The sequence below is a fragment of the Anguilla anguilla genome, chromosome 4 (genome assembly GCF_013347855.1).
Source record: "Anguilla anguilla isolate fAngAng1 chromosome 4, fAngAng1.pri, whole genome shotgun sequence".
Taxonomy (NCBI): Eukaryota; Metazoa; Chordata; class Actinopteri; order Anguilliformes; family Anguillidae; genus Anguilla; species Anguilla anguilla.
Genome location: NC_049204.1, coordinates 31,345,467 through 31,417,555, shown reverse-complemented (window position 1 = coordinate 31,417,555; position 72,089 = coordinate 31,345,467). Strand labels below are relative to the sequence as shown.

At 38.5% G+C, this 72,089-nt stretch overlaps 2 protein-coding genes across 13 annotated transcripts; both read right to left on the bottom strand.

Moving 5' to 3' along the window:
• Nucleotides 1-32,737: 32,737 nt before the first annotated feature.
• LOC118226093 (pancreatic alpha-amylase-like) lies at nucleotides 32,738-48,957 on the bottom strand. 9 transcript variants are annotated; one of them, XR_004764961.1, is made up of 15 exons: nucleotides 48,809-48,957; nucleotides 47,164-47,218; nucleotides 46,943-46,969; nucleotides 46,519-46,686; nucleotides 46,026-46,172; nucleotides 45,630-45,827; nucleotides 44,441-44,671; nucleotides 44,042-44,175; nucleotides 42,542-42,664; nucleotides 42,348-42,447; nucleotides 42,067-42,188; nucleotides 41,782-41,907; nucleotides 41,110-41,324; nucleotides 33,288-33,515; nucleotides 32,738-33,167 (listed from the first exon to the last, which is right to left on the bottom strand). XR_004764961.1 is itself a non-coding variant. In XM_035415388.1 (14 exons), the coding sequence occupies exons 3-13, from the start codon at nucleotides 46,952-46,954 to the stop codon at nucleotides 41,135-41,137; spliced, it is 1,551 nt and encodes a 516-aa protein (XP_035271279.1). In that variant the 5' UTR covers nucleotides 46,955-46,969; nucleotides 47,164-47,218; nucleotides 48,809-48,957; the 3' UTR covers nucleotides 32,738-33,515; nucleotides 41,110-41,134. The 9 variants fall into 9 exon arrangements, 8 of the variants coding, with proteins under 8 accessions (XP_035271279.1, XP_035271281.1, XP_035271280.1 ...); XM_035415388.1 differs by having other exon boundaries at nucleotides 32,738-33,515; XM_035415390.1 differs by having other exon boundaries at nucleotides 32,738-33,510.
• Nucleotides 48,958-52,876: 3,919 nt separating this feature from the next.
• Nucleotides 52,877-65,845, bottom strand: rnpc3 (RNA-binding region (RNP1, RRM) containing 3). Of its 4 annotated transcripts, none has more exons than XM_035416299.1 (16): nucleotides 65,774-65,845; nucleotides 65,034-65,205; nucleotides 64,810-64,857; nucleotides 64,601-64,710; nucleotides 64,357-64,446; nucleotides 63,480-63,591; nucleotides 62,806-62,874; nucleotides 62,576-62,712; nucleotides 59,277-59,402; nucleotides 57,730-57,881; nucleotides 55,947-56,111; nucleotides 55,660-55,754; nucleotides 55,395-55,453; nucleotides 53,532-53,664; nucleotides 53,212-53,284; nucleotides 52,877-52,984 (listed from the first exon to the last, which is right to left on the bottom strand). In XM_035416299.1, exons 1-15 carry the CDS (start codon nucleotides 65,812-65,814, stop codon nucleotides 53,216-53,218), a joined length of 1,578 nt encoding a protein of 525 aa, XP_035272190.1. In that variant the 5' UTR covers nucleotides 65,815-65,845; the 3' UTR covers nucleotides 52,877-52,984; nucleotides 53,212-53,215. The 4 variants fall into 4 exon arrangements, with proteins under 4 accessions (XP_035272190.1, XP_035272192.1, XP_035272191.1 ...); XM_035416301.1 differs by having other exon boundaries at nucleotides 65,732-65,809; XM_035416300.1 differs by lacking the exon at nucleotides 65,774-65,845 and adding an exon at nucleotides 65,420-65,705.
• Nucleotides 65,846-72,089: the final 6,244 nt, after the last annotated feature.

Sequence of the window (72,089 nt, the reverse complement as noted above, 5' to 3'; positions counted from 1 at the left end):
AGAACACAGGATTAGGTCTGATTGATAATTGTTTATGCCCTTGGCAGTAATGGATGTGCGCATTTCAAGGAAAATGCATTTGTAACCTGGTTACACTAAGTTTGTGTAGAAAGATTGATAAGACAGAGGGAAGTCCCATTGCAAGGCTTTCATAATTATGAGTCTAAACCTTTTATGAGTTTTATTTTTATAAATGTCCAATTTCAACATATCAAACTGTCCAGACAAAAGCAGTGAGGGGTGGGATGGAGACAGAGGCACATAGTTCATTCTTGGCGTACTCCAAATAAAATCTCCAAATAAAAACTGAAAAGCTCAGTATAATGGCAAGTAAAAGGACACAATCAACCATGGTCATGTCAGAAAGACCCAGTCTCCAGGTCACAAATGCATATAAGGACATTATTATCTTTCCATAGACATTATAATTGTTTTTTTTTTGTGTGTGTGTGTTGAATATAAGAGTTGGCTTCTAAAAAGAATACTTCAAAAAAGATGGAGGGCTAATACTGATAATACTTCTTTTCATCAGCAGCGCAAAAACACTTGCCAAAATATTGGCCTAATATTTTCTAGTAGTCTAACTCTTGTGTCCTTTGTAGCACAGTGGAACGTACAAAGTCAAAATTTAGAAGACTTGTGGGAAATCATTTGCCAAGCAAAGATCTGACTTCTTTTGGGGGTAAAGGGCCCTTTGGGATGCATGTATTCGATGTAATCTGGAAAGTAGATTGGATCAAAATCACGCAAATTAATGTTTATTCATATATTTTAATGTGTTTTTATGGTTTAAAAAAATAGTTTTAAAACTCAGTCAGAGTCTGGTCTTTAATGTTGTATTTTTTGGAAGAGACTGATGTGGCTTCTTGATTATTAGAATTATTAAGAATTACTATTGCACAAGGTATTTGTGTTCTCAGATCTGAGAACTAATCAAGTAGAAACAGTGGAACAGTTAGCTTATGTGATTATAAAATACTAAGACCTAAATTTCCTGAATTCCATTTAAATATGATAGGTTCTTTCTTAAAGGTAGCACAGTTAATTAATTAATTGCATGATTCAAATTGTTGTGGGTCTATAAATGAAGAAAAAAGAACATTTATATTTTTGCATAACACCAGGAAAAACAAAAATAAAATATATCATGTGAGAAGCTCTTTCTGTGAATTTATTAAAACACAGACTGAAGATGTGAAATCGTACTAAGCCCTCTCGTTGTTTATTTTCTGAATAGTTTGATGGTGATTTCATAGGAACAGCTGGCAGTTGTACAGTAGCACAGTGAGATCAGGCTGGCTGTTTTATATGTATGATCACTGTTCTGCTTTTCAGCCTGCCGGTAAAAGCTGCGCACAGCCCTGAAACGTCTGGAAGATTTACCCCTGTGGTGCAGCTTTTAAGCAAACCATTGATTTTGGGGTTACATCAGCAGCATGTTAAAAAAATACACAAACATAAATTCCCTTTGTCTCGTTAAATTCGGTGAATAAGCTATGACATTTGGTAGGATTGTTTTATGAAGGCGCTGGCAATAAATTCTGGCACAGGAGAGAGAGAGAGCCATTTTGGACACCACGGGGAGGCCTGACAGATTTAATTCATTGATCTAGTTGTCATTAGTTCCAGAGGAAGGCAGTGGGGTGAGAAGAAGGGTCAGGGTTAAAACTCTTTTTTCTGCTCTTATCTCAGGACACCCCCCACCTCTGCTCTTCTATGATTTGGCATAAAACAAGTATGTTGGCTTTGGTGACCTCTGCTGGTATTTTGCTACAGCTAAAGCAGAATTGTTTAACTGAAAACACACCCAAACACTCAGCAGCAACAACAGCAGTTTAAAATGACTGGCAAAGAACCATGATTATCAAGAAACATTCAAATTTGTTTTAATATTATCCCTCATTTGAAATTTGCCAAATTATACATCTTTGACCCTCCCCACCATATTTTCTGGTGTTCTTTGAGTGAAAATGTCATAGAGTATAGTCACCCTCAGCCTATTCCTTTTTTGAAGAATCACTCAATATTTTGTTTAAACCTCCTGCTAAGACAGTGAAATTAAAAGTACAATCTCTGTTTGGGGGCTAAATCACAACCGAGGTAGGGAAAAATCATATTGACATTGACAGAATACTGATAAGAACGTATTGTACTAGGTAAAACGGACAGATTTATCAAATTTAACTTTGCACTGAATAGTGAACCCATTTTTCAGACATAGACGCACAGCAGTACCCCCACTTAAATTACATGTGGTATTTTCAATTTTTAATTGTTGTATTATTGTTTATTCTTGTTCTGTGGTACAATGTATCATGCCACTGCATAGTGGAGTAGTAGAAAACTATTAAAAATGGCAAGCCTGGCATTGTTTCAGGCCCACCAATGACTCATCTCAAATATATGTGGGCCAATTTTGTCTATAATCAATGGCATCTATTAACATACAGTAGCCAGTGTGTGGTCTGACAACAGCGGTGCGCATGTAATTCCACCTCATTACTATCTCCCAGTGGTGAGGTAATGATATTTTGTGTTATCAACAGCAGGATACAACCAACCTCAAAGGTCACCAACTGATTCCACCAGGCAAAGCCCAAGAGATCTCAGTCACAGCTCCCCAGAGCTACTGCTGTATATTATGTCACCGTCAAGATCAATGCCCCGTTATTGCTTTCCTTTCCTTAGTCTGCACCACCCCTGATCGTAGCTTCCCTGCTGTATGTACAATAATGAAACATTTAAACTGGAGAATACAGACATTGAACTTGTTGTGAATAAGCCTTTTGAGGAATCTTTTTCAAATGGTAGTGCATAACAATAACAACAACAACAACAATAATAATAATAATAATAATACAATAGTGATTAGCATTTGAAATAATAAAATTACTAGGACTAGGAAATTGATCGAGCATTAACATTAAGCAACATTTCAGAACCAGGAAATTAATTGAGCTTTGACATTTTACTTAACAATCTTTCAATATGCTTGAATTATATAACCAACTTCTAATACATTTTTTGTTGGCAATTTTAAAAGTGGATTGATACTTGGGAGTGAAGAATTAAGAAACATTCACTTGTGATAATGACTTGGCCCTAAAACCTTAAATATTTGTAGGTGGATTTTGGTTTATGTATGGTTTATTTTTTGAACAGGGTTCGGGGGCGGGGGGGGGGGGGGGGGGATTTTAATGGTTCCAAGTAGTTGGGGAGCTTGAAGTGGTGGAGCCCAATGTGAGATCTTTTCATGGGGCCCAAAATCCCTGGCTGCACCTTTGGGTGTAGCATTATCAAAAACCAGGGTTTGTGATCATGCTACATGTAATGATCCAAGATGTGGACCAGATAACTCACTGAACTTAATGTCATTGGACAGAACACTGTTTTATAACCGAAATGCTTGTGACACCAGGGTAACACTTGTATAATGTCAATTTACTTATGTATCTGTCATGTTATTTGTCAGTTGTCTAGAACAAATCATTGCCATTTATAAATGGGACACCATTTTTGCTGAACCAGCCAGTGATTAACATGTTTTTGAGCAGCTGGATATTTTGGCAATCCACAATCATGTAATATATCAAGGGAAGGCTGAGGAAGATTCCACAGATTTTCTCATTTTATTTCTAATTCTTTATATATCACTTCAAACGGTCTAATGGCAATTGTCACAGTATAGCAAAATATACACAAAATTACCAGACAAGAAAAATCTTTAAATGGACAATTGATATTTTCAAACGGGAACTTATTTCATATTCATATTCAATCTGAAATGTAATTAAAAATAGTTTTTTAAGGTAAGATTTATGCTTGATATGCGACTTTAATAATGGAACAGAAGATATATGATACCTATCATGTGGCTGCCTTTTCATAAAGAATTAAACATTGAACCGTCAGGTTTAACTCCCACAAAAATTAGCTCAGTCATATTTCACTGTAAAATGGCTACGGCAACATTACACTTAAACAGTGGTTACTGCAAAACCATACATGGAGGTATACAGCACTCCATTGTGAATAAAGGACCAAGAATAAAAAGACAAAAGAAAATCTCTCAGTATTCTAAACAAGTAGACTGAATAATGGGAACGGTGTTCAGTGTTCACCTTTACGTATTTCTAGGACATTTGAACAAGCAGTGTCTTTAGCATAACTATTTCCTTGAGGTGTAGAATTAGTCGCATTGCAAAAACTGATTAGTCACCCTGACAACACGGAGATGTGGAAATTACTTTCTTGTGCATATCATTAAAAAATCAATATGATGAATGTGCAAGGGCCATGCCTATTTATTGTGACTGATCAAGGCCAAGCAGGGCAACTGTGCTCTGCATCCTTTTCACATCAAGAGCATTCAATTAGTTTTAAAGACAAAAACATCCACCCAGGATCAGACTGGTTGAAGCAGCAATGTTACCCTTGAGCTGGGTTTTTCTCTTTCCTGTATGGCTGTAATTCTACTCTCCACAGTCTGCTTCCCTGTCATACAATTATCTCTCAATAAATAGGATCATGAAAAATCAGAGTTGTACTGAAGACTAGAAGAAAAAAAAATAGAGTTGTGCAGAAGACTAGAAATGCACTCCCTCAATGTCTAAATAATGTTATTTTAGAGAATATATGAATTGGCTGGAGACTGGAGAAAGGCAAAAACATTTCCCTCTGTTCGAGGAACTACAAAAATGTGGGATGTAGTTTTAATAGAAGAGAAGATACTCAGCTCCTGGTGATGTCTATGGGTCACATACTTAAAGTAGTCATTGTGAGCAAAGGATATGCAACAAGTAATACAATAGTCAATAGAATTGTGCACATCTTGTATAAATACATTTGTATCTTGGGCTTAGAGTCCAGGGATGGGACCACACTTGAACAATGTTGTTGACCCAAAGCCTCCACCTCCCATTTGAACATGAATGATGAACAAATTAAAACAATTAAAACATGGATTAAAGGTGGAGAATGGGAGGGGGATGGTTGCTGGAAACAGCTGAAACAAGAAGAAAGAGGTACATTGCTATTTATACCCAAAGGAGAAACCAGGGTAGCAGGTTAAGATAATTGTATTAGGGGTTGTCTGAAAATATTTCTCCTGAATCTTTATTTAATAATTCCAATTGGTAGCTTTATTATTTCATCTTGTTTAGAGGTTGTTTTAGATTACGTCATAGGAGAAGCTTTTTATTTATTTATTTTTTTTGTTTGTTAAAACAAAAAAATAAAAGTAAGGTATTAAAGGACTGTGCAAAATGATACATGATCTGCATTGAAATCCTGCAATTGTGGGTTAGGAGTAAAATTCTCTGGCCATTTATTGAAGATTATGCTTTATCTTTTGAAAGCAATTTTTGAAGTATACTTGCCAATAGAAAGCAACCTGGGCCACAGGATGCTCAGAACAATGTCTCAGAAGCAACTGTCAGTCATTGTGCCTCCTCAGAGTACCTATATGCTAAGTGATGGTGTGGGGACAGGAGGAGGACCAGTTGAAATGGATATTAACTGTTTACCATCTGTTTTATGATGTACTGAATGCTAGTTTGGGATTGAATTTCAGGCTGGGTGGTTGTGATTTCAGACCCTGTGAGGAAGTTGAAACAAGGTCTCTGTTGTCTAAACAGATTTCTAAGCTGGACACACGGTGATTGTCTACTCATATGCAGAAAGACTTTAAATAGAAATATTACGGAAAATATTTAGAAAATATACCATTGGAAAATGTTTTTGTATTCTCCTTTTCACTTATATAATTCATTTAATACATAATTGGTTTCTTTAGAACACATCTCATAATCACACCATGTGTATTGTATGCAACTGTTTAAGATTTATTTCAAAGTTCATTGTTTAAAATGAGAGAAAACAAACATAAATTTGATTAAACATATTAGTTTTAAAAATGGTGATGCAATAGATATTGTGGGGCCATGAAACGTTCCTTGATACCAAAGCTAAAAACGTCCTACCTCATTTATTCAAGGGGGAAAAATCCTATTTTTTTTCATTTACATCCAAATTTCCCCAGATTTGCCATCTGTGCTTGTTTGCAATTTGGAAGGGTGGATGGATTCATTTATAGAGCATCTCCAAAAGATCATCACAAAAGCAAACTTTTTGAAGTTGGCTTTGTGGAAACGGGTATGCAATCATGCCAAACTGATATCATGCACTAAGAGACAATAAGCAATGCCATACTGCCAATGGGAAGGGGATATGTATTACACGTATTATTGTCATTTGCCCTTAAATAATTCGTCTGATGATGTCCATTATTGACCTTTGCTATTTACATTGGGATCATTGATTTCCCTCTCCCTGTTTAATTATGTAACTGTAATAGATTCCCTGGTCAACTACATTATTTGACTGTAAGGGATAAAGCCAAACCAATAGTTAAATAAAGAAGACATCATTTTTTATTTGTTTGTGTTTTACAGAAAAATGCTTTCATATAAAGATGGAAAGGTTCTTGTGATTTTGCCATAGTTTATTGTCATATGCAAGTGCAATAGAACACCATTATTTTAAACAAACAGGCTCATCTATTGAATAGAAGTGATGTCAATTGTAAGGGCAGTAGTTCCCACCCAAACTGAAATTACTCCTTAAAATCATGACATTGGATTGTACCATATATTAATTTGCATAGCCACTTAAAAAACATAATTTTAATGTGAGGGTTTAACCCATTTTTAGGTTTAGTTTCAAGGTGAGGCTGTCATGAAGCCATCAGGAGTCTTATAAATTACCTCTTTTTTGGGGCTGCCTTATTGCATACTCCTGAAGGATAAGCCTGCTTCTGGAATCTTAATTAGGGTGTCTTTAACTAAAGACAGAGTGCCACCTGCCTACTTTAGAAGAATTAACTTTAATTCACATATAGGCATATTATTAAAATAATTCCAAATGATTTGTGTTGGACTAGGGGCATGTACGTTTTGAAAATTTGTTGTAAGTAGTTGGAAATATAAATAAGTCTGTAAAGTGTATTAATTACCCTCTGATTTTTGTAAAAACAGTGTTTGGTTAAAATCTTGAATGCATACATTCAACACTAAAAAATAGGGATAGTAACAATAAATTGCAGACAGCAGGGCTATGAAAAAGGAACATTTTATGTATTGTAACCCAACAGTTGATCTCCTGAAAATGCTGCAACTGTGCAGTTTTGCATGGGTCCTCTGAAAAGTATTTGCACATGGGAAAATAACAAGCATTGTTAAAGGCCGTACTTAATGCTCCACTCCCAAACAAACGCAAATTAAATGTCCTTTGAACATTCAACATGCAACCCCTTTCCATTAAAACTGTATCACAATATGTGTCAACTGTCTCAAAATGCATCTTTATATTTTAAAAAAAGAGATTTCTAGTTGATATCAACTCACCACTGTGAGTACATGGCTGTGTGGATGGTGCTGCAGCTGGTTCACCAATATAGTATTCTGTATTGCTACTATATTTGAGATTATCACCTGTGAAATTATTTCAGACTTACTATATGTTGTCCACATTATGTGTTTACAATGAATGCTCATAATACTAGGCAATGTAGCCTAGGCTACATTTATAGATTTTGACTTTTTTATCCAGTATTAAATGATCAAAATATCCTTAATTAACTTTAAATAATAATTATATTTTTTAATGAATCACATTTAAATATCATTGAACTTTACAAGGTGAGAGAATAAGATAATTTGACTCAAAAACAATTTAATATTCTGTAGTTTTAGACACTGACTGCAGTGCAATATTGCACTTTTTTGTCCAACAAGTGGTGTAGGTTAATCCTTAATTAAGTGATGGAAATAGAGAGGCATGTCACTTACGTAGGTTTTGAGGGACAATCTTTTTGAGGGACAAACGTTATATTGGTTCATAATGATTGTCTATACATACAGTTTAAAAATCTAGTTGTTTGAGATCAATATGCTTTCAAATATTCTCACAGATCCCATTATCTAACAAATTCAGGCTTGCAAAACATTTCCTGATCTGCTTGTTGCCAACCAACAACTGTGCAAATGTTAAAAGACAAAAATACTGCAGCTGGCCTGTATATTAATTGCTAAATGATGATTCTTTCAGGTTAAAAAGTAAATTATGTTTGACTGAAGAATGATTGAATAATAATTCAGTATGACAATTCAATATTCCCATTAATTAAATAGTTTTAACAAATATCACACTAAATAAAGGGGGGAATTGCTATTTAATTCAATAAATAACACAATAAACATGTGAAAATTAAAATACAGTTATCAGTTACAGTTATGTATTTAAGGTACAGAACAAACCAGAGAATATTATCTGTTCAGGTAATAATCTTGGGTAAAGGGTAAAATGTGGGTATTAGAAAGATACATATGTGATCCAATGAAGTGTAAACAGAATAAGTCTTGTAGTGAAAGGCACATGCATAGTGCAAGGGATTCTTAAAATAAAGGCTTTTGTTGTTGGGGTGAAAAGGGTCATAAGAAGTCAAATGTTTAGATTGCAGTGAATATTATGCAATACAACAATATTATCTCAAAAAATTACAAAAGATTTCTTTTTACAGATACGATTTGTATTTAAGGTCTTCTTATAAAATAAAAATAAACCATTATTTCACAGTGCATTAAATATTAGCACACAGTTCAATTATATTTATCATTAGTTCATGTATTTATAGACATTAATAAATACATGTATAAGACCTGTTGTACAGGAAGTATATGCAATTGCAGATCCTCATAACTGTTTATAAATATGTTTGTTGTGCTGTCTGTTAAAGCCTGATCACAATTGTGCTATATCAGTATAATTGTGATCAGGCTTTAACAGACAGCACAAAAAATATTTATAAACAGTTACCTTCACAAGGCTCCCATTAAAAATATAACCACATTAACCCATAATAAATTGCCAAATTGTCACTTGAATTTTTTTTAATTCACTGCAGTGAATAAATGATAAGTGTGATCAGGTAGGGTATGGTGACGTGTGCAACTATCATCCAGAAAAAGTAGGCTAATAAAATCAGCCTACTTTCGCAGCTTGGAATATGATGGACTCAATAGGATTTGAATCTCACTTTGTCATTTGTATTTCATTATTTAGAGAACTGAAACTTTTTTCCAGTTTAGTGAGACTGATCCAATGCAATCTTGTTCACTCAATTGTGAACTCATGGAAATGACAGCTTATTAAAGCTTGTGAACTTAAACTTTCATCAATGCAGTTCAAGTCACGTTAAAGGTCTGAGCTGAAGGGAAGGTCTCACTTGAGAAAGACCCAGGCCTCATGTTTAGCTTTAATTGACTGTTAATGTGTATACAGAACCTGCGGAATAAGGAAAGAAGGTGATCCTGCCAGTCACCTCAGTTTCATATAAATCTTAACAACATTGGGACTATATATCCAGTGCAGTCCGTAAGTCCATCCATATCCAGTGAACCATGTAGGAATTACTGGCCTTTTCATACAGAGCCCCTATGGGGACTGGGGATGAGTGGTGTGCTTAGGGTGTCATCTGCAGGCAGGGAGGGAGAGTATAGCTGGCCTGTAACTGTATCTTTAGGAAATTAGATAATTAACACTTTATCTGTTTTGCCTGCAGTGAGACCAGGGCTTGGAATGAGAGACACGCTGGAGTTGCTCTAAACTACTGAATGGAAAATAGAACATCTGAACCTGCTACAGTGGTGGCCCACACGGGGGGAGAGGAGGCTACAATAGAGGCGAAAACATCTCTGGAAGGGCAAGGTGCAAGGTCAAGGGTGATGGAATCGCTGCTAGGGCAAACACTGGCCACATTGCAGGAGAGACAGACCACCGCCCTCGTGAACATGGCATAGGGGCATACAGATGAGTCGGCTCTCAGAACCCAGCAGGACAGCTGCCACCGACATCCCCAACTGGCAGCAGATGCCACAAAGGTCATAAACAGAAGACGTACCTGGCGTACCTGGCCACATTTGAGGGTACAGCCACCACCATCTGCAGGTGGCCAACAGAGTAATGGGCTGTGAGTTTGCTTCCCCTGTTCACTAGGGAACTGCAACAAGCACAGCATGCTGGCGTCCTTGAGGTCCAACTAACAGAACCTGAAGCAGCCATTTTTAGTCCAAGTGGGACAAACACAGGAAGACCACCATTGCCGCTTCAAAGCTCTCCGATATGAGGATGTTGGCCGTCCCTTCTCCCTGGCACAGCAGCACCGAGGCGTCACTAACCGATGGCTCCAGCCAGCAGTGCGCTCAGTGGTGGAGGTTGTTGAGCATATGACCGATGTGCAGCTGCATGCACTTGGATGATGTAGCAGTAACTGCTATGATGCAGTACACTGTTCAAGTGTCTTCCATTTGGAGATAATGGCTCTCACTGTGGTTCGGTGGAGTCCCAGATCATTAGGAGTGGCTTTGTCACCCTTTCCAGACAACTTTTTATAAAATCTGTTCTGGAATTTTCTTTTATCATGGCACAGTGTGCTTGTAGAAACTCTGTGGTTACTATCTCACTCTGATGATGACGGCTCAATGTGAGTGAGGTTTAGATTCAACAGGGCTGGCTGCAATCAAGCCTGGCGGTGTTCAATCAGCTGAGTTTAATTATAAATTAAATTTGGGCAATTGGTTGATTGAGTAACTAAAAGGGCAAATACTTTTTCAGCACTGTAAGTTCTCGGTTCTGGCTTTTTACCTCTGACCAAGCTCTGTTGTACCTGAACTGAAACATGCGGGTATGGTATTGTGTACTATGATGGATTGCCTGCCATCATGCTTTGCAGAATCATAGGCCAACCACACTGAAATGCTCAAGCAACTAGAGGGCAATGGCCTCATTTACAGCACCACGGATCCACCACCTCCCTGAAGAAATAAGTCATATTTGATGGAAGAACAGAGGAAAGGCTGCAGTTGAGTTTACTCTTTTACATGATATCAGTGAAATAATGAAACCCTGACCTTTTCATGCATCTTAGACACATTTTATTTTATGTTGTATTATTTTATTTTAGACTTAGTGACATATTACCCTCATGCCTGGGAAATGAAAAACCCCAAAAAGGGCAAACTTGGAAAGTGTGCCCTGACCCAAGGAAAAGCAGATGAGATCACTCCTGGAAAACAGTAGCATACACTGAATGTGCAGAATAGAGCAAAAACAAGCTTGGGTTACAGAAACCAGAGTGCCAAATATATCAAATTACCAGAGTGCATTAGCATTTGTATCTATGTTAAGTGCATTTCATACAAGACTAATAAAATTGGGGAATGCCAAAGAGGGATTTAGAAACTGCATGAAGGAGGCCTGGTGGAGGTTAAATACCCATTTGTATATGCCCCCCCCCCCCCCTTCACACCCAATACATACATACACAATTGTGCATTTCCCAAGTCTTAATATGCCCCAACATTCATTTACTACAATTATAATTGCCTTGTAAATTGTTCCATCCACCATTTCAAGAACTACATTGGAATTTTGCAGGTAAAGAACATTCCTGACCCCTGGAATGCATGAAAACAACAATATTGCCATTTCTATATTCGTTAGACTATGACATATCACAAAACATTTCCATGTAAAGACTATGTCTTTACAAAATGGATATTCTTTGCATGGCAGCGTTTCATGCCATTTTTGCAGTAATTTGTGCAGGACAGTAAACGGTGCATATTTTCCATGGAAATTAAATTATTTCCCAGTTAACCTGCTTAAAGTTAGGTGCAGGGAAACCATTTAATTCCAATGAAAAGCATGCTCCACAAATTACAGCACAGACTGTTAGATGATTTGCTTTCACTATCTATGCCGGTCAACATCTATAAGCACAAACAAATAAACAGCACCATCTAAAAGGGGCTATATGATCATTTCTCCCATCAGGACAGCACTGCTGGGCAGCATTTCATATTATGGTCCTAATTGTACATGTGCCAAAGTTTTATTGAATAAATTCAAAACTCATAGCCATACTATCATCACTTCTATATCTTAAACCAATTTGGGAAAGATAATTATTCTCAATAATCACTGTCACCATAAGTCGCAGTAAATGTAGGCTACAACTACAGTGTATGCAGAAATACGCATTGAGCAGTGGCGTTACCAGCTGTGGTTGAACCCAGGAAAACATTTGTCTTAATCCATAGTCTAGATTTTTTGTTTTATAGTAGCATGCTTTACATGCATTTCACATTACACGAGCACTTCTGGATGAGAAAAGGACAGGCAGATAGGCAAGGATGGGCAACACCACACAATTAGAGGGGGGATTAGCAACTCATAGTGGTACTTTTGCTCCAGAGTGGCAAACTGGCCGGACGCTCCAGCTCAATTAGGACCTCATGTGTGCATGGGCCAGGCTGGGAGGAACGAAAGACTGAACCTTGCACACTCTGCATGTCTCCCTCTCCCATTACAGCATGCTCTGTACTCATGCTCTGCAGTTCACTCTTGGTGCTTGGGCCCCACATTGCTGCTTGCAGCTATATATGCTGTGGGGTCACAGTTCGAGTCACAGGAGAGTGATGAAATGTGGACCACTTGGGCAATACATTTGGCAATTGTAAATTGTCCAACGGAGCTACTGGCTACAGGTGGCACTGTCACAGTCCGGTCTGTAACAGTAGCTGGAGAATATGCAACATATTTTTTCTAAATGCTAATATATTTTGGAGACCCCCTTTTCGGTCAAAATTAAATTATATTGAGCTACCAAGGCAATGTAATCCCTTTTTTCCTCAGTGAGGCAGTTGTGTAAATAGACAGGTCAGAGTGAAACTGATGAATACTCACTGTAGAAATTTTGTTAGTCTATTAGAAAATTGGATTTTATGTACAGTACAGATTGATGGGGAAATAAAATGCAGGACCCTTGTTTCCTCTGATTCACTTTTTCAAATGTCATGTATTATGTCCTTCATATGATCTTTTCTGACATTAAACTTTTAATTTGTTTTAAGAGGATAAAAGCCTCTTTTTGCTTTTATTCAGTTTCTTTAAGAGCCTAAATGATTGGTAAACCTTGAATGAAGATGGAAACCCGTGTTTTAGTGTGCATAGTAGCATGAATGCACTTTGGTACAAGTGGAATTGCTAATATCCTACTGCACAGATTAAATATTTTTCACCTTTACAATTTCAAGGTGTTTGCTTCATGGGTTTGGAGGCAAAACAGTATGCATGCCAGTAAAAATATTTGGCACAATACTAATTTGTCAAAAAACAAATTTGCACCCACCCCCATGTAAATACAACTTCATTGTAACTAAACAACATTTTTTTGGTTATGTTCGCTGCCAGCTCTCACCACTTATTACACCTTTGTTTTATCTTATTTTATGGTCCATAACCCCTAGTACAAATGTTCGGTCATAACAATAAGCATACTGAATAAACAATAAAAATCTTTTGAGAATGTATTTGGATTTTCACCAATCTAAAATGGGATTGTGTGCTTCACTGAACATGTCCTCTGCTGTGGAGTCGAAACTCTTTTACTGTCCTCCTCAGACAAGTGGTTTCTTCCAAGATGCGGAGTCTTCTGTATAGGCTTAGGCATTGCAAAACCGATTTTAGTAAAACAACAGCCTTTTTAGGTATAAAGTCTTAAGAACGTTTTTGCCGAGATGTAATGTTCGCAGCATGCATACTGAAAAAGTTATGGCTTGTTTATGCAGGAGAGACAATTCATGTCCTTTTACACAAGCCTAACAATCTATAACCATTGGAAACGTAATATAATTGGTGAATTCCTAAGTAATGGATATTCAATTGATGTTTCTTTGAGTTAGCATGTTTGGGTCTACACACTAGTATGGGTTTTGTTTGTGTTTGTAGGATTTACATTTCAGCCAGAACTACTGTATTATTCAACAAAACTAATATAAAGTTAACATTTGCCATACATTGCTTTGTGGGGTAGACTTTTCTAATCTATCCAGAACAGCCATGTCATGCATGAACAGGCTCAACACAAAATCTTTGGAAAATGAACCCGGATAATCAAACCAGCAATGTTGTGGGTTCCATGTATAAAAGGGGCTTTAGTTACATGGATATTTGTTTCTGGAATAATGTGGACTTACAGTAAAAGGGTAAACCATCACTCATTATAAAGTAAAAGTATCTCATTAAAAAAAATGAACAGCTCATTATACTTCAGGAATTCCAATTATGGTATTCCCAGAGGTCCCCCAGGACCAAGTTATCCCTGAGCTAAATAATAATAAACAAGCTTGTCCCTTCCTATCTATGAAATAACTAGCAAGGGAAAAGTATCTTTAAGATGGATTAATTCTTCCCACCTAACTGCACTGGAATTTTGGTAAATAATGTTCATTCAGTATATTGCTGAGAACACTTCATTTTTTCAAATTTTGAAACTTACAAAACTCGAACCGTTGTGGAAAAAGGTATTGATAGGCATGGAACTTAAGGGAATCCCATTTTTTCTGCTTCCATGAAATTCATGTGATGCGTTTGATTGGACAAAAAATGAATAAACAATATCTTATCTAATTATAATCTCCCGAAGAGTGCTGCAATATCTGTGACCTTCTTGTTCCAATCCACATGTTCTAATTGTTACAGAACATTTTTTCTGTTCAATAAGGCCAAAGCCGATGCTATAGATAGGTGGATTTTTTTTTTTTTTTGCTTTGAGAGCAAATCCTCTAGTCCTTTAAGAGACCTACCCCGCAGGATGTTGAACAGTCTGGTTTATAGTGGGAGAGTGTGTTTTCAAATGGTTGAGCTTTCAGTTTGAATTTATTTGAAAAATGAAGTAGAAATAAATTGCATATAGAATTTAGGAGCCTTAATCTCTTTAGGCTAATCCTTGAAAATGACACTGATAAATTATACGCTAAGAACTCTAAGCACAGTCACCACACAAAAACTAGAAAAAGCTAATATATATGCTTGATCATTAATCTTCAGACACACACTATATGGCCAAACGTATGTGGACACCTGACATCTAACATTTCATCCAAAATTACGGGCATTAATATGGAGTTGGTCCACTCTTTGCTTCTATAACAACCTCCATTCTTCTGGAAAGGCTTTATACTAGATGTTGGTACAAGGATTTGCTTCCATTCAGCTAGAAAAGCATTAGTGAGGTCAGACACTGATTTGGCGATCAGGCCTGGCTGGCAGTTGGCTTTCCAATTTATCCCAAATGTGTTGGATGGCGTTGAGGTCAGGGCTCTGTGCAGGCCAGTCAAGTTTGTCCACATCATTCTCAACAAAACCATTTCTATATGGACTTGTGTGTCCAGGGGCATTGTCATGCTGAAGCAGGAAAGGGCCATCCCCAGACTGTTGGGGAAGCACATAATCGTCTAGAATATGATTGCATGCTGTAGCATTAAGATTTGCCTTCACTGGAACTGGTAAAAACGCACCTCTATGCTCAGGCTTATAATCAGTTATAGTCTAGAGACAGGGTGGGAGAAGCCTGTAGTCATAGAGCTTTGCAGGGTGGCAATCCTTTCCTTACTGTCACCTGTCAATCAGCTGTGACCTGACATTACATATGCTGGCTCTTGATAGGCGGGTATGGTTGTCCCCCCTTCATGACTGCATGGGCTCTCCATCCCTGTCCTAGTAGCATGCATACTACTGCCACTTTACCCACTGTCTGCTATATTGCAAATTCCCTAATTGCCGTTTCTACCTTCCCCGCGCTGCCGGCGGGCCCCTTGCCCCAATCTTCGAGAGTGCTTCGAGAGTCGTCTGGTCTCCCCCACCTCTGCGATCCAGCCCGACTTTCGTCATTGCCTCCACCCTGCGCACATCTGTCACCTGCTGCTCCCCATCACCGCCACCCATCATCTGAGTCACATCATAAACTCTATAAAACTGCCTGACGTGTTGGTCACCAGTCGGCACCCTGAGCCGACCAGAGGAGGATGGGTTTCCCCCTGGAGCCTGGTTCCTTCTGAGGTTTCTTCCCATCTGCCACAGGGAGTTTTTCCTTGCCACTGTTGCCTTAGGCTTGGGGGTTTAGGCCAGGGTTGTCTGTAAAGCGTATTGTGACAACTGCTGTAAAATACGCTATACAAATAAAATTTGATTGATTGATTGAACTTAGGGGCCTAGCCAAAACCATGAAAAACAACACCAATCTAGGGGTTTCCAGACACTTTTGGTCATATAGTGTAGCTGTGAAAGACAGCATCTATTCTGACAACCTGAAAACACAGGTTTTTTTGTTTTTGTGTGTTGATTTCCTTTTTTGGAGGAAAATCATTTGTCTAAAGATGATAGCCATGTAAAAGTTTTCATATGATCGAGACAATAGTGTACGTTCATTTAATTAGTCTTCTACTCATTTTGAGCCAAAGGTGCTGAGCAAAAAGGAGTTTTTGGTCGTGTGAGGTCATGAAAACCTATACCGTGGAGAGGTGGATGGTTAATTAGAAATGTACCCCATGGCCAGTCATAAGAATGTCAATCTGCTTTAGTCTGAACATTTAACTTTTTCACATCTACAGAAAAGTGTTTACGCCATTTTCTCTAGGCTACTTGCAAAACCACTGCGAATCTATTGATTTGTGCAGCGTGCACAAATTTGCAGAGTTATATATGGGATGTAACAGAAACAATACAATTCTTGATCAGAATGAAAGTGACATTTGTATTTGTCAGGGACGACTAAGCATGGGGAAATAATCTAACACGTGGCCATCTGGGCTGACAGCCAGAATTTCAGCAGTTATGCTCCAGGTGTCCCTGTAGGCACTCTGAGTTCAGCAATCTTCAGCTAACAGACCACACTCGTGACTAATTAGTATTAGGGACTAATTATGAGGTGTTCAACTGTGCAAAATAATACAATTAAGCTGCTATGAATAGGTGCAGAGCCTAGGAAGTGACATGTGGACAAACATACAACATAGTTTATTTTGCTCATCTTGAAACTTATCTGTAGACTACAGGACAAATATTAGAATAGACAGCAACTTTAACACAAAAAAAAATCTCAAAACAGCAATTCGAGATTGACATAGGCATACAGCCTCCAAAAACCATTACAAAAAGAGCAGTAGCAGCTTTGTTGGCCAGAAACTAGTCTGATGGAGGTGCTAAATTCGGATTGCAGCATGTTTTTGCGGCATTTTTAATAAATTGTGGATTTTGGCTTTATCCCTATTCTGTGGTCACTCTGTCATAAAATAGATATAACAAGTTGCATCCCAGCCCCAGCATCAGTTCAGCTAATTCTAGTGTGGGGAATTAGTATACACATTTTATACAGGTAAAGTTGTAAGATTAATTTAAAATTAATAGCTGGATAAGTAGATATCTAAGTGAACATTTCTATAGCAAAGCTTAATTAATTGGCACTTCCATTAGTGCTCCAACCACCAGAACTCCTTTTGCTACAGGTCTGCCTCCATCTATTACTGACCCTCCTCCTCCTGTTAGCCTATCTCTACATCAGACCTTTACCAGATACCAGGCTCAGTTCTCAATTGACTTCATGCATCAGCACCTTACTAACAGTAATGCATGTTTGCAAAAATCCTTGGCTGAGCTGGGGACTAGAGTGTGAATGGCACATGGCCAAAAAGGCTGTTTTGGATGGAGAAACTCACAGAGCAGTTTAATCTGATGTTTGATCGGGCCAAAGGGGCAAGAAAGTGGGTAACACTTGAAGGTGCAAGCAAAAAATTAAAGACAATAACATCTTAACAGGCAGAGATGTCGTGCAGTTTGAATTATTTGCTGTGGTGGAGGAACTGAGGTCATATGCACTGCAAGGTGTGTTAAAGTCAGGTAACCTGAGGTCCTCGGAAGCAGAGATACTTCAAGGTTCTGTTCTCCTTGGCAGAGTCAGTCATCGACACAGTATTTGTTTAACTACTGTCAGAGGTCCTTTGTCTCCAGAACTGTCAACTTCCACTGGATTGGTGTTTTGACGATCAATTCTGCCAGTCGCCTGACAAAGAGAAGGACTGGGGGGCAGCAGGATAAACTCCTTCAGTTCCTAAGGGAATCTGAGGCAGCAAGCCAGAGGGCCATGAGGAAAATATGGTTGCATTGTAGAAGTCATTTGAGATCCAAAGGCATGGTTTTCTAGAGAAAGAGTAAAGCCTTGTCCTGCATATGTTGGTGTAGTCTCCCAATCCTGACATTCTCACCATCTTAAACTCTTCTCTAGATGTTCCACAGCCTTGGATACTTTTGGTGGGGGACTACCGTTATCTTCCTCCTCATCTTCTGCATTATCATCAGTTGTGTTGGTCTCTGACACTATGGCTGTACTTTTTATTTGAACATTTGGAACAATTTTCTTTTTTTCACATGCTCATAAGCGAGGTACATATTATCAATCAAAATCCAATTCAGAATATCAAATTTGTTCAATGCTTCTTCAGCTGAATGTACATCCTCTTCAGTAAATCCTGTACATTCATTGTCATCCTCATCAGAAGATTTTGGTGATTGGAAAGTTGCTCCAAGCCTTTTCATCCAGCATCGTTCTATACATATTGCTGAGATAGCATTCCACACCTTTCCACCATCCTTTTCATCATCCTTTTTTATCAATTTGCAGCAATAATTTTGCTTGAAGACAGAGAATGTGGGTTCTATTTTCTGGCCAGTGCATGGCGTATTTCGAGCTGTTGTGTTGGCGTAGTGGTATTTCAATCATGGATTTTGATGCTCTTCAGCCATTTGGTAATTTCCTGACTCGCCGTGTGTCAGTCAAAATGACATGTCGCAGAGCAATTTTCATGCAGCTCATCAAAACTTTCGGGTCAGTCAAGTCTGCCAGCAATTTCTAATTTATGGGAATTTCCCATGCAATGCATGCATGATCACAGCCTACTCAAAAACCAATTGACAGTTGTTGTGGATCATATGCTGTCCAATTTTACTTAGATATAAATCCCAGTAGCAGGAAAAATGCATACTTTGCATTTATTGTTAATTGCCTTTTTTATCATTTTAATTCCTGTATTTATTACAACTTCTAATTGTTTATGGCTGTTCTAATACTGCCTTGTGATTTCTGGGTGTGGCATTCGGTCTGCCAGAGAGGCGGATTGGTCTCAACTGCGCCAGCTGGTGGAGAGGGCGCACGCACCTGGGCTGCGTTAGCTAACCAGCCCAGGTGCTTAATGGTGTTGCTCTACACAGTTTGGGGCCGAGACCAGGAGTTAACACCAAGAGCGCAGTTATGAGTTTCGGTTTGTTTTATTTTGAGCACTAAAGACCAAGAAAGTAATCCTCAGCTGAAAAGTTTGAGGAGCTGGACCTGGCCGGGAAGGCGGGTCAGCTACAGAGCAGGCGAACTGAAAAGTTTCTGCTCTGTTTTACTTTCTTTTGTATTTGTTATTTTAGCTTGTTGCTTTAGTTTGTTTTTGACTGGAACCCGTGAGGGGGAAGGGTGAAGTGGTCCATTTATTTTATTTCGTGTTTGTGGGTGTGCGCTCTCGCATCTCCCGCATCTCCCCTCCCTGGGGTGTCACGCTTGGCATGTGACATTGGGGTACTGTATTTTGTTCTTTTTCTTACACTTGTCTGTAATGAGAAGAATGATAATAAATGCAACTTGAACAAACTTCATTTTCATTTCCAGAAATCTTGTGATGCCTGCATCACATGTACCCTTACTCAATCAAGCAATTAACCTAATTTAATTAATAATTAGATTCAGACAATTGAGCACAGCCAGGTGTGAGTGTAGCCAGCCCTGTCGAATCTAAACCTCACTCATTGAACCTTACCATCAGAGTGAAATAGTCACCACAAAGTTTCTGCAAACAGACTATGCCATGATCAAAGAAAATTCCAGAGGAGATGATAAAAAAAGTTGATGAAATATGTCATTCTGGAAAGGCTTACAAAGCCATTTCCCAGGCTCTGTGACTCCACTGAACAACAGTGAGAGCCATTTTCTCCAAAAGGAGAAAAATTGGAACAGCGGTGGCTCTTCCCAGGAGTAGCCATTGACTCCACTCATGCACTGTGTCATTGACTGTGGCCATGCGCCGTGTGACAGTAATTCCAGACTACAGAGCCCTGATAGTTTTCAGTGTGACATTGCGAGCAATGCACTTTCTGATAACACAGAATGACGTTACTATTAGTTGGGGGGATTTTTTATTGTCTGTTCGAGCAAGTTAAAGCTGTATTACGCTTGTCCAAACATATTTACTTGTCTCAGGCAATCGGACAAATGTTAATATTAAACCTTGCTAAAAGTCAAACACGGTAGTGGTAGTGTGATGGCGTGGGGATGCTTTGCTGCCTCCGGACCTGGATGATTTTCCATTATTTAAGGAACCATGAATTCTTTACCATAAAATTCTTAAGAAGAATGTCCAGTCATCTGTCCCTGAGCTGAAGCTGAAGTGTTCTTGGGTTATGCAGCAAGACAATGATCCAAAACACAAAGCAAGTTTACATCTGAGTGGCTTAAAAGAAACAAAATTTATGTTTTGGAGTGGCCTAGTCGAAGTCCTGATTTGAACCCAATCGAGATGCTGTGGCAGAACCTGAAATGACCAGTTCATGGTCAAAATAAATAAAGCAATTTTAAAAATGTGCTGTGTTTACTCGGTTTACCTTTGTCTAATATTACATTTGGTCTAAAGATCTGAAATCATTTAGTGAGACAAATATGCAATAATAGAGAAAATCAGAAAGGGGGCAAATCCATTTTCATGGCACTGTAGCTATTCTGACAGTGTGGCAGTGAGGGTAAATAATTTGTCTAAATGTAAAAAAACACCTAATTAAGAAAAAAATAACATCTTGTTAAAATTCTGGGATCTCAACTGTAGTTGGAATGAAAACATAGGGGCCCCAAGATCGAGGTTGAGAACCACTGGGCTAACTGGTCAGTTAATCATCAGTGAATGTTAGTAGTGAAACATCATCTGCTTGCCTATTGTTTGCAGTTCCACATGCATATCATCTTTATTCAATATGAAATGGTTGTATGTCCACATAAAATCTTTAAAGGAGGATAGGTAAACATATACTACCGCTTATGAGCTGCCCTGATTAAAGGTGTACCACACTGTTTTCAGAGCAGCATGGAAATGTAATATAAGTAAGAGTGCAGACATGCCCATCTTAAAAGTGCGAGGTAACATTTTGGGTAAGTGTATTGTCAGCAATCTGTCATGAGTCATTGACCTGACAGTGCTGGTTTCTTGACTTCTGTCATTTATGTTTTAAAGGCATCACCTATTGGACTGATCAATCACACTGACAGCAAGTGTCACAGAATATTTGTACTCAGCAGAGGAGCCTCACCGGGTGCTACCACTTGTCCAAGACAGCACACTCAAGCTTGCATCATAATTAGAACTAAATGTTGAATAATTTTACATGGCACAAAAACCATCAACACAAAATTCTGAGACAAAATACAAACCGAAATATATTTTGTCTGCATTCCATGCAAATAGGCAGAATTAAGGTTTTAAAAACAAATGCTTAGAGCTAATTAGAGAATGTGTAGAGTAAATGTTTTACATTACATTCTACTATTTTCACACAATTTCCACTTATTAATAGGTTTTTCAGCATTTTTTCAGCATACACCTATCCAATTATACAAAAAATATAGAATTAACATTTAATCTTTGATATTACTTTACCTTTTTTGGCCAATTAAAAAAAAAAAAATCGTCTTCATGATTGTTTTTTTTTTTTTTTTTTTTTTTTCTTGATTTATTTATTGAAGAAACAATTAGCAAAAGAAATTAGGGCAGAAATTTGGATTTGAGTAGATTAAAAGGTTAGTAGTTCACTCAACTTAATTCTGATGACTAGTTATCTTAAAACCCATTACCCCCTGCCCCCTAGTGGTATGGGCACCAGCGCCCACAGAATAGGGATAAAGGGAAGACCCACATTTTATGAAAAAATTGGCCACAAACACACTGGAAATTCAAGCTAAGGTCCTTTCTGACCAACAAACCAACTTGTTCCCTTATCAGTGCTCAGGGCAATAAATGGCAGTAAAATAAAAGAAGCCCCCCGACTCACTTATTATGCACATATCCACATCATAAAAGTTATTTTTTAATACTTTCTACAGTTACTTGCTCTGATTTATTTTTGTATGAGAAAATCGTATACCCTTTCAGCTTTCAGAACAGTACCTTTTTCTGGATAAATCATTCAGAAAAAAGTTTTTGATGTCTCCGTATGTAATGTACATTGCATTCGCTTTCAGTATATCCAATACTTGCGTCTTTATGGCTCTCTTGTCAATGCCAATGCCTCATTGTGGCAGGGCATTCCCATCAGAGTTGGAATCTGCTTCTCAGACCCTGTACAGGTCTCCTACCTGGGACACAACAGAGAGCATCTCTTGGGTGGGATGATCTGTCATAATTAAAAGCACTTTTATTTCACGTTCAGACGCACATTGATGCTCCCACTCTAAGGAATCTCTGTGGGTATTCCCGTGCGATTTGTTTTTGCTTTACATTTCAATTACAAGTGTTAAGAAAATGAAATGATTGCAATAATTAAACAGCAATCTGTGTTACATGCAATATGTCTATTATCTAAACAGAAAAGAAGTCAAAATTCTACTGGAAATGCTGGGTGCTATCCAATTCATTTGGAGAGCTAAAAAGAATGCCATTTCTGCCATTCCAATTTGATGAAAATGGCTTGTTCACTCCAATATACTGGAATATCTGAACCCTCAAGAAAAATTTTGTTTGATATGTTTTGATGTTGCTTCATTGGATATTTTATAACAAAGATGTTCTGGTGGGCTTGGTGTGTATTGTCTGAAAGTCTGAAATTCATAACCATACATTTTAATCAGACGATTAAGGGGCATTTTAACCATCCTGGGAGTATTGTTGGCATGACCTTATTTCCTTAGTCGTGAAGACATGAACTTGTACTCCTTTGATATTCACAGACATTAGATAAAGGGGAGACGTGTTGTAAGTTCCTCTTCCACGCAGCAAGAATTGCAGTGGGCTCCAATTGATTATCAGCGGTAGTGGCAGTAATAAGGAGGTGAACTCTGCCTATGGCCTGCTTTCCATCAAAATCCCTGCTGCTCAAGCTCCCCTTCTGCTAAAAAAACTGCTGTTCATTTCTCCACCTGCCAATATACCCTGATGGGGCTTTTAGACTGCATCAATATTTAACTACCCATCCTATTGACTCAGCAATTACACTGTAATTGATTTCAGATTGATTATCGTCAGCATCATAGGGATGGCGATCCATGGAAACAAAAATGATTTTGTTATCATGCCACAAATTACTGGCCATACGTGTGTGCGCGCGCGTGTGCAGATGCACATGTGCTTGCATGCAGGCATGTGCGTGAAATGGATTTTCAGTCACACACAGAATAATATCTCAGTGGAAATGAGCCTCTCAAAAAGTCAATCAACAGACTGTTGTGTAGAAAATTGGTTGATTCATGAATTTGAGAAGAAACAGGAATGAGAATATTAGATAATTTAATCATTCTGAATGGCTGATGCAATGTGTAAAAAGGAATAGAAATAGCAAGAAGGAGAGTAAACAGCAGCATTTCAGATTAGAAGGGCTACCTTAGGCTTTTATATCCTTCATGAAATTAAGAAGAAGAAAAAAAGACCGTCCAAAGAAACTACAGGACAAGGTATTTATGTTCCTAAATGTGAAAAGATGAGGAACCAGAACATGAAACAATACAGGAACATTCAAATATGAGAAAAGGACAGAAGGAAGCAAATTCTCTCACAAATCTGACATCAGAAATCTAGCTGCAGCATACAGACTGGGTTTCCTCTGTTAATAAGTTCCTGAACCACAGACACTCATCTGAATCTGGAGGGTGTGCAGAATATTTTTGTGTTAATATCTGAATCTTCCTCAGCGTTCACGGCCACATTTATTAATTTTGTCTATGCAGACTTAGAAGAAGAAAAAAAAGATTTACTGTATTGAGAGGGGACATGAAACCTATGGGACATCTATTCCCCCAGAGGGAGTTTTGAATCTTGTAGGTATTCCCTACTGTCATCTTATACACAACAAAAATTTAAAAGGATTGGTACCTGTTCAAACTAGATTGGAATAAATTTGACAGCATGAAAAAATAACTTGAGAATGATCTTATCTGGCATATATTTTTCAAAATCATTTGATTTACTCCCAATTTGGAGTGATCAATGTGCGTGTGTGTGATCCAAGCAAACCATTGGTCAAATTTGTGTGACAAATTTGATATCATTCTCTGGGGCAGGTGCATGTTATCCTAGGGTCAGAGAGTCACAGCGTGCTTTCTCTTGTAGATTGTACGTTTTTGCCTAACCATTACGTCTATCTGAAGGAAGGCACTTGTGCTCCATTTAGTACAACAGTTAAATTTTGACCTATGGAGTGCCCCCATCTGGAAAACCAAATCTGCTCCTTCAGCAACTAGGCCTTCCTGCAGTAACTAATGTAGAATTTTAAAGATGTGCTGACTGCTGGCCAAACTGCTGTGAAGACAAACGGCTCTGGGTGACATAAAACGGAAGATATCAGAATGATTGCAGCACATGACATGCCAAGCCCTGGTGAGTTAGTGTTCCCTCTTCCATGCATTTCCCACATAAAGGTAAAACATCCAGAAATATCCTGTGTAATTTCACCTGGGAATAATGCAGCCTATGAACCACCTTAAATTGTATCAATGTATGGCTTACATTAATTGAACTATAATGTATGTTTCTTAGACGCTTATCGCAGAGATACTCTGAGATTCCCATTCCAAATTTGGCTCACCAAGCTAGTTTCACTGAACCTAACTTGCAATAATTATATAGGTTATTCAGCTGGTATTGTGAGACCTCAGCAAATTCCTTATTTGTAAAAGATGAAGGAAACAAAAGAAAAGGCATGCAGCATGTGTTTTTTCTTGCTACTGTTAAAAGGATGCAAGGTGGTTATTAGCATATCCCTTAATGAGAGCACCTCTCTTCCTACATTGTAAGAAAATGTGATCCTGTAGCACTGGTGGAAAAGCGTGATAAATGCAAATATGGCTATCTAAATAAACCTTGAGGAGCCCTTACTATCAATACCAGCTGACTGAGTTGGGAATTATTGGATTATGGTTGTATAAAGTTCTGCTCACCTTCTCTGGACTATTGATTATAGCTGTAAGAGAGATCTGATAACAAGGAAAGTATAACTGTAGCCATGCAGGTATGTCAGCCCGACATAATAGTTTAACTGCTTTGTTATTGTAAGGGTGTCAAAACTGAGTTCAAAAAGTAGCTTTGAGCTATGAATAAGGAATGGCTTGGAATATAATAGATGGGTTTCAGTGGATCCATGATTGTTTGATTTTATTTAAAAACCATCATGAGACCATTTTTTCAAAGTGTATTGTGATAAAGAACTGTGGGGCCACTGCTGGCAAAGATAGATGATGTTTTGTCGTAGAAACCCGAAGTCAATATCCATCGCTCAACTGAAGCCAAAGCTTCTGTATAGCAGGGTCACAGATTCTGTATTTACCAGAAGCACTCAGGACCAAATGTTAAAAAGTAAAAGGCAAAGTGAAAACTATTCATTGCTCTGCTTTGAGCATAGCTGCATTAAATAGGGGGGGTGGGGGAAGGCTGGGAGCCAAGCAGCTCTAGTGCTTCATTACTCCGCTAAAATATCCGCAACTTAATTTGTTTCAAAGGTGATTATGGCTTCACGATTGGCTAATTAGGGACTCTCATTAAAATTTCCTGAGTCTGTTTGTAAAGCATTAAGTCTCCCTGATTAAATATGAGATCACTGATGAGCACTTGTTTAGGAAGAAATGCATTGCAATGGAAACACCCCTGCAGCGCACACATCCAGCCATTCCCTCTCTCTTGTTGTGTCAAATGAGGCGTGACCGAATGAACGCACTTTTATGTCTCAATTAAAGAGCACACTACTCATTTCTTTTGCAGCCATTTCTGTGATTAATGTTACACTATGTACTGTTCAGATGACTTCATATAGTTTTACATCCAGACTGAAAAGGAGAATTCAGCAAACACAACAACACAAATACAGCTAAAAAGAACATATCTCCTGGTGGTATTTTTTTCAGAAAACTGCTTAGAGTTCTGTCAACATCTGCCATTCAGACAATGATGGCAAACAGTAGTCCAAGAACAAAGAGAATATGATTTCTTTACAACTACTGGGGCAGAAACGTTGAATGTAGCTAACTTTGTTCAAGGTCATTCCTACCAGCAGATATGAGCCAGGCACATATAACTCTACAGAAGGAACAGCAGAGGCATTAATACAGCCAAACACAGGCCCAAACCTGAAGAGAGTGTTCAATCATGACACAAATGCATCCCCCCATTGTTAAAAGGCTTTGTTAAACATAAGCTTCAAAACTATGTGACAATATAATTTCAGCACATCTGTGTGCTGTTTGTGAACAAATGTTACTTTTACATTGATTGGAAAATTAGTTTTTCTGAATTGATTTAAATTTTTTGTAGGCTACTTGTTTACTGGATGGTCAAATATTTCCATGTAAAGTTGCACAGGTGTTCTGAACTGGTGTTCGAACATGTTGATAGTACAGTTAATTAATTTGGTACATAGTATCATGCTATTATTTTACATACTTAAAGCCAGATGTACGTGCATAAAACTTTCTGCACAAATTGTGGCCGGACAAGGGTATGTAGGGACCCATGCAGTCTGCATGAAATTATTTTCTTAGTTATTAAGACTACCATCAATTGCGCAATCAGAAAATGGGACTAATCACATTTTGCATATGCAGACCTTACAGGGCACAGTCAAAAACTCCTGTTTGTTGCATTGAATATCTTCATTGGATGTGGGGAAATTGATGTATGTTCTGGTGCAACGCAAAAGCGTATCCAGCACTACGGACAATGCAGGAAAAAATGTGGACTGTGATATTAGACTGTGGCTGAAATTGTCATTTGAATTAATCCAGATGTGAAATAGTGTAATGTTGCAAGGAGCTTCACTATTGACAGAATGGAATGGGAACCTTGTGTGGGAGGTAAAGGTCATTGTTTATTTCTCCCAGAAGAATAATTGCTTCTATAGCTGGGTGTTTGCCACAGAAGTCACATGTGTTACAGATTCCATGATTTTTGCCTTTTTTTGAAAGTTCTTTTTAGTGGGTTCTGTGATTTTTCGGCAGGTTTTGATAGTAACTGTAATGCAGCCTTGAGTCAGTTGTTGTAATTAAATATTTGACAGCCCCTGTCAACAGTCTTGATGCTGATTGTACCTTCTCCTGTAGCTACGGTAACATCATTGACCAGGCAAAGACTCAAACCCCATAGGCTACATCTCTGCTCATTATTTGTGTGATTCTCTCTTAAATGCATATGCATGAACTTGCAATGACTCACATAGATGACACACATAGGCTACTAAGCTTTCAGCTCTATGTTCCTATTTGACAGATAACATGCATGTTTCTGGGGCAAAATGCTGCACCTGAAACTAGTCGCAAAAGGCGACTAGTATCTTAAAGGAACAAATCAGACGGAGGAAACATACAAGCACATTTTTTTATTGTAAATCTTAATAATCAATACTTAATTGATAATAAATAGTTCGCAAATAATCTAGTGATCATTTGCTGTAAATTAGACTGAATGTTTTGCCAAAACTAAAAATGCATCTCAATATCTGTGACACTGACCTAAAATATAGCCTAACATTTTGATCTGTAGACATTCCACAGTACAAGCCATATGTAAGGCATCTGGAGTGGGCAATGAGTCGTACATGCTGCACAAGTATGAGCACCTCACGTGGACAGGATCAACATATCTCTTTCTGTTTACTTGCCATTGCTCGTGACCACTATTTTTCAAGCATTCAGAATTAAGCAAGTTTGTGTGAATTATTTAACAGACTCTCTCCCTTTACTCTATCGTGTGGTCCCTTTGAGTTTACTGCCTTCTTTGTAAAAGTTCAAAGCTCTCACAGCCTTCAGCCCTTTGTCTGAGGTTATAAAAAGGAGGGCACCTGGAATTGGACTACATAAAAGCAACAAAAAATACATCCCCCCTTGAAAGAGAATGAGCAGCTTATTGACATTGTGCCAATGAGTCTATATCTGCTGTGTTCAGGCTGGTGGGCTTGTTCATTGGAGCTTGTAGCCCATCCTCCTGGTGGCTGTGAGGAATGATCAAATGATTAAACTTAAGCCAGTGGGTGGGCGAGGAGGGGCTTCATCTCCCTCCCCACCTCCCCCCCCCCCCCCCCCGAATGTGAGTTCCACACCAAAAGCACAGCCTGCTGTGGGTAGGTGTGTTCTGCGTCAAAAGAGCTTATTTGTCACAGTGACTGCGTATTAAATTTGATTTTGTGATCATGAAAGAATGTTTTACATGTTAGTAACAAGGAGTTTTCCACATTGCTCACCACATATGGATATATCTGTTAATGACATACTGTAATGCTCTTAGAGCATTACAGTGGGCATTTATCATTAATTTATATGTAAATGTTTAGCATTTGTGACATACACAGGTGTTATTCCCAAGGCTAAGCAGAGTGCAGAAACAAAAGCTTTATATGGTTTAAATGATGTGTTGATAAAAATGAATAAAGCCCAAAAGGCACAGCCAAAGGTATGCCTGCTGGATCTTAATTCTTGAGCACTTGCTCATTAAGGATATGTTCTCTGCACAAAATGCAACTCATTGCACATCTGTGGCTCCTGCTAAGTAATCAAATGTAGATGGAGGCTTTTTTTTTTTTTTTTAAAGAAAAAAAAGGTTGTGTTGTAAGCAATGCTCAGTGAAAGCTGCTCTGCTCGGGGATTGTTAGCCTGAGTCAGCCTGGCTGGAGACCGGGGCGCTGGTAGCTGTCTCCTGCCATGTGCCTCATCTATCACCGACTATTTCTGGAGACTCCCCCTTTCCCTCAACATGGAAAGAAAATTCAATCTTTCCATGCCTTCAAGTCATCTCCAGCAATGCATTTGTTTGCCCTTCACATAGCTTTCCACCTGCCAATATTGAGAGTTTAAAGAATGAATGGTTGGAGGAAGCAAAGCTTTCTATGTGTATTCTGATTTCAATCTGTATACTCCCCAGGATGGGGAAAAATCCCTGTCTCTGGCCCAGGCAATGTATGGGAAATTGTTTTATTCATGTGTACTAGCCAAAGCTTAACTTTTTTCATATTGGCATGCGATTAAATTTTACTTCGGACTCAATACTGGCTCCGTAAATTCAGGTGTTTGGAGGAGCAATGCTCTCAGATATGAAAATATGAAATTTGATATTAAAATTGAACTTTGCAGATCCAGTTTTCATTGCAAACTAACTGCATTCATCTTTAAAATCGCAGTGCGCCAATCAATATTCTTTGGTGCATACATTTTTCATGCAGTTCTTCAGTTTACACAATGAAATGTATTGATATCTTCACTATGTTATGTGTGCATCTTCATTCAGAGAAATGTGCACATTTTTTGTTCGGCTTTTCTTACTATGACTGTGGAATGCACATTTGCATTTCAACAGGGGATGATGAGACTGAACCCACTTACTGAGCCCACTCAGCCTGTTCAAAGTGCAAAAAGACATGATTTGAATTTTCCATATAGACTGTCCTCTTTGTGCCCTGTATATCGCATCTGCACTTGTTTTAAACATGCACTGATACAATGCACATGGGTATAAACAGTTCAGTTCACTAACACATCCTTTAAGACGTCAGAAATTAGTCATAATAGTATGTTTTAAAATAATCATACAAATGCATAATAATAATAATAATAATAATAATGTTCAACTAACTCCAACAAGTTACAAACGAAAACAAAAGTGTTTGTATTTAATTATTAATATATTTATTTATGGAAACTGTTCAGTCCACTAGCAGATCCTTGAAGACAGGTCAGAACTGCCTTTGTCAGACGAAGCCGTATGCCTTTGTGTAATTCTGCACTGTTTACATCAGTTTGAAAACATCAGTTTCCTCAGTGTATATGTAACATGGTAATATCTGGACACTTGTCACACAGACACAGGCTGCAGTGGTAGTGATGTTGCAACAGTGTGCTTTCACCTCTTTCAATTGTGTACATCAGGCCCTGATTTTTTAAACTTAATTTCCATCAAAATTTACGAGACCTTTGCACGTTTGACAAATTTGTTACATTTATGACATATTTCTACACTATATGACCGAAAGTATATGGACACCCCTTGGTCTTAGGCTGTTTTTCATGGTCTGGGCTAGGCCCCTTAGTTCCAGTGAAGGCATATCGTATTGATACAGAATACAATCACATTCTAGGCAATGATGTGCTGCACCAACGGTTTGGAGAAGGTCCTTGCCTGTTTCAGCATAAAAATGCCCATGGGCACACAGCAAGGTCTATATAGAAATAGTTTGGTCAAGAACAGAGTGGAAGAACTTGACTGGCCAGCACAGACCCCTGACCTCAACCCCATAGAACACCTTTGGGATCAATTGGAAAGCCAACTGCGAGCCACACCTAACCGCCCAATCAGTTCCTGACTAATGCTCTTCTGGCTGAATGGAAACAAAGCAATGTTCCAACAAATAGTATAAAGCCTTCCATGAAAAGTGTGGGTTGTTATAGCAGCATAAGATGGACCAACTCCAACTAACATATTAACGCCCATAATTTTGGATGAGATACCGGATGTCAGGTGTTCACATACTTTTGTCCATGTAATGTACATTAGGAATGGGCAAGAAGTACATAGTTAAAGCCTATACTCTGTTAATCCTGTTTAAAACTATACGTAAAAAATGCTAATCATTTTGGTGGTCTTCGATTTCTGTGAACCTGGCTTATCTTATTCCAAAACTCATCCAATCACATGATACAATCACTGCACACAAATATTTGTCACAATTTGTATCTATTGGACCTACAAGACAGATTTTGCAAGTTCGTAAGGTATCATTTTGGTGTATGAGCTCTGTTAGTGGATGGATGCCTTAGCGAAACAAATTGCGTTTTGTGTGCTAGGTCTGTTAATGTAATGGCTTTGTTCACGATAACTCTGAAACTGAATATTTGCCTAAATTTTACTTGTTTTGAGTTGGCAAATTTCCAGAGTACCTTCTCCATAATGCTGACTCCTGCTCTCACCCACACATGGCCCTGTACCATTCTGGGGAAGTCTGCAGGTGCGAAAAGTGTTCTTCAGATGGGAGATTTTCCGAAGCCTCCTGTGCCTTGCCCCTTTCAAGAGCCGTATCTTTGTTATCTCTTTTCCTTCCTCGGTTTATATAATCTGTCTGCCATTCAGATTTCAACTCCAGTATTATTTGCATACCCAGCTCATCATGCAGTACCTCTCCTTGATGACTTTCAAGAACAGATATTCAAAAAATCAGCAACAATAACAACATCCCTCAGAAATCCATAAAGTAATTTCCAAATTGAAAATTTGAAATATACAAAGCCGTATACATTTATTTAAAGTAAATATGAAATAGTTTGAGAGCAGGACCAACCTCATTTTACTGTACATACTGTACGCTTGTTTTTAACCATGTGAAGTCTGTTGCAACACAGTAATCTGATTTGCAAGCAAGAACATTGAAGTATACTGTTAAAATACATGTGGGGTAAAAAAAAAGCACAAACGTAGTCCTTTTAAAAAAAAATACAATGCCGTCCGGGAGTAATTCAATTAATTCCCTTACTAATTACGTTACTTTTGGTGTCCTTCTACAGCTATTTAAGCCATATGTGTCAACTGGTATGTGCTGTGTAACACTGGTGGAAAGTCAGCATGTGGGTGGAGGGCTTTCAGGGGATGAACATAAGATTCTCCTGTACACATTCATTTGGAAATGAAGCTGCAATTCTTCCTGTTGTTGCTGCCAAACAGATTCATGGGAACTAAGAGACCTTGGTTCTTCAACCTTTTTAGTGGCCAACAGCAGTTTAAGTAAACACAACCCCAACTTGGAAAAAAAGATTGATTAAAATTATGTGCTCTCCTACTGCTTCCCAAACCCGTGCGGTTATTTGTTTCAATACTGCCCTCCAGTGGAGCAGAGATGCCAAACTGGACAATCTTCTGTGGACTGAACACATATTGCCATTTCTCCCCTTGCCACAATATTTGTGAATTTATTCCAAGGAAATAACAAATCTGCCTCCAGCCTCCAGTGATTCAGAAATTTCAGAAAATTGAACAGACTAAGAGGAAATAAAGATGGAGCCGGTTCTGAGCAAGAGAACCGGCTCCAAAATGTCAATATTTTCCAAGGTTTGCATTATTGGCCTTGAATTAATTTTGTGAACATGTTATGAAGATAACTATATAATGGTGTGTGTGTGTGTGTAGACATATATATGTGTTTCAAAATTCATTGCAAAGAGGTGTGTGCAAAGGGGTTGCAGGGTTTAACAATTCAAAGGCATAATAAAACAAGTAATTTAAAGCTGTTATTCATTGCAATTAGCAAATGGGATTATGAAACACTGACATGAATATTCTTTTATCGCAATACATTCACACTATTGGCACAAAGTAATGGCTTACACCAAGAAAAAAATGTCTTCCACAACTGTCAGTTGCATGTTCTCTGTCCCTTTGAAAATTTTGGCCATAACGGAAATACGGAAAGGTTGTGTTGTTTTCAATATGACATAATACTGCATGGATAATGTTTTTGTGTTAAATACCACAATATTGACTGGAGTAACATATATAACATATTAAAGAATGATAGTTCAGGCAAATTTCTTGGTTGCAATTTAATCATTTGATCATTTTAAATGTGTATGTAACGAGTAGTACAGTCCATCGGTGTGCTGGAATCCAGATTTATGATGGGCATGATGAAATATACACCCCGATCGGGACACTGTTGACAACTGGGTCAAAAGGTATCAGCAAAAATGACAGGTCTAAAACCCTGCCCAGCTACAGTGACATGCTGGCTTATAATCAGTAGGTACAGCTTTCACTGCAGTTCAGGACGGAGTGACGAAGTGTGGGTAAATAATTTAGCAGGTGCAATATGTTCAGTCAGTTCTCCAAAATGGCTGCCGCGTAGTGTGGTTGTTAGGAGTCATCAAATGTTGGCGGAAATGTCAGGCAACTCCTTCTCAGTGCCACATCATACTCTCAATTACCCAGGTCTAAGACAGTCATTTTCCCTTTTCCTTTCTTTAAAAAAAAAAAGAAAGAAAAAAAAGATGTTTTATTGTTTTTCAGCTTTTCATCAGGGCTGAGTTGCCATGACAACAAAGTGGAATGTCATGCTGGATTTCACCTTTGCTGTCTCACCTCATATGGCGTTCCCTCCTCAGCGCAAACACGCGGGACGCGGCTCCCATACGGATGTCTGATTTCACACAGTCTGTGGGACTGACCTTGGAAACTGTCCCTCCTGAGGTTTGAGGGAGTGTTAATTTACAGTCTGCTCCTTGCGCTGTCCCACGGCCCAAATGGTGGGTGCCATAGCTGCACTCAGGTGAAACCGATGTTACTCCGCGATGAAAGGAAAGGGCTGTCCTCAAAGTAGGGAAAAAAAGAAAAAAAACTCTGAAGTGTTCCATGCATTATTTCTTTCTTATACACAGGACCTGCAGGCTTATATTAAATGTACTTCACTGAATAGTAATTCTCGTAATTCAATGAGATAATCACAGGAGACTTGTGAGTTCATGTTGCCCTTATCATCGATGTATGTAGCTGGATATTTATGGAAGTAATTCAGGTTTAGTGACTTGCTCATAAGCACAACAGCTAACCTGGAAATTGAACGCATAACCCTAAGTCTGGTCCCTCAACACTTGCTAATTGTTTTAAGACTGGGTCTTTAACACAAACCCACATTGAACAAGACAGCCCCAGTTACCCTGTGACTAAAAAAAACACAAAGTGGAGCACTGTACCACACAGACACAGCCAGAGAAAGTGATCCATATTTCCTACAGGCTTGTCTTATTTTTAATTACACTGCAGACAATCTTTCCAATTCAAAACTCATGGTTACCAAGTGAAAACGGATTACAGTTTAACGGGTGCCCAGATGTTTTTGTGTGTGGATGCTCTGAGGTGTCGTCACCAGCGATTGGCAGAATGAATACAAATGCGCTCTTAAAAGAAATGAGTTTGGACTCACATATGGGTATTGTGGACACTGTCAGTCCTCCAGACAATACCATTCAATCCATTTGGGTATGACTGACAATAATGGAGACCTCTGTCAAGGCTGACAGCTATATTATTCACTCTGACAAGTGTGTTTAAATGAATTGAAGGGAGAGAGTCATAGATCAAACAGCCTGTAATCCAAGTGTGCCACCATAATCCCCACTCTCTCTGCAGTGATGGACAGGTTCATTATCATTATCAAGAGGCAAGGTTCTTGCACAAAGCAAACGCTGTAGGAACATAAGCTAAATTATATTGATTCCGGAGAGACTAATTTTGTCATAAGATGATCCTTTTGAATTGAATGTCATGGCTAAGTAAAAACAGGAATAAAAATAGAAGGATTGTACGTGTATCATATTCAGGCTATACACACTTTTTAAGACCTTGCTGAAATTGAAATTGCCTTTTCGGGAACAGCCTCTATAAGTATGTAAAGAAAAATCATATTGGGCTATTAATTTGCAGGACAGATTGCAATGCAATACATCAACTTTGTAAAAGAAAGTGATCTACAAAACAAAATATTATAGTTTATGCTCATTTGTGACATGCTACCCTTTAACAAACTGTGTTTTTAAAAATAATTACATGATCAAGAAGACACCAAATTCTGTGCCAGCTCATGTATTTTGTTGGAATAAATTTCTGTCATAAACTTGGTATAGATACGGGAAATCCATTAAGTGCTATCTGGAGCCTTTAGGCACATAAATTGGTGTTAGGATTCATTAAACTGGATAGCCCCTATGGATTTTCCATGTTTCATAAGTTAGAATCAGGCCCGTGTTTCTGACAGGTCATTACTGCATATCAAGCCAGGATAGACTGCAGGGAGTGCATTGGCACTGTGATATGCCATGGTCTTCTCATCCAGCAGGTTACAAAAGAAATGGAAGTGATGCTCCCTTCCCTATGTGACAAGAATCCCATTGATGAAATCCCCACCCTTCACCAACCACCAAGAAATCTTTGTCTTCCTTTTCGCATGAAATACATTGCTTACAGTCTACACAGGCAAACAGACAAGTTTAGCTTCCTTGTAGTGTTCAAAAAGCGTAAAAGTCAACGCACTGGCCATAGCCAGCAGCTCATGAATGTATCCACTCCCCACAGGATCTGGTTGTTTGTCAGTTCTCATATGGCCGAATCAAATCCATAATCAAATATTGTTATTTACAAGAGAGGAGAGGACCTGGAAACAGCAATGATAATGAATGCACAAATACTCAGTGGATCAATGCAACTTCTGTGTGGATTGATAATAAAATCTGACAGTCAGCTGGCTGGTCACAACATTTGACTGAGAAAAATAGGGAGGTGCCAGGGTAGACATGGAGACAGTATTGATCTACTCCTCTGTTTAAACAAAACTCTATAAAGCAATTGACAGAGGTAGCTGCTGACCAAGGAAAAGGTTTTCATGTCCATATCTTAAGCAAACACACATCATACACTGGACCCAGGAACACTTTAGAAAGAAAAAAGGAGTGGATCAGCATGTTTGAATGGTGTCAATGTGGTGCCATAAGTATTGACTTCAAAAAATGTTTTGAGTTGGCAGTAAATCAGGTGATAACAAAACAATGGGATTTATGTAAACGTGAAATATAACGCTCATGCAGGTAATATTAATAAAGGGTTTTTTAAACAAGATTTAAACCTGGATCATTCTAAATCTTTCCATTATTTGAAGGTGATAAGCTCTGGGTTTAACCATGGTCATCTCAGGAATAGTTTCTGGTTCTTGTTAATCATCATGACAGGATGAGTTACTTCGAATCAAAACTGAACTTAACTTCAAAAAACCAAACTATTTGAACTGAAAAGCAAGATGGTACATTTGTAAATATCTCAGATAATGAGTGAATGTTTGGACGAATGTGGTAATAAAGAAGTAAATCGTGAGACTTCTTGTGGAACACGTCGTCGAACAATCAAGAATCCTATTTGTCCTTTCAAAATTTGAGGGTGTCAGGCCGCTTCTCTGATCAGATGAGACGGTTCAATGTCAGATCATTTTGAAAGCTCCCTGTAATTGTTCTTTATTTAAAGATTAATTCTTTACACTGCGGGTAGTCTTATGTGACTCGTCTGAAATTAACTCTGCCATGATGAGAAAACATTGGGGATTATATCAACTTAGGCAATTGCCTATTAGCTCATAGTTGATTACATGCTGTGCTGCAGGGTTTACTTGTCTTATTGATTCCTCAATAATATTTAGAGGACAGAAATCCCTTGGTGCACTTTCCAGCTTGGCAGTCACAATACAAATTTGTTGAAGCCGTGATCTGTTGTTCCATTTTTTTCTAAATCTGCTTCAGGAGTAATGGCATTCGGCTCTAATGGCATTCGAAAGTTAGGAATGGCTTTGTATGCCATTCCTAGGATTTAATTGTATTCCACCTTTTGAGCTATAGAAACAGATTCGGTCTATTGCAGTGTATAGGTTATTCTCTCGCAAAAATGCCTACACCATTTAATGGTGGCGTATGTCATTTCTACTGTAAAAAAAGGGGAAAAAAAGGGGAAAAAAAATTCACTAGATGGAACCCGCTTAGGAAAATCGCACGCTTATCATGCCTCCAACACACATTTGTAGCCATAGCTGTAATAGTTTTCCCCAGCTCTTTATGCACTGATCCATTTAAACATCTGCTACGCATGTGAACAAGACACGGCAAACAATTTACACTAGCATATTTCATTGCTCGACTGCCATTTCTTTTGATAAAGGTAGAGTAAAAAAAAAATAATTTGAAAAAGGTGAATCCTACATGGAGTCAAACGTTGATAAATTCTCACTATAATTACTACAGCTTTAATGCGAACCCGCTGCAGACAGCCAATCTGCTCCACAGCACCTGCATTATCTGATGTTTTGTAATGGAATACCTTTCTCTGTCCTGCTTTGTACATGCAGGTCAGTGGTGCGCTTTCAATTAGTATGGGAAATACAGTCCTTCCCTACCACCTGCAGGTTGTCTGCCCCCTCATTGGCATGCGGAGGAGCTATAATCTAAGGAAGCTGCCCATGAAAAATACTCTGTTCCATGTGGAGAAAATGAGTGGAGATTAAGAGGTGTATTATACAGCGTATCTTTTTTCTATTTATAAGGAGGGAAACAATATTTAGCATGTTTGGCATTTAGGGACGTAGCTAATTGAATGGGCATAATTAGACTGCAATTGATAACAATAGTTTAGCAATTAAACACTTCCACACACAAACCCAAACTGAAATTTACATTTCTTAAATGAAACCTAAATGAAAACTTGAGCTTTAAGACACCTTGATTGTACATTAGCAGATACTAGCAAGCAAATATATGACCATCTCCCCACAGGTAAATGTATCTGTTCACTTCCTACTTCAAAAGATTGTGCTATTAAACTGCATTGAGCCATTAGACACCTTACTAGTGGCAGCAATTAAGAAAATAACTGCAAGTACATGTAGACCAATTCCCCACAGGTAAATTTATCTGACCACGTATTACTTCAAATCATCCTGTTATTGTAGTTATTCAATCCTCATTTTTGGTTGATCAGACTGATAAAGATTTTATTGGTCAACACATTCTTCCCTGGTTGACACTATACGTCCCCATGATGTTACTGAGCTGATCAAAATTTAATGCAATGAGCAAAATATTGGATAAATATTTTCTGTGGGCCTGACTCATTTTAATCTGGACATTCTTCTTAAAGATCACACACTTACTTGCCTACAAGTTATGGGAAATGATTGACTTACTTAAACTGGTAGCTAAAATAGTTTGCCAACCTAACAAATAACACGGTATTGTACAGTATGTTTTCTGGTCAATACTAGTACACTGGTTGTGCAGTCAGCTTGCCATGCTGACAATAATCATACAGGTTTATAAAAAACATGTTTCTTTAATGAAAATGATTGAATAACATTGTTTTCTACACCAATTATAAAACAATATTTTATTCTGTATTCTTACGTTTGCTGAAAAAATGATATAACATGATTTTCAAGTCATATTAAAATACTGGTGATAAGAGTGCTTTCAATACTTAATTTCTTTTTTTTTTTTGGTTAAATGAACAATTAACATTCATTCCAATCTCAAATTATTAAATGTTTTCAATGTCAATGACTTGCAGACTTTATTATTCAAACTGTTCATGAAAACAATTAAAATTATGCTCAGTTCACATTCCTGATGTATTCACCAGGGGAAAACTACATTCTGCTGGTAGGTACTGGGGCCTCGCAATAAAATTCTTCCAGTGTCACTATAACACTGTTTGGCATGCAGTGGCGGTCTTGTGTATTAATAACAGAGAAGCTCCCAGGGATGGCACATAAAGGCTAATGCCCACAGCAAGGCAGTATGAGACCCAGACTGAAACCAGGACACCGGCAGCATAATGGGTATGGAATGGGGCTTGCAATTCCAAGGCCGTAGGTTTGGTCCCCAGGTGGGACAATGTCATTGTACCCTTGAGCAATGTATTTCACAGAAATTTGGTATATATCAAGCAGTAGAAATGGATTGTATGCAAAAGAATGTATTCCCTGTATGTCACTCTGGGTAAGAGTGTCTGCTAAATGCTGCGTTTAACTGCATTCAACAGACACGACTTGCATTTAAGGAAGGTAACTGCCAAAGTGAATTCCAATAAGGGAAACTGTAAGGAAACTGACTGCAATACAAATAAGGCTGGGATTTAATATCAGTATAATATACAGAATAGATTTGGAAGGGGTCTGGTATTTTTGGCCATTGTGTTTTATTACATACACAAGGATAAATGCACATGCTCATCCCACAATAATAAGGTTTGCCGGCACTGCACATTGTTACGTGCATCAGTCATATGAAGCATAGGATGCCATCCTTCAAATTCCTATCACTAATTATTATTCATGATTGGTGGTGGTGAAGCACCACTTCTGCTTCTGTCATGTCTTCTTGTTTTTCATGTCTTGTGTCATTAGAATTCTGGTCTGTTGGGAAACTGATCCTCATTCCGGTCAATCCTTGATGCTGTAGAATTCTAGGCCACTATCTTTAGGCTAAACTGGCCTTGCATTAACATACCACTATTTATTCTAGGCTACCAAGGCTTATAGCCGTAAGCGTAGTTCACAAAAATGTCACACTCATGTCAGAATATGGTATCACAGCCTACACGAGTTGCAATTATAATCTTGCAGCAGACATAGATTCTTTGTAGGCCAAAGCAAGTTGCAAATTTAAGTGTAGCTGACAAGATAAGACTGCATAGTGCATTTTCTCCTGCGAGCATCATGCATTTGTATTCTTAATTTTCACACTCTCTTTTTTAATTGTTTTGGTTTGGAACCATTGTCGTGTAATACATGGTGAACTTAACTTAGTGCTTGTATTTTCAACAATGCCTCATATTTCCTTGTTGACATCGTCCATTGCTTTGAATGTAGTGCATGGGAGAGACATTATGGCTTATGGCCAAAATGTTTTGCAATCTTAGATGTAGATTTCAAAGCTGTAGCCTAGCTTTGTCTATTTATATGTCTTTTATTTGTAGGAATAGCTAAATTGTTTATCAAAATCCATAGCCTACTAGTCTACTAAAGCCTGATAATTACTAGAAAGGAGATGGATAGCTGTCGGGTACTTATACACTTATTCCTATCTAGGTGTTCTGTGTGAAGCAAAGCTGGAAAAAATGCCTTTAAACAGGTCTGATGCTGTAAAATAGGCTTTAGGCATCAAAAAAGTACTCAAGTAATGACAAATACGAATGGCACTCATAGAGATGTCTACAGCAGCATGTGATAGGGCAAAGCGTTGGGTAAAATCTGAAAGTGATGGGTGCCATCTTGTGGAGCTAGATGGGTCATTTGGTATATTTCTGATCTGGCATGAATGAATAGGGCAGATTTTAGCGACATCTTGGTATGTTGCAAAAACACCCGGAGAATTTACAGATTTATCTCTCTTGTAAATCAGGCTAGTTTTCCCTTTTGTAGACTCGCTCGTCCTCAAAATCACTTTCCTGAGGTGACTGCAAAAGCTCCAACTTCTTGTGGATAATCTCAGCTTTTGGAGAATGAATTTTTGGATGCTTCATTGGCGACAACATCTTCTTGATCTCCGTATTGTGTAGCCCTATTTGTGGTCATGAATTCAAAAAGTGTATCGCCCTCATGCAGTCAAAACGTGCAATGTTTATCCTGAACAGTGATGTCAGTACACATTAGTGATAAAAATGTTATCCTTGAACAATTTGAAAAACATTCTAGAATTCAGGTCCTTGGTCACCAGTAAACCAATGCGCAACATTTCATCCAAATCACAGCAGAACTGCTGGAGTCATGGCTGTTACAGACACACAGGTGATTGCAATACCCTCTCATGCTTGAGCCCCACCCCTCTTATAAACCTGCCACAATTAAGAGCAGGAAACAATTCCATGTACAAAGAAATAATATGCAAATTAGCATTTTCAAATTATTGTGTAGCTGTTTCGGAAGTTTATAAAAAGTTTTCAAAATTACTAAAATTAACTTAAGACAAGAGCAAGTCCTCAAAAAATATGACTACTTGTGTCTGCATGCTGACTGAAGTCCATTAACAGTTCTCTCATAACATCATAACCATCTACAAATAAATTATAATAGAAGAGAATAGCTATACATGTCATCTATGCTAATTCTATGCTAAGTATCTGTGCTAAGTATCAAACTAGCTCACAGTGACACGCAAAATTGTGTTCTGAATGGCCGCATGGAAACAAACTAGGTGCTAAATATGTCCCTATTTAATTTGCCTTCTATTGTCTGTTTCGGCATCAAGAATAAAACTCAGTTACAATACCAGAGCAGAGTTCTGTCATTTATGTAGGAGTGAACATCCTCGTGTGGAGTTTATGAGAAGCTTTTGAATCAGATAGAAAACGTATGGGAGGAGTTTGTGCCACTCACTTGCTGCCGTTGTTGGTTTTTGCATCTATAATTTAGAGTTCATGTGGATGGCAAAAAATGGGTCAGGGTCAGAGCACTTGATCCTGAAGTGTGCTTTTCCATCTTCCCCCACAGTGACCTGCTTCCCGGTACATCGCCCTCCCTCCTTCTGCCCAGAGATGACGTCACAGTACGTTCCACTAGCCAAGCCAGTATTCAGTATCTCGTCCAGGGTCCTGTAAATGACAGAGGTGCCCTTTGCAGTGGCTGTGGACTTAAGAGGCGGTTATGTCCTCTTTATATAGCTATTTACAGTGTTGTCTTGTTATGCAGAATCACGTAACTAGAAAGATAACAGACATTTAACATATCACCAATTCAAGGACTCCTCAAGTTCTTTTGAGGTCCCATTCACTCAGATTCAAGTACCGGTAAAAAATGTACAGTAGCCTAAATCACGGGTGTTGCATATTTTCAAACTGAATTCTGATTCAGGATGTGTTTTTAAGGACATACTTTATATAAACATGTTTACATAATCATGGACACAAAGCGTTTAAAGATGACAGCAAAATCCCTCTACAAATAAAAGAAATAAACAAATAAACATGTTAAAGTACCTCTAGCACAAGCTTCCACCAGCTGGAGTATATATGAGCTCATATATTACACAGTATGCATCAATATTCTTACCAGTCATCGTTGTTAATGACGATGAAGCCATGATTGCCACGCCCAAAAGCGATCTGATTGCTTCCATTATCCCACCAGTTACACAGCGGCTGACCATTGACAACATTCCGGAAAATTACCATGTTTCTTCACATGAAGGAAAAGAGCACAATTGCTTTATTGCTACATCTTATATACACTGAATTCACAAGAAGTAATGTTCGATGTACGACATATTATGTCATATAAATACAGTTTAGATGATTCAGTTTGTGTTAAGGATCTATAAGAACAGTATTTGCTCACCTGATCTGATGCCACCGGTGTTCACACACCCATCCATCTCCACATTCACCATCTGGAGTGATATGAACAGGCTTTGTGGACCCATCAGGAAAACTTGGAGGTCCCATCCAATCATTCTGATCCTGCGGAATATAACTAGTGTCCTTTAGAAGGTTTCTCACAAATCATAGTTACACACAGTATCTTGTGTACATGCAAATTATCAGCATGTTAATTTGTATATCATTTTATGTGAAGAAAACAGTATGAGATAATAAGGGACATTTTGCAAAACAACCAACTTTTCCATCAACGATTTGGCGATTCCAGCGATAACTTGACATCACCCTAGTCATCCCGTAAGGGTGGGCCAGCATGAAGCCCATAGCTAATCTGTACAACCTGTACAGAAACGGAGACAAAAAATGGTGATGGCCTGTCTTATCAACCGATTGAAATGTATAGCAGGACAATCTTTCATGGGGACAAAGGGTACCTGGGTTCCCAGAAGGTGAGGATGGATGTGCCCCCTGCCCCATGTCCTCTCTGGTTGTCATGGTTGTCCAAAAACACAAGAGCTTTCTCTGATGCCATCAATCCACAGTCTTCACCCCAGTTCCTGGAACAACATTGGTGTCAAATTTCAGATAAAAAACTACAATAAACGATTCAAAAAAGAAAGAATACATTTTACACACACACACACACACACACACATACAGATGGGTGACAAATTAAATGTGCCTTGGCATAGATTCTACAAGTCTTGAACTCTACTGGAGGGATGAAACACAATTCTTCCAAAAGATATTCCCTTATTTGGTGATGATGGTGGTAGAGAGCACTGCCTAACACATCGGTCCAAAATCTCACAAAGGCGTTCAGTTGGGTTGAGATCTGGTGACTGTGAAGGCCATAGCATATGATTCACATCATTTTCATACTCATCAAACCATTCAGTGACCCCGCATGCCCTGTGGATGGGGGCATTGTCATCCTGGAAGAGACCACACCCATCAGGATAGAAATGTTTCATCACAGGATAAAGGCGATCACTCAGAATAACTTTCTACTGATTTGCAGTCACCCTTCCCAATAAGTGGACCCAAACCATGCCAGAAAAATGCCCCCCCCACTGTATAACAGAGCCACTGGATCCCCTCACTGTAGGCGTCAAGCATTCAGGCCTGTTCCATTCTCTTGGTGTACACCAAACATGCTCTTGCCCACTTGTCGAGAATATGGTGAAAGATGACGTATCTGACCACATCATTTTTTCCACATCTCTGTAGACCAGTGCCTATGGTTTTTGCACCACTGAACTCTCAAATGTGCATTCGTCTTTGTAATGAGGGGTTTATGCACTGCACCCCTACTATAATATCCCTCAATCACCTAAGAAGAGTTGCTCCTCTGTTTTTCCTTGCATATCGCACTAATGCACGAGCATCAGTCATCGAATGTCTGCTTTCCACCACAATTTCCGACCTTATTTACCGATGTCTTTCCCACAGATCTAAATGCAGATTAGTCACTTCAGTCACTGTTCCTAGCCAGTTAAGCAGTCTTTGTGACTGAAGCTCCTGCTATTCGTGCCCCAATAATGAACCCTCTTTCAAAGTCACTTACGTCTTTTCCTCTTGCCATCTTGATCCAAAATCAAGTTCAACTGGACATGCTCAGCATTTTTAAACATGCCAGAGTGAGATAGAATGTTAATTACATAATTGTATCATGCAGCAGACCTGTATGGAAGCATCGGAATTTGTTGTATCTCATTTATTCAGGTTTTTCCTTTAATTTGTCACCCATCTGTGTGTATATATACATATATATAAATATATATATATATATATATATATATATATATATATATATACAGCAGTAAACTTTTGTGTCTCCCAGATTAATGCTGACTTTCTATCTTTTCCACAGGTATGTTAATATTGCATGAGTATTAATATTTAAAGAGATTTGGTGCATTTCAACACATTACTTGAGATCTGACAGCTTTTCGCCATTCCATTTGCGGATGACTGTGCCCAGTCTGGCACCATACTTAAACTCTGTTACACGGCCCATCTCATCGTATTCAGAGGCTTTTATTGGTTCCCCACCAAGGTCAATCACCTGTAATTAAAAGAACAAATAAAATCAACAACCATTGGTAAATGTGCTGTCCCACTCCCCACGTTACATTGGCATTTAGAGGCATAATATGGAATTCAATTGTTCCCTAGTCACTAATTAGAACCCTCTTTCACCGAGCAGTTGTTTCAGATATTAGATTAAAGACAATTTAAAACTTTAATTTCCTTTGTGTCTTTGAGTAAGTGAACAACAAGCAGTCTGATTCAATTCTGATCTTGCTGCAGAAATGAAAATTAAAACAAACCTCTTGATAAATGAAAGGCTTAGAACCAGCTGGGAACCACGTGGTGTTAAGATTATGAAGTCTGCTGTAAATTACGTGCAAATCTTCTGGCCAAATGTGCTTGCAGGCATCCACCCGGAATCCAGCCACACCCAGGTCTATCAGTGCATTCATGTATTCGGCCACCTTTTGGCGAACGTGTTCCCGCCTATGGGCCAGGTCAAGAAGGCCTAGCAGGCGACAGTCACGCACCTGTTGACGTGAACATACATGAAGACAGCCATTATGGGATGAAATATGACACTGTGACTACACATAGTAATTACAAGTAAATACCTTTCCATATCAAATGTGTGCATTTCAGGTTTTAGCTATAATGCTCCAGGAGATAGAACTGTCATCAATGATCTGTATTGGATCTTGTCTTTTTTCCCTACCATTATTACAGATTCTCCGCTTTGATACTATCTAGTAAGCTGGTATATCAACAATTTAGTCATTTTCATTGGTTGCACCCACTGCTCTATTTTGCACTCTGTTGTGTTCTTTCTGTTCTACTTATCTCTTGTTACATAAAACTTGAATGACTCATTGATGACTCATCAGTTGGAAGATTTATCTGAAACACCCCCAGTGCTGGAAACAGGGTTTCAACCACATTTGACTCTTTGCTCACAGTAAGATAGGAACTGTTCCAATATGCCCCCAATACCCTCATTGGCTGACTCTCTTCACCATAAGTGCACTGCCTGCCATATTGAGTTATGCTCTGATACCGTAGGAGGTGAACTGAGCGAGTCATTATGCCCTCAATTGCCCCCTTCCAGAGAACTGAAAATCTGCAGCGAGTTAACCAAATAGATGGCCACATAACACTTTGCATTGTACTCATTTTAATCACTTTCCTTCTTAAATGTTAAAAATGTGTCAAGAGTAATGTTTGACATTACCTCATGAAAATAGTTGTGTCTACACAACTAGTTAAAGAACACTCTACACTAGCTACAGATAGTTGGCTTGCTATCATGTTAGCTACTCAGCTATACAGATAAATTATCAATGACAATTTTGCTTGATAGCCATGAATACAAATTTTTGCAGGAGTTAATGATAAAGTAAATATGATCTACTTTTGTGTAAATAAATAGCCAATTAAAAAAACCTTATTTTTGTAGGTACTTTTGGTACTGCTGCTATTTTCCCATCACACCTGATAAATGTCTTGGTAGTTCTCAATATTTCCACTCCGAGTTCTGCATTTTTGGTCATTAAAATCCTGCGCAGAGAAGGGAACAGATGGGAACTCCTCTTTGCTGGCATTGAAATATGAGCCACAGGTTGAGTGCCTACCCTCCCCACCTTCGGATGAACACATGTGATTGATAACTGCATCCACATAGATATTCACCTGAAAGAACAATGCACGTTACTTCCAGACAAGACTGAGATCCCACTATTTCAGTGAAAAGTATTTCAGCACATGAATTCACACAACTATTTTGAAATGTTTTAAAATCAAAAGTTTTAGAATTGCAGAAAAAAAGGTACAAGTCTCATTAAAGTTTTAAAATATGAATAGCTGAATGGTGCTGGATTTGGGCATCACCCCGACGGCATTGCATCTAGTGATCATGTCCCTCAGCTCTTGTTCCGTTCCAGATCGGGAGCACAGATTGTGGCTGACTGGCTGATATCTCTCCCACCAGGGCCGCCAAGGTTTGGTGACAACAATGTTTTCACTGGGAGGGGAAATCTAGCAAAACACACACACAAACCCAAGCTAGAATATAATAATTATAGAGTGCACACAACCCTCAAATTTCAGCAATCATCCTGTTTACAGTTTCTGAGAAAGCTGAGAAAAAATTGAATTGCCAGCTTAATGAAATATCTTGATGCAGACAGGGTACTTTCCCTCTTATGCAAGATACATTGCTGTTCTATAAATTATGCGGGCATATGATCCGTTCATAGTATCGCTGCAATCCTGACATAGCCTATACAATTAACTTGCTGCATTCTTCATTTCCTTCTGAGCAATGCACCAAACACACACACACACACACGTGTCGTCTCCAATTATGCATTAAGGAACATACCTGAACCCCGCCATAACCATTAGGTGCCAAGTACCGCTCACATTCCTGAGCAACATCAGCCCAACGCCATTCAAACAAGTGGACTATTGATGTTCTGCCACGTTTCATCTGACAGTGATGTTGAGCAAGGCCTAGCCCAAGAGCCACTGCCAGTAAGCACACCTTCGTCTGCCATTGGGGAAAAAAGTGAAAATAATGCAAGTGGCTCTCGAATATACAGACTACCAAAAGAGATAAGCTGTTGGCCATTATAAATCAGAGAGGAGGTACATGTTTAATAAATGGTTACCTTCACATATTTTTTTCCAATTTAATAACTCAGTAGAGTTCATGATTAAATGCCATGTATACACCTAAATAAACCTAAATCCATATGTACACAGCTTGTTTGCCTTCAAATTGATTTATTCAAATTGATACTCACCTTCATTTTCATATGAGTGCTGAAGGCCTTCAGGCAAAAGAAAAAATATATAAAGTTAAATACTGTAAAACTGCTACCAACATAACATAAGGGTGTGAATTAATTTTTCACAACAGAGCACAGCAACAAAAACAAAGTGCTACATTTTTTCACTCCAGCGGCAGCCAGAGTAAGAGTTCCAGGCCTCAAACGCAATTCAGGGAGCAAGAGGCTTAAATTACCTTTCAGCGAGAGGAGGGAGTTGCTCTACCTTGAAGACCCTAGCCCAGATCAAACCTGCAGCAAAAAGCAACAGACTTGATGAATGCAAGCTCTGACACTGTCCTTTCTCATTTCTCTCACTCACACACTGTCTCATGCTCAAACACAAAGAAAATCTATGGCACTATAATTTGAAAATATAAAGTGGAATTAACATTATAGTAGTAGTAGTAGTAGAAGCAGTAGTATAATACAGTGACACTTTATTATTAATATTCACTTGCCATTTGATTCATTTATGTTTAAGTGTTCAGCAGAAGCACTCGCAATTAAATCAGCATTTTAGCCCAAAGCTAAATTTCTACATAACGGCCTGGCTGCAGTATAGTTTGGGTCAGAGGTAAATGCAAACTCCAAATAAATGCGAGTGAGTTAGCCACATGCCTACTTTCTCTCACATTCAACCTACAGATGGTGAAAACCCAAATACAACACACCGAAGAACCTTGTTCAAGGTGGCATACAAGATGAAAGGGGAATAAAAGAAGAAACACGTATAAGCAAAAATCCTATCAACAAACTTAATGAGTGCTTAATCAACTTGGGTCATCAGGCAGATCCTAAGTCTGTATTTGTAGTCATTGAGAGATGTACTTTTTCAATGTGAATATAATTATTCCATAAATATGATCCTCTGTACCTGATAGAAAACTGACACAGTGTAGTGCAGAAGATTTGGAGGTTGTTTGTATTCCCAGTGTTGTAAATGTGTACATGAGAATTCAGCTGAAAAAAGTTTTTTAAAAGGCAAGGGGAGGAAATCTGGGCAGTCTGATAAATATTGATGTTTAATAGGAAGGATCTTAGGTTTATTAAACAACAGGTTGAAAAGTGGCTAGTCTTACAAATCTTTTCTGTACTCTGTATATTACATTACATTAATTACAGGCATTTGGCAGACGCTCTTATCCAGAGCGACGTACAACAAAGAGAGTGGTGGTAGGCCTACTGTATATGTGGAAGCCCAGACAATATTACAATAGGTGAGGTATTGATACATCTAACTATAGTGCAATGTCAGTAGACGGGACTGATGAACCAATTTGCTGATCTTGCGGATAATACCAATGTATTTTATTGCAAATATGATGAACATGGTCTTTCCAGTTGAGTTTTTCATCAGTTATAATGCAGAGGAATCTAGTTGAGGACACTTGTTTAATTGTACTATTGTTGATGAAAAGACTGGTATTTGTTTTACAGTATTTATTCGTTTTTGTTGTGAAAATGATGAAATAAGGGGTTTTTCCATTTAGAGACAGTTTGTTTAGTTTAAACCATTTGGATATATTAACTGAGCCAGTGTCACTGCACTACTTCTTCTATATGGCCTTATAAATTATGGTTACCTAGAACTCGGAAGAGCAAGTGAACATCATGTCATACTTGGATAACACGTTTGAAATTGAATAGTTCAAGATGCAACTAGGTACGCTTCTCATTTGCATGTGGCGGTTTATTGAATTATAGTTAAACATTCCGGAGCGTACGTACGTACCGTCTATCAAATGGTAGGCTACTGCATTGCTATGCAATGCTTCGTGTTTGTTGTGGCTTATGATGCCTGGTTTCTGCGTGTGGATATATCGAATAATGTCGATTTACCTGCTCAACCACCAATAAACGGGTTGCATGTACCGTTTTCGGTGCGGCGATGACCAAATTCTGTTCGCGCTTGAAAGCTCATCCGAAACGGAAGCAATTTTCAACACTCTCTGGCCGTAACTTCCTTCCGTTCAGTGTGTCAATATGTGTGACGTCATTGACCAGCTGTGTCGACCATCTTGGTGGTGGCTACTCCTGAAAAATAAGCCAAAAGACACAGAACTGTGCCAGAAGGTTTTTGTATCACCAAAATATATGGATGCTTTCCAAATATTATTTTAATTATTCGTTTATTCGGTTTTTTTTCATTAGTAGAGTTTTATCATGATATTCACAAATTAATTGTGGCTTAGCTTGCCCATCCACTCCCCAAAATACAAGAGGTAAACAACAAAATAAATAAAACAAAAATGCCATAAAATAAAACAACAATAAAGAAAATAAGGGGAAAAAAACATAAGTGTTGCATTCTTTGTATACTATCTGAATCCCATCTCATACAAGGGCAAGAGCGATGCCAAGAGGGATATAATCCACCATACGTTTAGCCTACATTGGAATGCTTTTTGTTTGCTTCCACTTTGATGGACACTAACCTTTTGATAAAGTTTGTGTTATTTCTGAAGGGAGGTAGTCCAAGAGAGGACTCCAGATCTTGAAATGAGTTCCCATTGCCTCTAGGAGGCAGAACGCTAAAAATATGCCTGTGCCAAAGTGTTGCAGTTTTGGTGGACTATCTTTTACCCAGTTCAAGAGAATGCATTTACAAGAAAGAAGCAAAAATTTGTTTTATAGTTCATACTGGTGCTTAGGGACTACCAAGTCCTTGGAGGACAGGCCTGGGAGAAACAGCCGTGGGGCATTTATAATTGTGATTGCAAAGATACCACTCAATTCATGAGCAATGTGACTCCAGCACCCTGAAATACACCTGCACCCCCAAAAGCAGTGGAAGTGGGCACTAAGGTATGTACTGCACTTACTGCACAAGAGAGAAATAACAGAGCTATTCTGTTGAGAATCACAGGGGCTATATGGTGTCGGTGTAAAATTTTGTATTGGATCTCCATGTGCCTATTGCAAGCAAAGGATGATCTAACCAGGCATATGGCCTCCTGCCAATCATCTTCAATGTATTCACTGCCTAAATCACCCTCACATTTACATCAGATGTTCATGATATCATATTTATCATGGGAATACAGTACAGTAAACAGAGAAGATAAAGTGGCACACATATTTCAAGCTTCCATCTCAATTTAAAGAGGAATATTCCCTCTGGGCTTTGAAAGTGAGTTCATATTTATTTTTATTACTGGCACACATCCATTACATTTATGTATGTATATTTCTTGTGTTATTTTTGTTAGCTTACTTCAATATCACAATGTTCCTATTTTCCGGTATTCCAAGTAGGCTAGTATTTATGTTTCATGTAGCCAATAGCTTACATTGAGGCAAGATGCATGGTTTATATGTTAAGTAACAAGAAATAACATCTCTGCAGGCAATAGTACTCTTCTTTTTTTTTACACAAGGACACAATAATAACTGAAGCATGTTCTGGTTGAAACACCTCAAAACCTCAAAACACCTCAAAACATCTTCATAAATTACCAAAGATTTACTACAATATTGTGGCCAGCTAAAGGGTTCATGAGCAGCCAGTTTCTAACCCAGTGCCATTTCTAAATGAAACATGGCAAGATACACAGTGTGAGGGCATACGGCTGGGGATGTCACCATGCCCCAATAAGGTGCAATTAAACACCAATTATATTGGCACTTGACAGTTGCTCTGATATCAGAAGGCACACCAGTCCAGTACATCAAAGAGATTAATATATATATTTATTGGAATTTTTCAGTGAATGTCTGTTAAGAAGAAAACAGATACTGGTTAGGCTGCTACCAGATAGGTGATGTTTTAACACAAAATATCACAAAGATAATTGAAAAATAATTTAAAAGTTGTTCTTGTTTCATAATCAAATTTAAAGTAGAATTTTTTTCTTCTTTTGTAATTAATCATGTAATGACTCTTATCGAATGTCATCTCATTCCATCCATTTGTAAATCACTATAGTGGTACCAGCTGTTACCAAGATGTATGTGCAGAATATATACTTTTTTAGGAATGAATTCTTATTGAATAGATTTTAGAAATATTGGACAGCTGTTTCCTTATAGAATAATTACTTAACACTTTTTGTTCTTTCTTAATTCTATGATTGTATTCAGGTTTGTATACATCACATGATCTTGATTGTCCATTTCAATTGTTGTGTTAAAGCCCTAACGAAGGCAGCCTTCTATTAAATACGGAATCGGAAAAGTGTGTGCAACCTCTTTTTCAGTTTTACTTGAGAGTTCCATGGTCTTCACCGCACCAAAGAAATTTTTTTCACTTTGTGCAATTCAGAAAGTACCAATCAGACTGGGCACACAAGCCTAGTCCTTTTCTCACATATTTAGGTAAGGACATTCAAGCAACAGTGTAGCAGTGAAAAGTTGTGAATAGGTATAAATAAATAATGCAAGTATTCCACTGTGGCAGAAGTGTTCACCTATAGTGATTCAGGGTCATTACCTCACCATGTCAAGAAATGTTTGGTCAGAAAGTAAAAAAATCCATTGCTGAACTGTGCAAGCTTACAGCGTATGCAGAAACTTCCTCTCTTGATTTTGCACATTATACCACCACTTTTCATGTACCTTCTGAAACGTTACCTGTTCAGATATAGCTTTCCTTTCCACCACAAAAGTATCACTAGATGCAAACAGAACCCAGATACTGTTCTTTGCCGTTTTTCTCTAAATTACATTTGTGGCAGTAATACTCACCCTTGTGGAAATGTGGAGATTATCATTATTTTAATGTTTCTATTATAGCTTATCCTGATGATCATTATCAATAGTCCAACATCCACCATGCCTAATGTCATTAACTATCTCTCAATGAAATGTGTAAACATGCATGCTGATACCATTTCACATTGGCGATTGCTGAACTCATTTATGGTATTTATGGGTCTCAAAGTTAATGATAAATGTTGACTGAATCCGGGTCTCTTTCAAGCTGTAACGAAGTCTCAATTTCAGGCTTCCCTTTTGGATTCTAATCATTATCAAAGAGGGTTACTTTAACATATTACCTTCGTGTGAAGAATCTTTGCAGTGGCTGAAGTAGCAAAAGGCACCACTTGTTGGTCATGCTACTAATCATAATGCTATAACTCAGGGTGGGATAAAATACTACTAGACAATTCAGTCATATTTCTACACCTCTACAAAAACCATCAGTATTTTAATAAATCACCTTGAGAACTTTGTTAGCCTAATTATAAGGCAATCAAATTGGTTCAGTTCAAGCTGATCAGGGATGAGAATTGTGCAAATAGGAGAAAGAATGAAAAGCCATTCCATTTTTGCAGTCGGTGAAACCAAGTGATGTTCTGCTGGTCACCATGCCAACGGCATTCTATGGAGCAGTAGCAAGTATAGTGAACAAATCTATGAAATCTGGTCTTTATTTAATTTACTGATCGAGTTAGCTCTATATAGCTCTATATACCAGATTTAGAAAAATCTCAGCACAAACCGTATCCGCTTGCTTCAATGAATTTCACAGAAAAGTTCATTAGGTTCTGGGCCATTTTTCTACCCTTTTCCCAGAATTTCTACATAGCCGTAGATCATCTGTTGCCATCAGCCAATTTCACATTGCTTCCACTTTAAAAATGTAACAGGCCCAATTGGAATAAAACACAATAGCAACTAATCTGGGTGATCAGGTACTCCCAGTCTACCAGTGACCACAGCATACTGCAGTAGTGCAGACCCACTCTGGAAGTCAACTGGTCATCCACAGAGAGAAAAGAAGTTGCGGACACCTGCAAGTATTTTTCAGGATGCATTCATGTACTGTACATTCTTTGGAATTGGCAGAGGATGGAAACAAGACTGCACTTTCAGAACTGGAAAATTCCAATGGAGAGTTGGGACAAAATACTGTAATGTTTTAATACAGGGCTGCACTGCTAAATGGCTAGATAAATGAAAGATCAATAAATTTGAAAAAAACACTTTATTTGAAGTGTAAATTATATATATACTTAAATTACACGGCTGCCTTCTAGGTACTGGAGCATTCATCAGTGGAGGACTCTGTGGAAACTAAACAGAAGGGCGGAAAATAAGTAAATAAAGCTGCACATTTGGTAAGCATCAAAGCACAATCAGCCTGTGACATGTGAATGTAATATGAATTTAAAACATTTCAGTGCAAATAAAAATCTATTACAGCATTACAACTTAGTGAAAGACTATTGTACCAAATCTGAAAAAACCTGAAGCCTGGAAAACTGTCTATTTATAATCTTAAAAGTCAGGGAGCTTCTCACATGTTCATCGTTTCTTCTGTCCTTTCTTTGGGTCGTTTGTGTCTTGTTTTGGTTTTGCTGACCTGGCAAATTGCTGTTTCGTGTTAAGAACAATAAATGCAGTAAATAAATGCGATTCCTAACAATGCAATAACAAAATAACACTGTTCATGCATTATTGTCAAATAAAAGAAAAGAAAGCTATTTCCTGAGGTCTGGTTAGCATAATGCTGACTGTTAAGAGTGGTTGCTATTATACCCTTATACCCTTACTGTTTAAATAGCTTTCTAATGGAACAAACTTGAACGGGCCTTTGAAAATAGTTCTTAAAAAAGGATACCACAACAAGCGGCTTGTCGTGGAGCACATATCCATTGGTGTCCCTCAGAGCCTTCTCTGCACTCTTCTCATTTGGAAGTCCCACGAACGCTTGCCCTTTCATACGTCCCTCCTTCATTAAAATGACATCAAACCTGTGAAAAACAGAGACAGCACTTTGTGAAGGAATACATTCCTGTAAAGAAAGTCGTGCCTTCTATAACCGATTTACAAAATGCATGAACCAAAAATGTAGGGAAAGCTTGTTGTAATCAGAATTGAATACTGCATGTACGTAAAGCTAGAAGTCAGTGACAAATGAGAGTGGGGCTATCCGAACAGCAAAATGCCTCTGAGACACAAATGTCAAGACGTCTTTTTTAATTCATCATTATCTGGTAAAAAATAAAAGGTGCAAAGTGCAGTGGAAGATGAACTCTTTTAAAGGCTCTTACTTTTAAAGGCATAGTTTGCAAGATTTTTCCTTGAAAATACTTTGCGTACTTTCATCAAATTCGTGCACTATTACCTGTATTATTCTAAAATGTGTCTGGGATGTTTCTGGAACTCTTTTCTGTGTGGGGAGGAGGTCGGTGTGGCCACAGAGTCTGTGGTTTGTCATGAGAGTGTTTGTAGCTAGCGAGTGAGCCAGCAAAAAGGTCAGCCAACAGGGCAAATTCCTGAACTAGAGTTAACCTTGGAATTGCTTTTCGTCCGTGACGTCAGCTAAAGGTCACAGAGGGGATGAAAAGCGACGTGGAGTGGACCTGTAAGTATCTCTAGCTACCCAGATAGGGTTGCCATATGTCCGATTTTTGACCAGAATATTCTGTTTTCATATTATTTGTACATGACTGGTTTGTGGTCCCGACAATGTAATGTCTGGTCCTAGTAATGGATGGGAGAAATTTACCAGTAGTTTCAAATTAATTTGTGTGTCAGTGACTCGGTCGGGTCCTCGGGGGTGAGAGGGCGGGGTTAAAGACGGAGGAGAAGGCTTCCTTGATTGAAAGCACAAGCTAAAAAAAATCCTGCATAGTATGCCTTTAAAGTATCCATTAATCCGTAATAAAAAGATGTCTACATTTCCAAATGTATAAAAAGAAGATCAAAAATGTATATTTCCCTCTGATATAAATGTAATTATTTCTGAGCGAGAAAGAGTACTGAGGGCTGTGTGCCTTCTGTAATTACTATTCACAAGTTCACTTTCATAGGCGGCTTTGACATGCAGTCAACGGGCACTCAGTAGACCAGCGGGGAGGGGGGGCTAGGGTCGCTGGAGAGCGATATAACGCAGACCCCTAACAGACTGAGCCCTCCCACACCCTGGGTGACGCAACTGGCAATTGCGCATCACCCTATGGAGCCACCAGCCACAGTCGGCACTGACACAGTCTGGATTTGATCCAACGTGGTTGGCTCATTATTGCACCACAGCGTGGTGCCTCAACCCGAATGAAACACCCAGCAGCCCTTTGCTGCCATTTTTAACAGTCCATTTTTTTTTTTGAAGGAATAAAATCCTGTAAGTTGTGCTCTTTATAACCAGTTTAGAAAATGCATGAACCAAAACGCAGGAAAAGACTGTTGCACATATTTTTCTCCATGTACGCAATACAGAAAAAATACGTTTGACACTGATGACCTTTGTGTCTACAAGGTGTTTTGCAGTGTGCAGATACAGCCGTGCTCCTTCATTCTATTATTATTAATAAACCTCCATTAAAATATTCTACTGGAGCCAATGCATTTTCAGTTATTCCACTCCAACTGTGCACTGGTCCCTGAATTTCGGGCTACAGTGATGTGAATAACAACAACCACAATGATGATATCCAGTGTCTAGTGCATTGATACAATGAAAAATACAAGAGAATCTTACATATTCCTCTCTGCCTCCGAAGTAATGTCAATGTATCTTCCGTAAATATTTTTCAAGTCCTGAACAGAAAAAGAAAAGCAGTTATGATCATGTAGGCAAAAAAGTGGTTTCAAACCGCATTCTTCTGAAAGCTGTTGGCCAAATACTGTGACCATCAAGTGATTATATAAATTCCTGGCCGCAAAAATCAAACAACTTACAGTTTTTTAGAAATCTGGTGCAAACTTTATGTGGCTCTTTCAGTTTTATTAATACAGATACCCACCTTTTCTTCAACTTGCTTTGCAATGTTCTTTACGTACAATCTGCATGTGGGTTCTCCAGGCTCATAATTTTTAAACACGGACATCCTTTTAATCTCTGTTGTGAAAGAAACATAAAATAACTTGCAGGTATAAGAAATAAGACTGATGTCAGTCTAGCACCAAGTGGAATGATTTTGCAATATTTTAGGCAGAGTGTGATTAATCACAAGGATTAGTACGCACAGTATCCACCGTACATTAATGATATTGCGTTTGGGAGGAAGAAAGAGCAAGCATTGGCTGTTACCATCTCGTGAGAGTCGTCCTTTCTCTAGCTCTCTCCTGGAGATGAATTCTGAAGGGATATCATCATCTTCATCACTGACTTCTTCCTGCTGTGCCATTTGCGGTGTGGGATATATCTTCCCGAAGCCATCTCCTGGTTCATCTGTGCTGTCCTTCTCAGCATTATCTACAGGTAAGACAGGTTCAGGAGGTCTCAGGTAAGTTCAGTCAAATCTGAGTGTTTATACATATGGGTACTGAAATGGATAATAGCTCCATAATGTTTGGGGGAAAAAAATTTTTTAAAAAGATTTTTTTCTTCCTTGATTTGGTTCAGTACTCAATTTTAGATTTGTAATAAAACAATTCACACTCAGTTAAAGTGCATACTATCAGCTTGTATTAAAAAGTTGTGCTAATTAAAGTCAAGGAAGCCATTATGAGCCTGAGAAATAAAAATGTAAAAAGTCAGAGACATAGCTTAAACTGTTCCAAACATTATTAAGAAAGAGAGACCTGGTGAGCTCAGTAATCACAAAGGGAAAGGTAGGAAATGGAAGACATCTACACTTGATGACCATAATGAAGAAAAAACCCCCAAACACCTGTCTGACAGATCAGAGACACTCTTCAGGAGGCAGCTGTGGATGTGTCAGTGACAACTATCTGCAAAAGACTTCACAAACAGAACTGCAGAGGCTACACTGCAAGATGCGAACCACTAGTTAGCTACAAAATCAGGACAGCCAGGCTACAGTTTGCTAAGAAGTACCTAAGTGAGGCAGCAGAGTTCTGGGAAAGGGTCCTGTGGACAGATGAGACCAAGATTCAATCGTATCAGAGTGATGGCAAGCGCACAGTGTGAAGGCCGCAGGTACTGGCTCACTTGTCTTCATTGATGATATAACTGCTGATAGCAGCAGAAGAACAAAATTCTGAAGTGTACAGAAGTATCTTATCAAAATTTCAGACCATTTGTCCAAAATATAGCTGAGAAAACATACCCTTCAAAATCGCAGGCAGCGCATAAGCACCTGCAAACACACACGCACGCACGCACACACACACAGATTTATGAAATGCAGCAGACCTGTCCATAGTCCCCTACAAATCACAAGTCCTCACAGATCCAGAGCTCACATTCTCCCCAGAGCTCCGACTCTCCCTACATGACTATATCCTTTTTCAAATTATTCCTTTATCCCATATCTGCTTCTCCTCATTTAAATATGCTGTTTATCAAATGTACGCAAAATTTATGAAACATGTCAACCTGTGATGTGTGATGTGTGATCTCTCATGCATTTGGCAACTGCTTATGCATGGTTACTAAATACATGTATTCTCCTATTGCAAAAATACTGTACTTGAAACAGAAAAATGTACAAGACAAGAAATGAGAGAATGCAAGTGTTGCACTGTCCATCTTTCACAGAATAAGATCTGACATGTCACATGAAAGATGTTGAATACACTTTGGAATTCAAATCAACAATGCTCTGGTTATAAACCTGTGGTCCTTATTCCTGGGAACCATTTCCCATCACACAGGTTAAAACGCCACAGTGAAAAGTCATGATACAATAGCTGCACTGTGTAGGCCAACTTTTTTCCAGTTAATTCTTCATTCCTAATTGATGTTAAGGAAACTACACATTTGATAACTGATTAACCTACACATGTGTAAGTGTGTTTATGGCAGGTAAAAAAGTACCTGTCTTTCCTTAGTGAACTACTGTGTGTCAAAACGAATATGAATACGAAAGTCATTCATCAGAACAGCAAAAAAATGCTCGCAAATCTACCCTCGGTCTCCTCTGACTTTTCCACTTCTGTATCAGGGGCGCCTTCCAGGATTCCCGAAACATCAGCGGAGATGTGGAACTCAATTTTTTTCTGCCCGCAAGGCTGTGGCTGCTCAAAAACATCAGAGGGCTGCAGGGCAGCGATGGCTCCACTGAGAGAGAAGAAAAGAGAGTGACTAACATCCCACCCCGGACACTCCGAAACTTCAGTTCTTTCATAAATTTTAAACATTTTGAATGGATTACTTTTACAGATTGGCACCAAAATTCAGACAGTGGAAGGCAAGACACTCGCACTTTGCCGTTTACAGTTCAACTAAGAGCAAGTAATCCCTTGGGATGAGTAACGGTTCTTGAAAAATTCCAGTAAATGGATTTCTGCTGGATAAGCATGAGAAAAGCAGGGACCTTTATTTGAAATAGCCTGAGGTAATGAGCATGCTCGATGACAAGGTTACTGGAAATCATCTCATACCTAGCAAGCTTTCCAAAAAATTATATACCCCATCAATGTCATATTCACTGTATCTAGTATCGGTTTTGGGTGCTAAAACCAATTTCAGCCTCAGCTTTTGCTATCTTTTCAGCCAGCTGTCCTTCGATAACATGGCCTGCACCTAAAGCTGGGCTCACGTATGATTTTAGCCATGACACAGCCTCTAGGACAACTTTTGCGGATTGAAGCCATGTCAGCTTCCATGGCCGACATAGGTCATCACTAGGTGTAAGCAGGTCAGAGACGCAATCTGGACACGTCTCAAACACGTCCCAGACCAGAACAGCCAATGAGCTCGCAAGAAAGCCATGTGGAGGAAGCTGGGAAAAAACATAGCACGCCAGTAGCATCAATGCCTAGAAAAACCCAGCACTCCCATTCTGCATGGATGCTTGAGATGGAAGGGAGGCAAGACAACAGACTCATAGATCAGAGTGACAAAGCAGCAGCAGAACTCTTGTTTTGTTTATTCATTTATGAAATCTCAGACTTTGGGCAGACTGCTCAATCAGTCTCTCTGCTTTGTGTGTAGCGGCAGAATGTGTCAGATTTTCACATTTATTCTCACGAGACAAGGGAGTAAGAACATCCCTCATGGCCAAAAATCCAGTGAAGAGTTCTGCAGTTAGTGACCCCCCCATCTGTGCCGCGGCGTTAAGTGTGTGCACCACTATGTCAGCGAGACAAAAATGTAAAAGACAGGATATCAGGTAGTGCGAGCCATACCGCAATCTTAAGATTATGTTGGTACTGTAGTCTGGGCCAAGCATTAACTGCAGCTTATATTATTTTAATATTTTTCTACAGATGACTTGGAGCAGGACTCAACTTAAAAACTTATATCATATACAGCGGATTTGCATGCTAACTTGCTACAGGGCCAGTATCCTTGTGAATCTACTCTTCACAGAAAACACATACACACACAAATATATATTTACAGACTGATCAGATCTTATACGCAGTATATACATATATATATATGCGCCAGCCTATTTTCACAAACGGCACATTATCGACCGTTTATAATATAATATGAGACTTCACATACCTTTGTGAATCTGTTTTTGGAACAAAAAGGAGGTCTTTTAACTTGGGCTTCTTCCTCGTGGAGGACCTTTTTTTCCCCAGAGATCTTTTGATTGGCTGGTTCACCAGCCCCATTAATCTAACCATCCTTAGGAAATGAAAAGGAGAGAACAACATCAAGAAACATGGCTGGGCACGTACATGGCTGAAAGGTGAAAGTGATGGAAAGCAAAGAACAAGTAGTTTTAAAAAAAATTTCATGACAATGCTTAAACATGCAGCACAGTTGACAGACAGGCTGGCCGACTCTTAACCCCTATACCCATGAGTCCTGCCGCACAGCTGGGGATTTAATCCCGCAACATGGTACCTTCGAAGCTGTGACCCCTTCTCTATCCATTACCCTTCTCTGTTTTCTCCCTGATTTGATTACAGCAAATAGAAAATGAATGGGCAGAGAATGTTGTGCCTTTTGAAAGAAAACTGAACTGTAAGAGTACAGACAGGCAACATCCAGGCATGCACTCTGAACCAAAAGAACAGGGTTGCTCATCTTATTAAATAGAGAAACAAGGCTGAGTCCTGCTACTATTACTCTTTATATAAAAATATAAACAAAGCCCTGTATCCTGTGAGCCAGGATTATTAGTATCAAAAAAAGTATTTTTTCAGTTTAGCACTGCAAGCTTAGTAAAAAATAAACAAGACCAGGTCAAAACCTAGTATTTGGCTGGACCTAACACACATGATCTGGCCGACCAATGGTGTAACTTCATCACTCGCTCAGTCACTCAGCCACAGACATTCACGTTTGCAGGGCTGGCCCCGCTGTTGCGGTCCAGCCAAAAATAATATATATATATATACTGCTAGGAAGGGAATTGGGGTGCTGTCCACCAAGGGGCAGCACTGGCCCTACAGACAGGAATAGTCGTAGCTGTGATTCATTGTTATCGCACCAGCTGTGGCCTATTACCTAATTATGGGCTCTATAAGAGGCCAGGCCAAGAGGAGAGGTGTTTGGGAGATGAGGAATGCAGCGTGGTTGGTGCAGGTTTTGCCAGTCTTTTTGCTCTTGATTTCTATTGCATTGGTGTTTTGGACAAATAAATGCATAAATATATACACTCACCGGCCACTTCATTAGGTCCACCTGTTCAACTGCAAACTGCACCCGTTAACGCAAATATCTAATCAGCCAATCACGTGGCAGCAACTAAATGCATTTAGGCATGTAGACATGGTCAAGACAATCTGCTGATGTTCAAACCAAGCATCAGAATGGGGAAGAAAGGTGATTTTAGTGACTTTGAACGTGGCATGGTTGTTGGTGCCAGACCGGCTGGTTTGAGTATTTCAGAAACTGCTGATCTACTGGGATTTTCACACACAACCATATCTAGGGTTTACAGAGAATGGTCTGAAAAAGAGAAAATATACAGTGAGCAGCAGTTCTCTGGGCGAAAATGCCTTGTTGATGGCATTGGTCAGAGGAGAATGGCCAGACTGGTTCGAGCTGATAGAAAGGCAACAGTAACTCAAATAACCACTTCTTACAACCGAGGTATGCAGAAGAGCATCTCTGAATGCACACCACGTCAAACCATGAAGCAGATGGGCTACAGCAGCAGAAGACCACACCGGGTGCCACTCCTGTCACCTAATGAAGTGGCCGGTGAGTGTATATACACACACAGACGGGTAACAAATTAAAGAAAAAATAACATAGTGTCTTAAGGTGTTCGGCAACCACGAGCCACCAGAAGAGCTTCAATGTGCCTTGGCATAAATTCTACAAGTGTGTGAAACTCTACTGGAGGGATGGAACACCAAAGATATTCCCTTATTTGGTGCTTTGATGATGGTGGTGGAGAGCACTAACACGTTCATCCAAAATCTCCCATAGGAGTTCAACTGGGTTGAGGTCTGGTGACTAATAAGGCCATAGCATATGATTCACATCATTTTCATACTCATCAAACCACTCAGTGATCCCTCGTGCCCTGTGGATGGGGACACTGTCATCCTGGAAGAGACCACTCCCATCAGGATAGAAATATTTCATCATAGGATAAAGGTGATCACTCAGAATAACTTTGTACTGATTTGCAGTGACCCTTCACTTTAAGGGGACAAGTGGACCCAAACCATGCCAGGAAAATGACCCCACAGCATAACAGACCCACCGGACCCCCTCACTGTAGGGGTCAAGCATTCAGGCCTGTACCATTCTCTTGGTGTACCGTTCTCACCCACTTGTCGAGCATATGATGAAGGATGACTCATCTGACCATATCACTTTTTTCCACATCTCTGTAGACCAGTGCCTATTGATTTTGCTCCATTGAACACTCAAATGTGCATTCATAATGAGGGGTTTATATATAGCAACACTATACTAGCTATCTCCTGATGTCTTTCCCATAGATCTAAATGCAGATGTCACTGTTCCTATTGAAACACTGCGTTTTTATTTTTAACTTCTTAGGACAGGTAAATTCTTCACACATTCCTACAGAAATTTTTACATTTCACTTCCCCGTTTGTGACATAAATTCTCCTAAGACTATTTTAAGACTCCTGTTAACAACAGATACAGACATAAAATGGTTTTACAAACAACAGCCAGTATAAGCCATAGTATAGTTTTGATAGAATTATTAGTTTTCAAATTCTTGTTTAGCTGATGAGTTTTTCCCAGGTTCACTATATGGTTACATTAACAAGAAAGACATGTGAGAAGAGAGTGCAACCTTATAACGTCCTTTTAGGAAAAAACTGCATAAAACCTTTTCAAAACTGGTTATGAATCTCTTTTTATAACCAAACTGAATGGTAATGGTCAATCTGGTGCCCAGAAAGATGTAGTTGAGGAACCCTGATCTGCAGCAACTAACAAAGTATTGTATAAAATAACACCCACTTACAGTACCCACCTTTAAAATGAAACCGATTTGTATACACAAGAAAAGTTTCATTTTAATAGAAAATTTATATTCTTCATGACCTACTGTATCCAAACTACAATGAAATCTCACTCCTTCAAAAAGTGTTTCACATAGAAATATGCCAGCAATGTTTTATTACAAAAACAACACCCTTTTGGTATTATTATATGCGTGTCAATATAACCTTTGAATTTTATTTCATATTTATATATATATATATATATATGTTTCAATTAAAATGACATTACTTCAAACTTTAATTCAGCATGCTTACTCTGACATGTACCTTATTACTACCTGAGAGTACTTCATAAACAATTAAATGTTACTCAAAAGGTCCATTAAAGAAAAGAACAAATGGATTCCAACTAACCTCTCTTTCTCCTCATTGTCATCACTTTCATACTCAGACTCTTCTTCGCTGGAAAACTCCATCTCCTCCTCAGGCAGTGGGGGGTACTCTGGGGGCAAGGGTGGCATAGGGGGAGGTGGAGCTGGAATCGGCTCGTACTGGTGGAGAAAAGACAATGAGTACAGTCAGGAAACTGCTAGCCACACTAATTATGACATTTCACTCAGACATTTACCACCATGTGCTCTCACCATGGGGGGTCTGGCTGTGATAGGACCGAATGGAGCGGGGAGGTTCATCTTGTTCATCAGGTGAAGAACCTGTTCATCAATAAACGCCATTTGGATTTTTTTTTAAAAACTCATTATGAACATTCAAAGCGAATGGGTTTCTTGATTCATTTCCAAAGTTAATGAATTCTTTTGTTGGCAAAAAGCAAGATGTCAATAAACCCACAGCAACGATGAGAATGCTGGCATTCAGAGTCTTGGACATATGCTTAGTTATACACTAGCACCACCAAAAGACAGCATAAGAAATGCATCCATCATAATCATATGAGCACCAAATATGGGCAAGCTTTGACTCTGGGTAAATCTTAGACATAACTCATGCCTTCCTCTTAAGTTTAAGAAACGTTAAAGCAAATGTTTCCCATTTGATCTTTAAGTCGCTGGAAACAACAAAAGTTATGACATTTTCAAATATTTTCTTACAATTCAATGTGATGTCTCTCTATTTCTACATTCTGTGCTAGCTTTACATTTCCAATAGTATGAAATAGCCTCCATTTAGCCTCTCATAAACAAATACACACATGCAGAAAATATCTAAGTGCAAAAACACAGGTTCAAATTCATCACAAACTAATAAATAAAACATAAAATGAAACATCACATGCAAAAATCACAAAGTGTTTACTCACTTGAACATAGAACTTTGGTACACTCACAAGGGCATGCGTAATGTTTGTCAGAATTCCACTTGAAAGGGGTGGGTATAAATATTTCAGACTTGGATTCGTCTGAAATTTTAACCTGTAAGGTCAAAAAGATATTTTTTAAATCCAAAATAAGCAGTGATACTTCATGGGTCATGCAGTCCCTGTGAAATGCTACCAGTAAGAAAAACTGAAAAATAGGAGTAGCAATAAATATGTATGTTGGTTGGAAAAGTTTGAAATGTATTCATTTCAGACATTTTTAAGTGTGTCTGTATGAAACGCAGTTGGTAAGAGATCTGCATGCAGGAAAACCAGCATGCACCTGCCCAATCACTAGCATAGCTGAGCTTTACACTATATTGAGCCCTGTATGCTTTAGTTTCTCACATAGCATGTTGGTGGGGAGCAAGTTTACTTTAGATTAGCAATAATGTAAATCCTAAATCCAAAAAACCTTCAACTTCAAAAAAAATCAATGTGTGTGAAAAAAGTAAATATTTGTAAAGACTGAGATCTCAAACCAGTTGTGGTAATGATCATAACAATCCGTATAAGGACCCAGTTGTTGGACCTGTAAAGGAGGTGCATGGCTCTGACAAAGAATAAAGTCAGTTCATTCTTTACCAAAAGGTGGTCTTAGATGCTATGCTCGTGTGTCTAATTTGGCTATACACACAGAACTAGCTAAAAAAAACATTACCTTTACAATTAAATAGAGAAACCAACCAACCCCTGTCATCACAGAACATGGAAAAAATGAAAAATTGTAAAAGGGATCCATACTAAAAGGTTAGACAGGTTGGCCACTTCAGATCAGCACAACTTCAAGCAGTACATGTGCATAGCTGCATTCACTCACCCAAGGCTTGGTGCAGCTCCAATCTCTATTAAGGGAATATTCAGTTGTTGTTGCTCTTTCTTTACCCGTACGTCCTTATTTTCAGTTACACTACAAAGAAAATGATACACACTATTACAAAACACAAGTCCATCATCCACCATATGTAGTTTATCTATGTGATTATCCTCAAAGGGACATGAAATTGCAAATTGCGAAACAGCCAACTGAATGTCTGATTTTTCAACACAATAATGGAAAATACCTGTCTGAAACTGGAGGATCCTTCAAAACGGTGACACTTTCTTGGTCCTTTGCGAACTCAACAACTAGTGTGTGATTCAGGATCTTCAGCTGGTGAAGTCTAGTCAAGGCCTTAAATGAAATTAAAGAGTGCTTTACTGTCACTCTCATTATGACTTTGTAACATTATACTAATGTCTATATAAAAGGATGTTGCACTAAGGGCTGTACCTTCGCTGCTGCTCGTTCATTTGAAAAACTTGCAAAAGCTGTGTGTCTCTGCGAGGGGAAAGAAAAAGGTTTGACACTACAGATGGACAAGTGGGCAAATATTGTTCATAATAAGGGCGACTTTGATTCAATTCCAAACACAAACTTCAGTAGAAAAAGAGAAACATATCAGTAAATAGCATAATTTCAATATTGAACCACTGACGTGACCTTATCTGACATACCAGCAACCCTTTGTCTGAGAATACCCTCACTGAAACTGCACCAAAATATTTCAATAGATCTTCTTTTTCATCCCGGGTCAGTTCTGCAGGTAGGTGCCGTATTATCAGGGTCTTGCTTCTTTTCGTCTGCACCAGCTCCTCGTCCTGATTCATTGAGTGAGCCATCATGATGCTGTGTGATCGACATAGTGTGGTGTTATTTTAATTAAAATATAAATTTAAAAAGCATTTTATGTTTAGAGTGATTAGAGCAAACAGTTAACGTACCAGGGCAGGCAATAGAGAAGTAGCCATCTACCTAGCACGATGAATGTGCCCACTCTGAGCTAAGTAGCTAAGTTAAGTCAAACAAATGATAGTCATCTTGATTGGCTATGATGGCTGACCTTATACACGTCGAAAACATAGGTGATGTTGCATGGCGTGCGTTTCTCACTGTTGCTCACAGAAATAGCAAGCTAAAGTTAGTTTACGTAACTTCAGAATTAACGTTAGCAGACTAGCTAGCTTCAGATTCTGGCCACACACAAAGCAGTGCTGACTGCCTAGCTACCTAGCTCCCGACCCACCTTGCTAAACATAAAGAAAACCCAAGAGCAGTAAACATGAAATGGAATGGCAAGCTAAACGGTTAATCCATTGCTAACATAAACGACGTTAAACATTAGTTGGATAGTAATTGAATGCACAGCTATTACCCTGTTAGCACAAAAATCAAACCGCGAGGTTTTCGAACTTACAGATTGTTGTGGGTGCATTGACGCAGTCGCACTACCTTCATTTCCGCCTAAGGAGCAGCTGTTTGGATCTTTACGATACGACCGCCTACTCGGCCACTCTCGTTGGTTAAAGTAAAAGTCAATCAAAAATCCCCTGAAACACAGGGCACGCCGGCGTTCGCACAGCACAGTACGGTGGGTCAGTGGCTGGTAGACGGAGAGGTTGAGGCATACCTGTACAGCCTTGATCGAATGTATTTTTAAATATTATTTTATAGGCTATGACGCATCCTAAGTTCAATTAATAAAGGATTTTTTCAGGAAGTTGTCTGACCTTTATTCATTTGTTCAAACAGTAATTTTTTCTTGCACAGCCAAACAACATACTGCTTAGCTTGTGGCTAGCTTACTTGCTTTTAAATACTGAAAGAACCGTCCTCATTGACTTGCATTATAACGTGTATCATGTTATTCCTTCGTCATGCATTTCAATTCATCTTTAAATGCCATATAAAACATACTTTTGGGTCATGTTAGGAGTCAGTTCAGAATTTTGGAACTTCACGAATCTTAATTGGAATGATGCAAACTTAAATTTGAATTAAAATTACAAGAAGGTGGACTAAACGCAGTGACATTCAAATAAATTATGTTCCTTTGTGGAAGCTGTATCATCTATTAGATAAATATGCTCTATCAAGTATAGTTAGTTATCAATTGTTTTCTTAATTCACATTAAGTATTTCAATCTGAGAATTTGTTTAAATATTTCACAATTGAAGTGACTTCCATAGACTACATGCAATCTTAACTTAACCTTAATATGTAAAACCATTTCACATGGCCTTCATCTTCGTCATCATTAATGTAAGTCTCCCATTATGACAGCACTAAATTCTAAATTCTGAACAAGACAAGGAAAAATAATTTGCCAAACATGTCACATAACATTTTACCAACAGAGGTCACTATTAGCAACAAAATAAACTGTAATGGTCTGACAGTAAATGCGGCATTGTTTACTCCCACCTTAAGGTGAAATATTTCTCATCATGTAAATGTGCTTGACCTCTGAAAATGGCTTTTCCTTATTCAGCTAAGCCAAATCCAGTCTTTCCTTTCACTCCAAGTGATGCTTAATTGTCCCAAGTCCGCATAGTTACTGTTTAAATGCAGATGCAACCATTTTAGTCAGTGTTTTCAAGAGAATAATGTGACATGGGACCACTTTATTTGGGTTGGTGTGTGCATACATTTAAATGCAAATTATTGGGACAGTGACAATTTTTGTTGGGTTGACTGTATTTTAGTGCACTGGATTTGAAATAAAATAACATATTGGATTTTATGTATTTTATGGGGACTATGTGCAAAAGGGGCTGTGATTCTGATACGAATCGCCCGATATGGATGCAAATATCCTCAAATTAAAGCTGACAGTCTGCACCTTAACCTCTTATGTATTGTTTTATTTCAAATCCAGTGTGCTGGTGTACAGATACAAAACAGCAAAAATTGTGTCACTGTTGCAATACTTGTGCATGTAACTGTATATCACATGACGTTTTGACGAATCACTATTACTAGTAACTAGTACTAGTAATTCATACTAATACTGTAGTTTAAAAAGCAGTCAAACAATGGTGATTTCTTTAAAGTAGGTCCTCTGTGTCATAACAGAGCATGTATTAAAGCAGCGTCTGACTCTCACCTACCCTGCCACATGTCTCTCTGCTGACAGTGTGTGGTTCAGCAGGAAGTGGCTTTCAAACTGGCATATGGCCAAGAAAAATTCTGGACTCCATTGCTTCCTTCCGGGCTGTACTGGCTTTCTCTGTCTTCAGTTGCATTCGTTTAAATTTGGGTCAGAGAACACAAACCTTGAGATCAAAGCTGGTTGACATCTCCACAGTGATGAGTTCTGAGACAGTTGTTTCATCTTTGGAAAACCTTTGGACTTTTGATAAATATTTTTGCGCACAACAGGAAACATATATTATTACATGTATGCAAAAATGTAGCTTTTGGAAGCATAACTGTCAATTATATATAGGCTGTAATCTTAGATCTGAGGATTCATTGGTAAAATCTTGTGGACCACAAAGTCTTTGAGGCATTTTAAAACCATGTCCCAAGGCAATTGTACTCATTTTCACTGCTTTGGTCCAGTGATTCTGTACTGTTAGGGTGTATCTAGAACATCACTAATTTTCCAAGTCATAAGATATAATACTCCTTGCAGTTTCATTTTTTAAATTTTATTTGAGAAACAATTTTTACTTATAAATAAAAATATACAGTGTTGAAAAATACAACATTCACAATTCCCTCATTGCAAATGAGGAATGACCATCTGAAATGATGCACAGAAAACTATTTCAAAGAAAGATCCATTGTCTACTGAGGGTTTCACTGACCAATCTTCTATGTGTTCTCAAGAAGCCTCCAAATTCCTGCCCAAATTAGGTCTTTTCTTCAGGACAACACGGGGCATTCCTCGCTTGGGGAAACAATGCTCCTTTTCAGGCTGGCCCACTCTGACATTTCACAGGTGAGGGGAGGATCAGTGGACATTTGATCCCACTCTAGGCTCCAGCAGTGAGAGTTTAAAAAGAAGGAGTGGGACTACATGTGGCCAGTCCTGTCAGCTGTCCAGCCAGTGACAGAAACATGTAAAAAAAAAAAGAAGCTCTGAGCCCAGCCAAGAGATTTATGTGAAGTATAAATCAGCATTACAGCAATAAAATAGTCTCAAATGATTACATGTACTGTACCATAAAATATTTTTTGAGACCACTTTCTGGCCATTAGGCCGTTGTATTAACTTCACAATTAATTCTGTAGGCATAATTCATTCAATAATTTATTCAGCCACTCTATGTTGCCTCACGTATATTGGTTATAAAAAGTATACTTATTTGAGGTACTGTTGTTTTCTTGAAATCATACTTTGCAGGATTCTATAAATCATGACAAAACAGGCATAAATGTTGTGCTCCGAAGGGATCTTGATCTTGTCAAATATTCCGACCGATTTTGCCTATTTCAGCTTGTACGTATCTCAGTATAGACACTAAGTTCTAAACCAAACAAATGCATTGCCTAAACCACATAAGTGTAAATTACGATTGGACTTTAGATACCACACGGATAACGCACAGATCTCGCAAGGCAATAAGAAGTGCTTCTTCACAGCAGTCAGTATTTATCAATCTATGAACATTACAATTTATGCAAATATCATCATGCATGAATATTGACAGGAGATGAGAGCTGAAGTGTATACACACATATATATATATCGAAGAAAAGTAGTGCTTATGGCCAGGACTCAGCTAATGAGCTAATGAGCTCATTAGTTGGAGTGTGGAGATGACCAAACTCATGTTACGTGGAGACTTCTTTATTTAAATTTGAGCACTTCGAAAATGATGTAAATCCTGCCTCAATTACAATATGAATACTGATGATTTGAGATTTTAATCATTTGTTTAGAAATGATGCATAGCTACAGTCTACTATTGTGCTTACAGGTGAACCAATGTGACGTCATTTTCTGGTGTGATTTATTGCAACTCTATCAATGTATTCACTTGAGGTAATAAGTGAGGTTGTAATCACATTCTGACTTAGTTGGTGCTAGTGGTGGCCCATAGCCCCACAGGGAAGGAAAGGGTTGAGTGTGCTTGTCTGTGTTCTACCAAATTTGTCTTAGGTTTTGGCACACTTGATAAAGATGTGCAGGTTGTATTTATTGGCTGTATAAAATAAACAACACAAATAATGAGCTACATCCATCCATCCATCCATTATCTATACCCGCTTATCCTGGGCAGGGTCATGGTGGGTGCTGGTGCCTATCCCAGCGTGCACTGGATGAGAGGCAGGAATATATCCTGAACAGGCTGCCAATCTATTGTAGGGTAATAAGCTACATTTAATGTTCAAAAATGTGAAATAGTTTTGTTTGTACTAATAGAATTGCTCAGAGAAAAGTTTTTTTTATTTTTATTTTTTATTTATTTATTTATTTTACCAAGTCAGAATTTTTTTTACTGTTAGTATGATGTTCCTTTAAACATAAGCATCCTTCTTCCTATGCCAATTCACCACTGGTGTGCCTGGCCAAATAGCTAAATTGTGGTCTTATCTGCAATGGCATTTCTTCGCTTGTCAGCTTGTCTTTCCTGTATGCAGATTTTTGCCTTTGGTTCTCTTTGGTTGGTAAGAGTGCCATTAATGATATAATGACAAAAGCAAGGTTACAGTGGAACAAGTTTGCACAAGGTGAACATTCAGTGTTTTGAAATTGTCAGCTGAGAGACTCTTTCTACCAAAGAGATGTGTTCAGCAGATGTTGGGAATAGCTGTTCTGTTCATTGCAATGAGTAAGCAGAGAGGAAATCCTCAGGGAAGGTTTCATGGTCTGAGGTGACCCTTGCTGTCAGGCACTACCCTCAAACAGCTACTACTATAAGTGGGGAGGGAATACAAATGTTTGCCCTGGTTCATAAACCCAGATCACCCCAATCTGAAGCAAATTTTTTAAAGCGGTAAATGAAATGGTTTCTGGGGTACGTTCCCTGTTTACAATGAAAGCCAGTACTTTAGAAGCTGTGTATATTGTACTTTCATTAGAACGGTACATTAAACTATTTCTCATACAGCCTACAGTCAGAAATGGTCATAATTAAATAATCAATAGATTGGAGAAAGTTTGAATGCAAAACACATACAGGGGCTTGAAATGCATGCATAAAAATTCCAAGAGTGCAAGTGCACATGATACGCTCTTACTGTATGACATAATGGATTGCTTTTGGCCTTCTGGTTTCCAGGCGTCAGGCACACATGTTAAACATCTGACATGTGCACAGAAAGACATGAGAATATGAAGCATATGCCCATGCCCTGTAACAGCAATCATGCCCTTTTGGCTGCAGCAATTGGTCTGCAATTGCAATTTGTGATTCAATCTCCCTCAACCCACCCCCCTGTCTGTGATTGCTACCTACCCCCATGCCCCCTGCACCTTATTTTCAGCATATACCCTCCAAAAGGTCTGTGCATGACCCTTTCAAAAAGTGCTTGGCAACATGTCAAACAGGAACCCAATCCAGGCCAGAGATACAGGCTTTTATGTCAAAAAATCACACATGTTTTGTGAGTAAGTGCACGTGTGTGTGAGTGTATATGTTTATGAGTGGGCCTTTGGATATGTGTGTGTGTGTGTAGGTGTGTGAGTGAGTGTGTCTGTGTGTGTGTGTGGTGTGTTGATAGTACTTCTCTCAGATTGGTGTGGAATGCTAATGTATGCTGGGTCTACATTCACACTCCTTACTTGGTGCACAGTATATTCAGAATACTGGACACTGTACTATCCAGAACATCCACAGTACGCAAAAATGTGTGAAGAAAGAGGTTTTTGATTTAATGCACAAATGCATACGTCAGCATGCTTTAGGTATATGGACCCTAAAAAGTAAAATAGAATACAACAATTATGTTTAAACTTCATTTGTTTTGTACAAGACCCCATGTGAAAAATAAAAATAAATAGCATATTCCTTTTATTATCTATACTGTTACTCTTGTGTGGAAGGTTTGACAAATTTGCCTTTTTATAAAAGACAGCAAAACGTAAAATATATGAATGCCTTGTGAAAAATCTATGGTTAGATCTATGGTTAAATGGTTAGAATAGATGCTACCCTCAGGTTTATGTCTTCATTTGGTATTTGTAAGAATATCATGTTAATAGCACGTATAGGTTCCTTAGTGTCTTAATAAACTTCTCCTGGTATGTTATAACCATAATAAGATGAAAATGTACTGCAAGACAGTCTTCAGGCTAAAGACAAAAGCCTATACTTTCAACTGTCGCCATGAGCTTAAATGACCCTTAATTATGACTAAGTAAAGGGAATTTGCTTAGTGTGACAACAAGGTAGGACATCATTACACCACAAATTTAGATTCAATCAAAAAAAAACATTTAATTGTCCTAATATTACCTTTATTTTATTGTCAAAATTTCCATTGCACATTCAGAAGTAGTGTACAAGAGATCTGGGATAGTACAAAGAAGAATCTCCATTGGAATCTGACTTCTCGTCACATGACATTTCATTACCTGAAAATGGTATAAGGTTTTATGGGGGTGTTTCTGACAATTTTTTGATTTTGTGAAAGCATTATTTTCCTTTAAACCACAAATTTTGTGGAATGTCCTTTATAGCTACATGTTAATTTGAACATGTGGATGGTTCTGACAGTTGACGCTCTTATTCATTAAGCAAAATAAATTAACACAGTCGCTGTCATAATCACCAGCTCC

Bases quoted from the DNA above. Each gene is read 5' to 3' on its own strand.
- LOC118226093 (XM_035415388.1), bottom strand. The intron at 45,828-46,025 runs GTGATGCCCAAA...TTGTTCTTTCAG, and splicing joins CTAGATGCAATGCCGTCGGG to GTGAATATCTATGTGGATGC. The intron at 41,908-42,066 runs GTGAGCAAATAC...CTTCATGTGAAG, and splicing joins CACCGGTGGCATCAGATCAG to AAACATGGTAATTTTCCGGA.
- rnpc3 (XM_035416299.1), bottom strand. From the start codon at position 65,814: ATGAAGGTAGTGCGACTGCGTCAATGCACCCACAACAATCT. The intron at 62,875-63,479 runs GTGAGTAAACAC...ATTGATGAACAG, and splicing joins TACCAAAGTTCTATGTTCAA to GTTCTTCACCTGATGAACAA. The intron at 56,112-57,729 runs GTAGATTTGCGA...TCTTACCTGTAG, and splicing joins AAAGTCAGAGGAGACCGAGG to ATAATGCTGAGAAGGACAGC.